We start from the raw sequence: 72,089 nt of genomic DNA, 5'->3' as shown, positions 1-72,089 counted from the left end.
TTCTCTTCTATAATGTCTAAATGATCTAACGTCGTGAGGAACGACTCCAAGTCTTTATCGTTCCCGTAAATTAATTGATTCCGTATGTTAGTTGATAATCTTGCCTTAAGTATGTTTATTATATCTGGCAAAGGCATAGGTCTGTCCCAATATCTGGTTTTATTTATATATTTTTCAAAATACTTCCTAAGGCTTCCCTTTGAAAAAGAGAAAGGCTCTGGGTAGAGCACCTCCTGCCTTAGGCGTTCCTGTACCCCTTCTGACCAGAACTTTGCTAAAAACGCTTTCTCAAAATCGTCATATGTCGAGCAAACAGAAGTCATGTCCGAGGCCCAGATCGCCCCCGAACCTTGTATATACCCAGTAACGAAACTGATCTTCTGCCACTCCGACCAATTTCTGGGTAGCACTCCTCTAAAACTTCGAATAAAAACAATCGGATGGACCCCCCTTTTGTCAGTGTTAAAAATCTGAAATTGCCGATGCTTTATCATTTTTTCTTCGGCGTGGCAAAGGCTTTCGTAATCTCCGTCAGATAAAACTTCACGCGAACAACTAGCTCGTGGCAATTTAATATTTGAGTTACTTACACAAGTCGGTATTGTGTGCGAATGTGCAGTAACTGGCTCTATGGTCGCTGGCAACTTCTGCTGCTGGCCTGTATTCATTTGTTCTGAGCCTTGTTGTGAAACGCGTATCGACTCTGCTATCGTTTGTTTCCAATGCTCGAAATCAGCGCCTAACTGCTGTCGCACTTCCTCAAGTCCTTTCGCAAACAAATTCTCTTCCTGTTTGCCGCATAGACTCTGGAATGCTGCTTTAACATTTTGCTCAACTTTTTCACACATTAGCCTTTTGTTTTCTAATGTGATTTCGGATAATTTACCCGTTAATACATTAATTTGGTGGTCTATAACGTCTTGACGTTCTGTCAGATGTTCGACACTTTCCTTTAGGTTAGTCTGCGTACGTGCCAATTCAGGAAATTGCGCAATTGCACATGACATGGCATCTTGCTTTTGTACTAATTGCGGAACCATTTCCACCTGTTCCCGTACGGTATCTATCTTAATGGCCACATACTCCTTCATTTCTACACGTACGCGGTGAGTAGATTCCTCACATTGAGCTTTAACCAATTCTATTTGTGCAGTTAATTTTCGTTCCGTCTCTTCGGCCTGATCTTTAAGTTCCTTTGTCTTTGCCTCTATCCGCTGCTCTAATTCGGAAAAACTGTCGTGTAACTGCTGCTTAATCTCAGCTTTCAGATTTTCCTGCCCCTCATTAACTGAGGCAAACTTCGCGTTAATGTCGGTTTTCAAATTTTCCTGCCCTTCAGTAACTGAAGCTAATTTTGTATTCAACTCATTTTGCCCTTCAGTAACTGAGGCTAACTTCGCATTAATGTCAATTTTCAGATTTTCTTGCCCCTCCGTAACTGAGGCTAATTTCGTATTCATATTATTCATGGTCTCAGTTAACATCTGCATCTGCCTCATGATAATGACCAATGGATCTAATCCATGTTGCGTACTTGCTGTTACATCTCCAACCGTGTCTACAGGGCGTTCTATCGCGCTATCTGTAGCGATCGGTTCTATAACACTTCTTACTACATCACTATTATCCTCAGTGCTAACAGCTGAAGGCTGTTGCGTGTTGCTCTGCTCTGCTTGACTCATCTTAAACATTGCCCTAGTTAAAACCATATAAATATTCTACAGTCAATATGTATATATCTCCCTTCACACAATAATACTTCTGTGGCTACTTTCTTATAGTACTTATACAGGTAAATGCAACTAGGGCAGTTCAATCAATCTACGTCTGGCATGAACACAATTAGTAAATGTTCAAATCTACGTCCCAGCGTGCTGTTTATCTGTGTAGATTTGACTGCGAGTATTTCTTCTCTTTCCCAAGTTAAGTTGGCTCGTCGTAATTCACATGAAACAGAGAACAAAATTATTTTAACAACGTCCAAAAACGTGTCCTGTCACGGTCGCCATTATAATGAATTCTCACTACTGTTTTTGTAAATGATGAAAGTCTATGTGAATGCAGCTTGCCGCTAACTTGGTGTAATGTTTTGTCTGTACAGAAGTGTATCTGTCGCCTTTATCGCTCTTTCACTCTCACACATAAATCGTTACAATAAAGTCAGGGCTTTATGTTTCCTAGTTAGGCTGATCCTTGAAAAGACAGACAAACAATTATGCTAATTGAGGATTCTGAGTAATTTCTAGAATTTCATTCGCCCTCTCTCTCTCTCTCTCTCTCTCTCTCTGTCCTTTATCTGTGTACAGTCTAAATCTATTATTTACATGAAATCAGCCTAGTAGAATCTCTGGTGGAGCCCTTCGTCTTAATATTCAGCGGCTGGCTTGCTAGGAAAGATCTTTGCATTTGTTATTATTATTAAGCGCTGCATTCAGTTGGGAAAATCGATCGTTTGAACAATTCGTTCAGTTTACGACAGATCTAAAATTTCAGATGTGGACGAAGCCTTTTTTGGACGATTTATAAAAACTCAGAGATTGCAGGCTCTCTCCGTCACAGCTGAAACTTCCCAATTAATTACAGGGCCCAGACAATCATCAATGATTCAGACAGAGAACTCAATCGTCATTCACTCTAGAATAAAATGGTCACAAACCTTATTTCTGAGGAAAATCGTCTGTTGAATCCATTTCCGTACATGTTCCGTTTTCTGTGGATTTTCAGTCTCATGAAATTTGTTTTACAGTCTTTCTTTCTCTTGACCTATCACGCTAGCGGCACAAACTTTCCTATACTTGCTCTAGCGCGAAGAAAAGTAAATAAATCTCTTTTAGCAATCCGAAAAACTCCTAACCGATACTTTCCGAAGCTGTTCCTTTCTCTCCCTATAATAACCATGGAGCATACATCTCCGTACCTCTGTTGTTCCAAAGAATAAACGTACTAGAAAAATACCTTGGCGTCGACGTGCTGTCGGCGCATATATTACTAGGAAATCTGATCAGATACTTTTCAAACGTAAATAAATGTGGATGATTTGACTGACCATTATTAATTATTGCGTGGCAGAGGGTAATTTTCCGTGGGGAGATTACATAGGGAAGGAGCTAAGAGATTACCAGACGACTGACTGTAAGTAATAGATTCAGTGGATTCAATATTTAACTATCCGGTGAAATCCTTCAATGCTCTCTTACGTTACCCACAGCTTATGCAGAAAAATTACACTGTGGTTCAGTCAGGAATTTTCATCATTCTTGTTTTAGTTACAATATTACGTTAGCTAAAAACGATAACGTGTTGCGGTTTTCGTCTAGTCGTCTAAGGAGCGTATTGTGGGCGATTTGCAGTGTATTATTTCATTCTGCTTAAAAATTAAATGACATTCGAAGCTGTATTGCTCCTCTGCTCGTCTCTTTTTACGTGTGAACTGCAGCTGGCCACGTCGCTGCATGCTTGCTGTACCAGCTGAACGACCAGTGCTGTCCAAGTTAAATGTGCCGGTAAAGCTGTTGCCCCGTATTATCGCTAAGTCGATGTGCGAGTAAAACAGAGCATAAAACGTACCCTTATTATCGTACTTGACAGTACTCGGGACAGCTTGGCTGCAGTCCCACGTGGAACGGAAATCCAACAAACGCGGAAGAATACATAACGCAATGTTTACATCAGATTTATTCTTATGGTGAATGGTTTATAGCACATGAGACACGCCAGTGCTGTGCATCATGGTACATACTTGTCTTACATTCACAAGAAAGTCCTAGAAAGGCTAAGATCAAAGAAAAATACTTGCATGTAGATGAACAGAAACCTGCTTTCTCTGATTCCGCAATCTACGTCTTTAACCACCACACTACACTACAGACATATGACTCTCAACTACAGTGTTGTTCATCTTAGTATTTCTTGAAGGATTTTACTGTCGATCCATCATCAGCTGACATTTAAGTGTAACACATCGTACAAAGAGTGAAGTGTTTGTAATAAACCTTCAGTGCGCTGTTGCCTTCAAATGGCATACTTCAAGCTATAATACAAAAACATCCAAATACGGCACAATCAGTATGGCGTATGTTGCATCGATTAACACATCATTTCAACGTCACTGTTGAGTAGGCAATGTACACAGTACCATTGAAAACGTGTTTCTGTTGCAGTCATGTTTCCTGCGGCGTTTTGAAACATGTTTCTGAGTTCATTTCTTGTCTCTGACTCTGTCCACACTACATGACAAACATTTCTGCTCGGTGCCACACACCCATTTCGAATTTCTGCCAAATTGAGTAGCACCATTTACTCTTTCTTTTTAAGGCAACAACTTTCAGGAAAGCAATACCAGTTAGCCAAAGATTTCCTTTTACTCTTGGTTTTTTGGAAGTGGGAGATTCATTTCAGAGCCTTGCGCATTTATTTTACATTTCGAATCAAACTATATTTCATATGGTACATGAAGTTTGTGGAGCATTGTTAGAAGTCCTGAAGAATTAAGTTTAGTTAAATAAATGAAAAAATCTTTAAATATGCATACAATTTTTCACTTGTTAGGTATGATTTCACACAAATCTTTGAAAATTGCTTCCTAAACAATGTCGTCAGTTTCCGGGCTGCTTACGAATGTGATAGCACCAAATGTAGCAGCAGTTCTACATAGAGCTTTTTCTTTTTTTTTTTTTTTTTTTTTTTTTGCTACGTATACTGGAGAAGCAGTCTGTCTGCTTAGCTGAGTGGTAACGTGCTTGCATCCCATACAGTAGGCCTGGGTTCGAGTCCCGGCCGGGTTTGAGAGTTGTCCTCATCATCATTTCAGCTTCATCACCAGCACACAAGTCGCCCAATGTGGCGTCGACTGAATTAAGACTTGCAGTTGGCAGCTGCAACTTTTTTTCCAGAAGCAGTCCTCAGCTTGGTACAAAGGAAACTACTCGACAGTCTTTTGTCTCATCTATTCCATTTGTTTTGCAAAGCTTAATACAGTGATTATCATACAACATACACTGATGAGCTAAAGCAACATGACCGCCTGCTTAATAGCTTGTTTGTTGAAAAAAAAATACGTTACTGATTTTGCGTGTCAGGGATCTGACAGTTTGTTGGTAGATATGTGACATTAGATGTTTATGCACAGGTCTTGTGATTCACGTAAATTTCCGTATGTGGTGATGGTGCCTGATAGCGAATCAGACGGATTCCGTGGGTTTTACATCAGGCCAATTTAGTCGCCAAGTCATCAATGTGAGTTCACAACAATGCTCCTCAGACCGCTGTAGCACAGTTCTGGCTCCGAGGCATGGATAATTATAGTACTGAAAAATGACATCACCATCAGGGAAAACATCGAGCATAAAGGGATAGAGGTGGTTCATAGCTGTTAGCATGTCTTCAGCTACTACTGCAGGTCCCATGTAAGTGCAGAAGAATGTCTCCCATACCATAATATTGCTCACACCAGCCCATGTCTGTGGTGCACTGCGTGTTTCAAGATGCTGTTCACCTCAATGACAGCATTTGTGGAGACGACCATCGACCTAGTGTAGCAAAAATGTGACACATCCGAAGATCCGACACATTTCCATTGATCGATGGTCAAATCCCAATGGTCCCATACCCACTGCAATTGTAATTGACGATCTCGTTGGGTCAAGATGTGAACATGTAGGGGTGGTCTGCTGCAGAGCTCCATGTTCAACAATGTATGATAAAAGGTTTGCTCCAAAACACTTGTGCATGTACCAGCATTGTGCTCTTTCAGCGGAGATGCCACAGATCACCATCTATCCTACTTCACTAAACAGTCAAGCCTCTGAACCCCACATTATATACGTGAAGCGCAATCATTAGCCCCGACTTGGGCCGCCAATGCGGGAAATGGACTGCTGTGAGCAGGAAAAGGAGACGGTAATTCGGATGCTCAGGAGAACTACAAATGTGTGTTACGTAACTGGCGAGCAGTTGTGCACATCTGATTTGCGATGGAGGGACTCCAGCCTCCACCAGTACGCTGGTCACCAGACTCATCCTAAAAGCTACTGTCGCTAGTCGAACCTTGCAGTGGTGTACATGGTCAAGGATATGCAATGCTGAGGGCGCTGCCGAACCATAAACCACACTCCCATAGTCAATTCGGGATTGGACAAGGGCTCTGTAGAGCCACAGCAGTGTAGAGCGATCTGCACCCCAATTTGTGTTGCTCAGGCAATGGAGGGCATTGAGGTGCTGGCAGCAATTCTGCTTAAGCTGACGAAGATGAGGAGACAAGTCAATCGAGCATCGAAAACCAGTCCTAAGAATAGATGTGTCTCCACTACAGTGAGTGGATCGTTATGAAGATAAAGTTCTGGGTCCAGACGAACGGTACGATGCTGACAGAAGTGCATGACACATGACTTTGCAACTGAAAACTGGAAGCCGTGGGCTGGAGCCCATAACTATGCATTTTGAATGGCTCCCTGTAGGTGGCGCTCAGCAACATCAGTATGAAATGCAGAAGTCGTCTGAATACAGAAAAGGTGAGATGGAGGGCCCGACAGCTGCTGCTAGACTGTTAATGGCCACTAAAAATAGAGAGAGACTCTCAAACTCTCAATACAGAGCCCTGTAGGACTCCATTCTTCTGGATATGGATGGAGCCATGGGAGTCACCAACTTGGACATGGAAAGTACGGAGTGACAGGGAGTTTTGGATAAAAAACGGGAGCGGGCCCCGGAGACCCCAATCATACAATGTGGAAATGATATGATGTCGCCAGGTCGTGTTGCATGCTTTATGTAAGTCAAAAAAGACGGCAACCAGATGCTGGCATCTGGAAAAGGCTGTTCAGATGGCAGACTCAAGGGACACAAGATTATCAGTGGTAGAGCGACCCTGGCGGAAGCCGCTCTGACATGGAGCCAGTAGACCACGTGACTCCAGGACCCAACCCAACCCCCAACATACCATACATTCCTGTAGCTTGCAAAGAATGTTGATGAGGCTGATGGGCCGATAGCTATCCACATCAAGTGGGTTTATACCAGGTTTGACCACCGGAATGATGGCGTTCTCTCGCCACTGCGATGGAAAGACATCGCACCAGATCCAGTTGTAGATGACAAGGAGATGTCGCTTGTAGTCAGATGGGAGATATTTAATCACCTGGCTGTGGATCCAATCTGGCCCAGGAGCTGTGTCAGGGCAATGTGCAAGGTCACTGAGGAGCTCCCACTGTGTAAATAGGGCGTTACAGAATTCACTGTGGCGTGTAGTGAATGAGAGGACGTTCCCTTCGAGCCACCGTTTGAGAGAGCGAAAGGCTGGGTGGTAATTCTCCGATGCAGAGACTTGAGCAAAGTGCTCGGCAATCGCATTTGCGTCGGTAGATAACATGACATTTATGGGAACATGAGGAACACCTGTTGGGGTCAAAAAGACATTTGATCTTTGCCCAGACATGGGAAGGTGACGTATGGCACCCAATGGTCGAGACGTATCTCTCCCAACACTCCTGCTTCCGTCGTTTGATAAGTTGGCAAACACAGGCACACAGCTGTTTAAAGGCTACGAGGTGCTCCAGGGAAGGGTGCCACTTATTCTGCTGTAGAGCTTGCTGACACTTCTTAATTGCCTCAGCGACTTCCAGCGACCACCAAGAGACTGCATTATGCCTCAGGCACCCTAAAGAGTGTGGAATCGCATTTTCTTCCGCAGAAACGATGGTTGTAGTCACCTGCTCAACCATCACAGCGATGTTACCGTGTGGAGGAGAGTCAGCAAGGACAGCATTGGTGAAACTTTCCCAGTCTGCTTTGTTTAAGGCCCATCTTGGCAGGCGTCCGTGGGCCTGATGCCGGGGCAGTGACTGGAAGATGGGGAAGTGGTTACTACCACACAGGACATCACGTGCTCTCCAGTGGATAGATGGTAGAAGTCCTGGGCTGCAAAGTGATAAATCAATGGCCGAGTAACTACCATGAGCCACACTGAAATGTGTGGCGGCCCCATTATTTAAGAGACAGAGGTCGAACAGACAGTGAAGTTTCAACATCTCTGCCTTGGCCAGTAAGCACAGTGCCACCCCACAAGGGCTTAAGGGCGTTAAAATCTCCCAAAAGTAGGAAAGGTTTCGGTAATTGATCAATCAGTCCAGCTAATACATTCAGGGGTACCATCTGGATGAAGATTTACATTGCAGACAGTTATTTCCCATGTTGTCCTTATTCTGACAGCCACAGCTTCAAGCGGGGTTTGTAGGGGGCACAGGTTTACTACAGACTGAGTTTAGGACATAAACGCAAACTCCACCTGACACTCGATTATAGTCACTACAGTTCCTGTAATATCCCTTATAGCCGCAGAGGGCAGGGGTTTCCTGGAAGGTAATGCAGATAGCAGGTGTAAAGTTTAAAAGCTGCTGTAGCTCAGCCAGGCGGGGGAAAAAACTGCCACAATTCCACTGGAGAATGACCATCATTGTGAGACTGGGAAGGCATGGAACATGCAATGAGGTAGTTTACACCTCAAGAGTCACCTGCTGCCACCGACTTATTGCATGAACAGTCTATATCCATTGTGTTCTAGGGTCTGGTGAGATCTAGGTCCTCAGCTGATGCCAAAATCTCCACTCCATCCTCAGACGCAGAGATTGTAGGTAGCAGTGGTGTGGGTACCACCGCAATTTCCTTGGTCTTAGGGGTTTCATTTTTGGATTTCTCTCGCTGCTCCTTGAGTTTCCCTGGCTGGGAGGATTTCACTGGCTCAGTCTCTGGGACTGAGGATACCGTGAAGCCCTACAACCAGCTGCTTTGGGCTCTTCAGCCACTGGCGGGTGTCATCTTTCCCACTAGCAGAAACCTGGGAAGGTAGTGACCCAAGGGATCCCTTCCTAGCGAGAGAAGCCGAAGAAGACTTATGCTTCTCTGGCTTAAAAGTGGGGACGGATGTCCCCAATGGTTGTGGGGGTGTTGCTCCCGAAGCAGGTGGTGCAGGAGCAACAGGGAGGGAAATGCCCTCCCACCATCGATGCGACAGGTGTAGTCTTCCGGCTCTGAGGGGTGACTGGGGTTGGTGGAGCTGATGGTGCCAGAACTGTTGTAGCGGCAGCATAAGTCAATGTCATATGTGCAGTGAAAAACTCAGTCTAAAATCGTAGGCCAAAGGCCAGACTCAACACAAAGGAAGACAAACACTTAGATTAAGTGATAAAGCCCCCTACCCGAATAAAACGCAAAACTAAGCCTGTCATGGCAGTGTCATCTGTTAAAAGGGCAGGGAGCGTATCAGGCAGAGCAAATGTCTGCCTGAGTACAGTTAAAAGGGAACAGATCAACAAAATGTGGAACACCGTCAAAGCCGCCCCGCAGCGACATAGAGGCGGGTCCTCACGACGCAATAAATAACTGTGCGTCAGCCGGGTGTGGCCAATGCAAAGCCGACAAAGGACAACTGAGTCACTGCGAGTGGCTCGCATGGACGACCGCCACACAGTCGTCGTCTCCTTGATACCATGGAGTTTATTGGGTGTGGTCAGATCGCGCCATTCAGCGTCCCAAAGCGCGAAAACTTTGCGGCGTAAGAATGCTCGCAAATCAGTCTCCTGGAGGCCAACGTCCAGAGATGGTTTACTGGTGGCCTGTTTAGCCAGGTGGTCTGCGTGTTCATTGCCTGGTATCCCAACATGGCCTGGGGTACACACAAAGACCACAGAGCGGCCGCAACGGGCAAGAGTATGGAGGGACTCTTGGATAGCTAGCACCAGACGAGAGCAAGGGAAACACTGGTCGATAGCTCGTAAACCGCTCAGGGAGTCACTACAGATAACGAAGGACTCACCTGAGCAGGAGCGGATATACTCTAGGGCACGAAAGATGGCGACCTACTCAGCAGTGAAAATGCTGCAGCCAGCCAGCAATGAATGTTGTTCGTAATGGTCCCCTAGAGTGGGAGAATAACCAACACAACCAGCAACCACCGAACTGTCAGTGTAAACAACGCCAGAGCCCTGATACGTGGCAAGGATGGATAGAAAGCGGCGACGGAAGGTCTCCGGAGGGACTGAGTCCTTTGGGCCCTGTGCCAATTCGATCCAAAGGCAAGGGTGGGGCACACGCCACAGGGGTGTACGCAGAGGGGCCTGGAAAGGAGGTGGAAGAGGGAAAACCATAAGTCCGGAGAGAAGCTCTCTGACGCGGACCGTGATCGTACAACCCGACCGGGGCCGACGTTCTGGGAGATGGATGACTGACTGAGGGAACAGGAGATGATAATTAGGATGCCTGGGCAAGCTACAAACATGCGTAGCATAAGCGGCCAGTACACGTTGGCGCTGTAACTGCAGTGGAGGGACACGTGCCTCCACAAGTATGCTGTCCACAAGGCTGGTGGTGGTGGTGGTGGTGGTGGTGGTGGTTAGTGTTTAACGTCCCGTCGACAACGAGGTCATTAGAGACGGAGTGCAAGCTCGGGTTAGGGAAGGATTGGGAAGGAAATTGGCCATGCCCTTTTAAAGGAACCATCCCGGCATTTGCCTGAAACGATTTAGGGAAATCACAGAAAACCTAAATCAGGATGGCTGGAGATGGGATTGAACCATCGTCCTCCCGAATGCGAGTCCAGTGTGCTAACCACTTTGCCACCTCGCTTGGTCAAGGCTGGTCCGAAAAGCACCAGTGGCAAGTTGGATCCCGCTCTGAAGGATTGGGTCCAGCACCCGCAACGCAGATGGGGATGCTGAACCATAAGCCAGGCTCCCATAATCCAGACAGGACTGGATTAACACCTGGTAGAGCCGTAAGAGGGTAGATCAGTCGGCGCCCCAGCTGGTGTGTCTCAAGCACTGCAGGGCATTAAGATGCCACCAACACATCTGTTTAAGCTGCTGAATATGTGGCAGCCAAGTCAACCGGGCATCAAAAACCACACCCAAAAACCGATGTGTCTCCACCACAGCAAGAAGTTTGCCGGCAAGATAAAACTGCGACTCAGGGTGAACTGTTCGTCGCCGGCAGAAATGCATAACGCACGTCTTGGCAGCCGAAAACTGGAAGCCAGGCGCTACAGCCCAAGACTGCGCCTTGCGGATAGCGCCCTGCAGCTGATGTTCAGCAGCTGCAATGCCAATGGAGCTATAGTAGAGGCAGAAGTCGTCAGCATACAAGGAAGCTGAGACAGACGTTCCCACCACTGCATCGAGCCCGTTAATTGCAATTAAAAACAGGCAGACACTTAGGACAGATCCCTGTGGTACCCCGTTCTCCTGAACTCGGGAGGAACTATGGGAGGCCGCGACTTGCATGCGGCAGGTACGATACGACAGAAAATTTCGAAGGAAAATCGATAGAGACCACAAAGACCCCAACCATGAAGCATAGAGAGGATGTGATGGCGCCAGGACGTATCGTACGCCTTCCGCATGTCAAAAAAGACAGCGATGAGGTGCCGACGGCAGGCAAAGGCCATATGGATGGCTGACTCCAGGTCAGATTGTCAGCGGCAGAGCGGCCTTTACGGAACCTACCCTGAGACGGAGCCAGAAGGCCCCGAGACTCAAGTACCCAACTCAACCACCGGCTCACCATGCGTTCGAGCAACTTGCAAAGAACGTTAGTGAGGCTAATGGGGCAGTAGCTGTCCACCTCGAATGGGTTCTTGCCAGGTTTCAAAACGAGGATAACAATGCTTTCCCGCCATTGCGACAGAAACTCACCCTCGACCCAGATATGGTTGTAAAGGTCGAGGAGGCGTCGCTGGCAGTCCACTGAGAGGTGTTTCAGCATCTGACAGTGGATGCGATCTGGCCCAGGAGGTGTATCACGGCAAGCGGCGCGGGCAGTGTGGAATTCCCACTCAGTGAATGGGACATTGTAGGATTCAGGATGGCACGTGTGATATGAAGGCTCCGATGTTCCAACCGCTCTTTAATGGAGTGGAAGGCCAGTGGGTAATTCACAGATGCGAACTGAGAGCAAAATGGTCTGCTAAGCAGTTTGCAATTATGTCGGAGTCAGTACGAATTGCCCCATTCAGTGACAGTGCAGGGATGCTGACAGGGGTCCGATAGCCATAGAAGCGTCTAATTTTGGCCCAGACCTACGATGGAGAGACATGGAGGCCAATGGTGGAGACATACAGTTCCCAGCACTCCTGCTTGTGTTGGCAAATGATGCGGCGGGCGTGCGCACGGAGACGTTTAAAGGCGACGAGGTTTTCTAAAGATGGATGCCGCTTGTGATGCTGGAGCGCCCGTCTGCGATCTTTAATCGCCTCGGCAATCACAGGCGACCACCAAGGCACAGTCCTCAGCCAAGGGGACCTAGAAGAACGGGGAATGGCAGATTCTGTGGCAGTAATGATGCCGGTGTTGACCGAGTGAACCACCGCATCAATGGCTTCAGCAGAAAGAGGCTCAATAAAGGCAATGGAGGAGAACAAGTCCCAGTCAACCTTATTCATAACCCATCTGCAAGGGCGCCCAGAAGAGTGACACTGTGGCAGTGACAGAAAGATCGGAAAGTGGTCACTACCACACAGGTCATCATGCACACTCCATTGGACAGACGGTAAGAGGCTAGGGCTGCAGATCGATGGCAGAGTACGTGCCATGCGCCACACTGAAATGTGTGAAGGCTCCATCGTTTAAAAGGGAGAGGTCGAGCAGTGCCAATACATTCTCAACGGTGGTGCCTCGACCTGTTGCCACTGACCACTCCACCGGGGGTTATAGGTGCTGAAGTAGCCCAGTAACAGGAAAGGTGGCGGCAATTGGGCTATCAGCGCAGCCAGGAAATGCTGCGGGACATCACCATCCAGCGGAAGATACAGACTGCAGACAGTAACAGCCTGTGGCGTCCACACCCATACAGCAACAGCCTCTATAGGCGTTTGTAGAGGGACAGACTCGCTGTGAAGAGAGTGAAGGACATAGATGCAGACACCACCAGATACCCTTTCATAAGCTGCCCAGTTCTTATAATAACCCCGACAGCCACGGAGGGCGGGTGTTCGCATTGCTGGAAACCAAGTTTCTTGAAGGGCAATACTAAAGAAAGGGTGAAGGCTGAGAAGTTTCGGTGCTCAGCAAGATGGTGGAAGAAACCGCTGCAGTTCCACTGGAGTGTGACACTGTCCATGGCTGAGAAAGGCGTGAAGGCACTGGGGAGGCAGATTACACCACTGGGTCACTTGCTGCCACCAATTCAGTACTCGTGTGAGTGACATCCATTGCGTCCGAGGGTCCGGCGAGACCCAGGTCTTCAGCAGACGCCAGAATCTCGACCTCTATCCTCAGATGCCGAGCTTGTAGGAAGCGGTGGGATGGGTGCCACCGCATTGTCAGGATTCTTGGGAACTTTCTTCTTTTTCTGTTTATCACGCTGTGCCTTCGGTGGTTCAGGTTGGGAGGGCTTCACTGGGTCAGTCTCAGGGATGGACAACGACTGTGAGGCCCTACAGCCAGCGACCAGTGGTTGTTTCAGCCACGTGTGGGTGTCCACTTTTCCGCTGGTCGGAACTTGCAAAGGGAGGTCCCCAAGGGACCCCTTCATGGCGAGAGGAGTCGAAGAAGTCTTACGCTTCTCCGGCTGGAAAGTGGGAACTGATGTCTCCGATGGTTGGGGGGGGGGGGGGTGTTGCTCCTGAAGTAGATGGAGCAGGAGCAACAGGGAGTAAAGTGCCCCCCACCATCACGGGGGCAGGTGTGGTCCTTCGACTCTGAGAGCTGACTGGAAGTGTTGCAGCTGATGGAACTGTAGCAGGAGTGACAGTGGAAGCATAAGATGTCTTGCGCACAGGATGAAGCCATTCAAATTTCCGCTTAGCCTCAGTGTAGGTCAGTCGGTCCAGTGCCTTGTATTCCATTATTTTCCTTTCCTTCTGGAGAATTGGACAGTACGGCGAGCAAGGGGGATGGTGCCCTCCTCAGTTGACACAGATGGGAGGTGGGGCACATGGAGTATCAGGATGGGATGGACAACCACAATCGCGACACATGAGGCTGGAAGCACAGCAGGAAGACATATGGCCGAACTTCCAACACTTGAAGCACCACATCAGGGGAGGGATATATGGCTTTACATCAAAGCGGTAGACCATCACCTTGACCTTCTCAGGTAATGTGTCACCCTCGAAGGCCAAGATGAAGGCACCGGTGGCAACTTGATGTCCCTCGGTCCCCGGTGGACGCGCCGGACGAAATGGACACCTTGTCGCTCTAAGTTGGTGCGCAGTTCGTCATCGGACTGTAAAAGAAGATCTCTGTGGAAAATAATGCCCTGGACCATATTTAAGCTTTTATGTGTGGTGAACAGAAACATCCCCCAGCTTTGTACAAGTGAGCAAGGCTCATGACTGGGCAGAGGATGCTGTTTTTATCAAGACCGACCCTGACCGCATTTTGGACAAGCCCTCCACCTCCCCGAACTCGTCCTCTAAATGCTCTACAATGAACTAAGGCTTCACGGACACAAAGGATTCCCCGTCAGCTCTGATACACACAAGATACCGGGGCGAATACGTTTCACTGTCATTCATAGCCTTTCGTAACTCCCACGGTGTGGCCACGGAGGGGAACGAGTTGGGGTCATACACATTAGGTTTAAAGTGAGCCCTCGAATGCTTAGAGACTGCTGGTGGCTGGCCACCGGCGAGAGATGATGTACCACGCTTCATTGTGGGTCATCCGCCCTGATGCCACCCACTCCAACCAAGGGCCCTCCCCACGGGTGCCACCCAGCCTCAGCAAGGGCCACCTGGCAGGATGGCCATTGCCGGGAGTCCCAAAGCCCCAGGGAGATAGGCATCTACTCCTTGGCATACGTGGGGAGTTAACAGCACAGGCATCAGCAGAGCAATCCCTGTGTTGTCAGGGGGCTACAACCAACAGGGTACACGGTGGCCCCACCACAACGGACTGGCTACCGTGCTGGATCTTAGGTGCAAAAATGTCCAAGGTGGTCATCTCAGTAAAAAGCAACACTGCACAGCGCATAGTGGTAATTGCACCCAGGAAGGTATACTCGCCCAAGAGATGGAAAACGAGTGGACAGCATTGTGACAAAGAGAAGGCCGGCTAAAGGTCTCAACGCACGACGGATACAGTGCACCATGTAAGGCGCCCTTCACCAATTGACTCGCTCTTCGGAAGAATTTAGAAAGATGGAGGTCAAACCCGAGAGGGGACCATCACATAAGACCGAAACTTTTGAGACTCCTTTTAGTCACCTCTTACAACAGGCAGGAATACCATGGGCCTATTCTTACCTTCGAACCCGTAAGGGGGGGGGGGGTGTTTCATTGGCTGGAGGAGGGGAAGGCAACACCTCAGGGGGTACCGGAGGGGCCTTGCAGCAGAAGTTATAGGTACGGGATGAAGCCAGTCATACTTTCGACAAGCCTCGGTGTAGGTAAGTCTTGCACTCTTGAATCCGTCGTTCCTTCGCATACACCAGGCATGCTGGTGAGTGTGGAGGATGCTGCGCATTACCATTTATGCACACTGGCAGGGGAGCACAGGAATTCCCTCAAGGAGCGGGCGCCCACAGTCACTGCAGAGGAGATCATTGGTGAAGCAGGAAGACGTGTCCAAACCTTAAGCATTTAAAGCATCTCATCGGTGGTGGAATGTAAGGTTTTACATCACACTGATACACCATCACCTTGACCTTCTCTGGGAGTGTATCTCCCTCGAAGGCCAAGATAAAGGCACCTATATTGGTGCAATTGTTTTTAGGGCCTTGCTGTACACGGCAGATAAATTGAATTCCTCGCCGCTCGAGGTTTGCACGGAGCTCCTCATCAGTTTGGAGAAGATCCCAGATGAAAATGATGCCCTGTACTGAGTTCAAAGATTGGTGGAGTGCGACGGAGACTAGGATGTCACTGAGATGTTCACAAGCATGCAGGGCTTCAGATTGGGCAGCAGAAGATGTCTTTATGAGCAAAGAACTGGACAGCAGTTTACTCTTGGATTTCACTTTGCCATACTTATCTTCAATCGTCTCCACGAAAAACAAAGGCTTGGTTGTTGCAAACCATTCACCATCAGTCCTGGTACAAACCAAGTACCGAGGGAAAGGTTTCAACTGAAGCCAGTGAACTTGACCCTCTTCCTAGTGGGTGGCCAGGGAGGGGAATGCCAAATGATCAGAAGGAGAGTCATGTCTTTTATCACTCTTAGAGACAGCCACAGAACGGCCAGGATGTTGAAGCTTTTGTCACTTCGTGTGCAAGGCGTTCACCCTAGTACCACCCATTTCAACCAGGGGCTCACCCCATGAGTGCTACCCAGCCACAGCAAGGGCCGTCTGGCACGGCGGCCATTGCCGGGGGTTCTGATGCCCCAAAGTGATGAGCATCGACTCGTTGGTATACATGAAGCGTTAACAGCTCAGGTACTAGCAGTGTGATCCCTGTGTTGTCAGGGGGCTCAGCCAAGTGGGTACTTAACAGTCCCACCACACAGTCTGGCTACCGGGCTGGTGATCTAGCAGGAAGGGGGCCATGGTGCAAGGGGGAAAAGGGAGGGAGGCGGAGAGGAGCCTGCACCATGGAAACTAGGTTGGGCGTTCATCCCCAAATGGCTCACTCGGAACGGAAAACTTAGGAAATGGAGGTCAAACCCCAAGGGGACCAAAAATGTCGAAAAGGAGATGGAAACAGTAAACTAAACAATAGCACATACCAAAACAAAGCCGGGATGACAGTCAGGTCGATATAAAGAAGTCCACCAAGAGGGAAAAGAGGGGGCAGCGAGAAAGGAGCAAGGACACAGAAGGAGAGGAACAGGGACAGTAATGCAGTCTGGAGAAAGGAAGGAGACTGCAATAGCTCGGGGCCCGTGTGTGCCAAACACGTACCCACAAAAGGGAAATGGGCCCCCTAGGGGGAATTTGTGGTAAAGAGGTGGAAAAAAAGACCAATTATGTCCTTGTATTTCTTTTTAAATATTAAGACTTTAATGCTGCTGATCCATCAATCCTAAGTTGCTAGTAATATTATATTACTTATTTTCCATTTAGGACCATAGGTATGCAACTGATAAAGTCAATATTTGTTTTGCCAGCCATTTTACCTCAATTTATTGAAGTGTTGTCAGTGGCCTGAAGCACCTACATATGCATTGGTATCGGCACTTTCAACTTGCATATTCTGCTACTGTACTTGTATGTTACAAACACTTCTGATCTATTCATATTTTGTTCAATACACATTTTATTTTTTGTTTTTACTCCTTCCTTCTCCAGTCACAGTTATAGAAGTAATAAACGTTATAACCATCTTTTGCAACTGTAATAAAAGTCTTATTTGAACCATCCAGGTTTCATTTCATATCAAAGCTGCTCCCAAGACTGCTGTAGCTGAACACCATAAGGAATACAGCCTATCTATTAATTTTCAAGAACCTCGCATGTGTGCTCAGCAGCCACAGATGCAGCAGTGGAAAATACGATGGGTCGGCTACACAAATAAATGCACTAACACCATGAACAGGGAGGATGGCGACAAGTTACGTATGGCCTGGTTGGCAACAATCTCACTCCAGCTGGTCGTGTGTTAGCCACACAGCAGCTATACATGGCCCAGATAAAACAGCATAAACAGTGGCCACAAGAGCACTGCTGTGTGGCATCATCTCACTACAGGTAAACATTACACCTGTATACTCTTATTCTCTATTGCATACCGATCCTGTGCCATAGCATCATATACAACAGCCTCTGTAGAGCCATCCTTCCACAGCTGCCATTTTGCTACTACTTAAAAGCCACATGCCAGACTATCATAAGCAATGGTCTAACATACAGCCTCCTCTCCATAGCAATTTTTACATTGAATTGATATTGGTAGGCACCTGACAACTGAAATAGACAGTATATAGGGGGAAGCCATCACCAGAATCCAGCAGTTAATCTCCCTGAAGAGGATCGCTGCAAAACTTGTCAAAACATCAGCATTTTGTTTCAATTTCATAATGGCGCAGGCAAATACACAAGATGATCTTATTCAAATTTACACTGGCCGTGGAAGCCTATGAACCTCGACTACAGAAGTTTTCTATTTCAGAAAGAATGATGAAAGCAGCAACGAAGTTGAAGATGGGAAAAGTAATACTGACACTTTCAAAAAGCAAGCATGGAAAAGAAGTTTCCAGAAAACTAAAGGCAAGAGGTAATGGATATATTGAATTTAGTTAAATTTTTCACGCAACAGCAATTGGTTCTGTTAGAGTAGATGGGGAAAATTTTCAGAAGCAAAACAGATTTGTTACTAAGCAATCGAATGGAATTTTTTATGTTTACAAAACAGACCTAAAGCAAGATTTTCAAAATTTTCTGATTTATGACCAGAGTGGTGTTTGTCTGTAGGTGTAGCAGCATTCAGTGTGCGCAACGCATTAGAATTTAATCAGAGTGGTATTGGTTCAACCACCAAGGACTAACAAGGGGTAATAATTTTATTTATTTTTTGTTTGTAGGCCCAATTTTTGTACCTTAACTGAAATGACAGCAAAATGAAAACAAGTGTTTCTAATGGATTTAAATGCATTCTTATCAGTGGTGTTCACAGTTTTAAAATCAGAGGTCGTAACTTTATAGGTTAAGAATCATTACATTCCTAAGAAAGTTCAAAACTCAATTTATCAGCATGCAGACTGTAATGAGAAATTATCATGGTTAAAGTGCCTTTTCCTCAGTATATATTACATGTTAAAATATGGGGAACACTAGCCACAACAAAATTTTTCAGTATGTTTGAACATATATTGTACCAAGGCAACTGCTTTCTGATTTTCATTTGTGTTTTGTTTCTTCTGTGCAAAAAGCTGGCAGCATCATAAATTACAGGATCCTAGATGAGGAATAACAGCTTACCAAACTTATCTTTTTCTTTTTTCACACATTTACAGTTTTCAAGAAAGTAGAATTGCGATAATGGCATTAGTACCTACACCAACTTATGGAAGGCACTCAAGCTCAAACTTTGCCAAAGTTCAAGCTGGTCCTTTTGCTGTATTTTGTATAAATTCCAACAAAATTTAAGATGGTAGAGGTAGGAACAACTTCCAGAATGGGTCACTTAACAGGGAATGACCTTAAACAGTCCCGAGACACTGTTCTGGTTAAGCAAGAGTAATTGTTGGCATTCCTTAAATAAACCACCTTTGCTTTTCTTGTGCAAATTAAGGAAGCGGATAAATTCTAAAATCTGTCAGGCCTTCCCTAAAACATATTCTGTACATTTACATGCAGATCCCTCAAGCCGCTGATAACGCCTCAAAACGCAAAAACTGGATTGGGACCCCCTTCACATGTTCCTCAGACAGCACAGAGGAGAAAACAGCCTATTTTCTGATTTTCAAAAGTAAACACAAAAGGATCTTGACCTGCAGAAACAACCACAGGCGGCACCCAAGACAGAACACCGGAACCATCAGAAGAAACATCCACATAACAAAAGTGCCAAGATCCAGGAGATCTGCAGCAACAAGACCATCAATTCCAGGAAGATCTCTGAGATTAAAGAGACTGAGGCTTTAAGTGAGGATTTTTGATAACATGTAAGCAGAGCGAGACCTCTGAACAAAATGTGAATGAAAGTGTACATTACAAATATCATTGCAAAAATGTTGCCAGAAATTTGAATATATTACAAAGAAGTGCTTCAGTTTTAGTGCCATAACCAGAAAATAATTACTGCAGTGAGACAAACATCTGGAGCTAGTGGACTGCTTAGCGCATCAGAAGAGGAAAAACATTAAAGTTAATGACTACAGTTACAATATCTCATCACTATGTTCAATTCATTAACAATAAAGCAGATAAACTAGAGGCAACACTGCAGGACTACAAGCTAAGTATCCTAGCAGTCACTGAACTTTTGTTAAAAGGTAACCTGATAGAGGTACAAACCAGGAAAGGAATGTAAGCAGCTATTTTAGAACAATGCATAAAAACGTCACGATGCTGCATTTTTTATCTAGCTACATACTAACTAAAGCTGTTTTATATATCACTAAACATGCTATAGAAATGAAGCTTTTGAAGCTACAGTAGTAGAAGTAAAAAATGAGGGGAGGAGGTGCTGTGTATTAGTTTTATATTATTCACCAAATGCTGAGATAAAACCATTCTTTCAGCAGTCAGAACTTACAAACAAATTATTTATCAACTAACTGTTGAAGATTTGACACCACCATGACATCACTCGGCTTGCTGTGGGATTACAACTTAAACAAAAACAGTTAGCATGCAGCCACTCTTAGATGAAACAGGAAATTAAATCGAAGATAGCAAAGCGAAATGCTTACATCCATTTTCAAAAGTTTCTTTAAAAAGGAAAACCCAGGAGAATTGCTGCAATTGGATCCTTGTTCTGCCAAAAAGTTGACTGTAGTATCTGTTAAGTATTAGTGGCATTCAGAAACAGCTGAAGCCTTCAAAACTTAATAAAGCTCCAGGGCCCAATGGAATCCCTGTAAGATTCTATATCGAAGTCAAGGCCGATTAGCTCCTCTGTTAACTATAATCTATTGCAGATCCCTTGGACAAAACGATGTGCCCTATAGTTGGAAGAAAGCACAGGTCACACCCATTTACACAAAGGGTAGTAGAGGTGACCCACAAAACTATCATCCAATATCCTTGATGTCAATTTGTTGTAGAATCTTTGAAAATATTCTGAGCTCAAAAATAATGAGGTATCTTTAACAGAATGACCTCCGCCAAGCCAATTAGCATGGATTCCAAAAACATGATCACGTGATATTGAACTCTCACTTTTCTCACATTATATCCTGAAAGCCATGGATCAAGGCAGTCAAGTAGATACAATAATTCTAATTTCTGAAAAGCATCTGCCTTTTTACCAAAAATATGATCATACAGGGTATCAGACTAAATTTGTGACTGGATTGATGCTTTTTTGGTTAGATGGATGCAGCACCTTATCTTTAATGGAGAGTAATCAACAAATGTAGAAATAACTTCAGGTGTGCCCAGGGAAGTGTGTTGGACCCTTACTGTTCATGTTGTATATTAATGATCTCTGACAATATTAACATTAGATTTTTTGCAGATGATACAATGAAGCTGCATAAATATTCAGTCAGATCTTGATAAAATTTCACATTAGTGCAAAGACCGGCAATTTGCTTTAAATGTTCAGAAATGTAAAATTTGTGCATGTAACAAAATGGGTAAACATAGTATCCTATGACTGTAATATCAACGAGACAAAGTTGGAATTGGATAATTCATATAAATACCTTGTGCAACACAACTTTAGGGACACGAAATGTAATGAGCACATAGGCTCAGTCTTGGATAAAGCAGGTGGTAGGCTTCCATTCATTGGTAGAGTATTTGGGGACTGCAATCAGTCCACAAAGAACAAAGCTTACAAATCATTCATGCAACACATCCTTGAATATTGCACAAGCGTGCCGGACCCGTACCACATAGCACTAATTGGCGATGTTCGACATATGCACAACAGAGCAGCACGAATGGCCACATGTTTGTTTGAGCCGTGGGAGAGTGACACAGAGATGCTGAAGAAACTGAACTGGCAGATTTTTGAACACAACCGGAAATTATACAGAGAAAACATTCTTACTCACAAAGTTTCAAGTACCGGTTTTGTCCTACAGCTCACTACATCTCTCTTGTACACTGTATGAACTGAACGGAACTAAACCCAAATAACTGATACAATGCAGTGGTTTGCAGGATATAGTTATAGATGTAGATAAACCCACTAGAGATCACATAATAACAAATATTCCTTTGTACTTCTGTGGCACTCAAGTGGTAAACTCCATACAGCAAACCATTTTGCAGTCACTGAAGACATTAAAATCGAGAGTGATGGAACTGATATGGAAAGGCAAAAGGCAGAATAACTTGCACAGCACAATTCTAGGAAAAAGGAGGTTAATACCAGGATATGCAGACAGTGTTGCAAATACCAAATATGACCAGTTTATTTAATTGTTGTGATATTACACATTCTAACAAAAGGCCTAGTAAACACGTGCAAATACAGAACAGCTGGATGACTGGAGAGAGAATCTGGGCAAGAAAAACTGAATGTGTATTATGATCTCTCTCAGAAAACTAAGTCAGAGGCTTATAATATGTAGAAAATAACATGGAAAGAATACTGGAGATTCAACAGAGAAACAAACGCCTTTCTCACTGAAGCAGTTGCAAATAAAGCAGAGAACTACTCAAGATCTATGGCCCTCCACAAATGAAGAAAGAATAAAAGTGATACTTACAGTACCAAAGAAACAAGTTTCAAATGTAATAAAGCAACTGCCATGTCAGACAGTCACCATGCTTAGACAGTATTACATCAAAAATCATACAGGAAAACAAAGAAAGTGTACTGAAATCCCTAATGTACATGTTACATGCAGCTATCGATAGAGGTATTTTTCTAGATTCATTTAAAAGCAAGTGAATTAACACCAGTATTCAAGAAAAAGAAGAGGGATGAATTAGGAAACTACAGGCCAACATCTTCGCTTTCTACTTTCTGCCAAGAAAGTTACAATAAAGAATAGAATTTTAATTTTTACCCCAAAATTTAAAATACTCCATTGTAACATAAAAGTTTTAGAGACAGAAAGTCTATAATAATGGCAACAACTGATTTAGCTGAACATATTCTGAGCTCATTTGAGAAGCAACAGAAGACTTGTGGGATGTTTATGGACTTGTCTCAGTTGTTTCACAGCACGAGTTATTCCAAGCTAATGGAGCAGCTATATCAGTATAGGATTCAAAGGAAATGCTATGATATAATAAAATTGTTCCTGACAAACAGGAAACAGTGTCCATAAACCAAGTAAACTAGTGACGGAAATATGATGAATTGCACATCTGTGCTGTAAACATGGTTCCATCCTACAGCCAATACAATTTGTTCCTCTGTTTAGGTGACTTCCCAGACAACACAAATCAGAAACTTAAAATGTATGCTGGTCTGACAATTACCTGTGCAGATGACAAAAAGAACCCTGAAAAGGAAGCAGTCCCAAATAATGAAAACACAAATGAATATTTACTACAAAAAAGGGGTTTTATTAATGAGTCCAGCAAATAATATTTGTATTGCTTCAAACCAATCACAGTGAAATATATAATTTAATTTTAACAGGGATTTAGTCATAAGGATGTATCTGCAAAATTCACAATTTTGACATGTTTGCTTCACCACTGTCTTAATGTAAATCTGGGAAATTGCTGAAGGAATCTAAACACTAAGTACCATGAGGCATCTCAATTATGAGCAACTTAAACTTAGCTGTTACCTGAGAGTGTTTCCATTGTTGCAACACTTCTTTTCCGTTTATGCCTAAACACGCATTTTGTAGATACATTGTCATGTCACTTAACACAAAAAATAAGTAACCAGCACACAATTTCTAGGAACTATTTGACCTTTTTTTTGGGGGGGGGGGGGGACTTCACACAAAAAGTGTTATATTCCAACAGTCTACTGCCAAATGGTAATCACAGTCAGAACACACACTCAATTAAAAACTGTGAGCTACAGTCCATACACAGAGACCAAACACAAGAATCAAGACTTCAAGGAGAGGCGTCTGGAAATTACCCCACAGAATGGGGTACATCTTAATCTTCCAGGTGATAATTTTCAGATAGCTGCTTACTGGGTTATTTAAAGGACTGTTGCAAGCACTGAATGGGATACTCAGGAACAAAAATTATTGTATATTGCTTAAAAACCATAGGCTATTGGGATATTTATTAAACAATTATGACAATAACATAATGAGATATGAACATTTAAGGCACAAACAGTATTGCAGAACCACACCTTAACATTTCCAAACTGTGAAGCTCTCATACTTTGACATAACGGTTACAGACATTTCACATCATCAAAGGCTTTAACATGAAAGGGATCAACTGACTGTCTTGAATGGCCCACAGACAAGAAGGGTTTTGCAAAGACAAGAAGGATTTTGCAACTTCCACTTGCTCCTTGAATGAGCACCAATACCTGTCCTCTCCTAAGGACTTCAAAAGCCTCATTTCAGTTTCCACCAGATACTTCTTTTGTTTTAGATGGGTCTAGGCAGAATCTGGTCTCATCAGACTGTAAATACATTTTGGATCATCTTTTATACCAAAAGGATTAATTTTGTCTTTCACTAAATCACAAAGACTGTGTATTACAAATGGATCATTTATGACATCTCCTCCAGCTTGCTGCAGAGGCTCTGGTTTCTTCCAAGTTTTGGAATCTATATTCTCCTTCTCTGTAATTTGTAAAATAAGTATGAATGTTGTGCTCAATCACATACACTTAGTTAAAGTGTTTCACTACTATTCACAATCCAATTCCTCATTCTGCCACAATTTCAATGAGTTTACTTTTTCCAATAAATCTTCTGGAATAACTGGCTTCCCTCCAGATGTGCCACCTGCTTCTCCCTTGAGATGAGGAAAATGCCATTTAGTCCATACCTTCTGAAACACTTCTAATGCTTACACTATGATTTTAATTCACTTCAAGTGTCTCTCTTGGAAGATGTAACTGAGGAGGCTTTATCTTTGTTGGTGGTATTTTTACAACTGACTTTTTTTTGGTTGAAATTAATCAAATACATATTTTAAGACCACTTACAATCTCCTGTCTACAAATTATCCCAAAGCATATGAAAACTCTAGTTTTTTGTTCTTTTTAGAAATTCCCTTCTATGTCGCACTAATGTCTATAAATTTTACTTCTAGCTCAAATTACATTTTATGTGGGTTGAAAATTTTGATACTGTTGGTGCCCTGTTTCAATGGTAAATCACATTAGAAGTTAAAAAAATTTCCAACACTAATTTCCTTGCTACATATTCGAAGCCCGTGCTACAGGAAACATTATACGAAAATAATATGACTCAAAATACATAACTGATTGGGAGAAATTGCTCCAAAACAAAATAAAAATTATTTGACAGTTTCTTGTTGGACTGCTGAGGCTGGCTGTTAGTTATCTGAAATTTATCAGTCTGAAAATTACTCCTGGCTACATGTAGACGTAAGCACGTAACTATGGTTCTGTTGAGACTTATGAGAATAGGAAAAAAATTGAAGTTAATTTTAGCCTACTGCAGTTTTGATAGGCAATCAGTTATCTCTTCCCATGCTTCTTTCATGCCTTCAAAATCACTCGGTGGTTTTTCACACATACGTTGCAGATCTCTCTGTCGTTCCGTAGGGAAATCGTCTCTATGAACTGATATTTTCAAAAATGGGCACATCTTATGGTTCCTCTTCTGCCAGTGAATACTCCAAGTACAGGTCAGATACAGTCCACAGTTTTGCTTACCATACATTTCTATTATGTATGTCCCATTATCAACCGAAGAATTTATGCGAAGCACTGAAGAACACTCATTGCACAACCAATTTACAACTGTTTCTCTGATCTTGCAAAGTGCAGCATAATCAGTAAGACCTGAGAGCAACTCTTGCAGATTTTTTTCTCGGTGACACGAATTAACGAAAGGCATTATTTCATCCACGAGTGAAGCATTCTGAAATGTAACTTTTAAAGACTTGACTGTAATACTCTCATCTGGATCGGTCATCAAATGACACGCTAAATGGAATAATAAATTGTATGATTTACATTCTACATCCAGTTTATATAAATCACTCGTTACTTTTGTTTTCTGGATAGCTGAGAAAGTCATGTCATTTAGATCATCGTTCACTGAAAGCATTTGCTTCAGAGCTGTCGATGTGACTGACAACTCCCTATTTGATGAGGCGTTCCGAACATAGCGATCTACCGTTTCAGGGAGACGATTTAGATGCAACTGAGCATATGTGTTTTCACTGTGTTTTTTCTTTAACTCGGAAATTTCTTGTTGGAGCCTGTTAACTTCTTCCTGAAGCGCCTGAATTTCAGTCTCACTAACAGTTTCCATAACATAAAAACACAGTACGTAGTCGCAGCTCCAAAACTCTTTAAACACTGTACACTTCAGCAAGAACGCCAGATTTTTCTGGAAGTCTTCAGTAGCCCACTCCGACGCACCACACTACTGCAATGGCAAGAAAATTCACATTATGGGAATATAATGAGGATTAGAATACAATTTCCCGCCACTGGTACCATTCAGAGTGTACAACCAAACCAACGAGTAACTAACCACATATGACAGACAGAGAATTCTCTATATCTTTGGATACATACCGAGACAGCTAGGTAGGAGTTAGCAAAATTTTGCATGTTCGAGATGTCATACTATACTGAAAATAAAACGATATCAGACAGTGTTCTACTACGTTATCTACTGCCTTTCCGATCAGAATTTAGATACCATTAATAACATTGACGAAGGTCATTTGTTTTCTCCTGTTTACAAATGCTACCGGTTCAGCGTATATACGTACGAAGAAGAAATTTGAAGGAAAGCGCGGGATTATAGCGATTAGCGTATGTTGGTGTAATCGTGTGTATAAGTATTAAATATGAGTGCTAGCGAGGCTGTGTTAAAATATTTACGGGATCAAAATCGCCCGTACAGCGCAAATGATATCTTTATGAACCTTCATAAAGAATTTGGAAAAACTGCTATACAAAAAGCCCTTGATGAATTAACTGAAAAAGGAAAACTTAAGGAGAAAATATATGGGAAACAGAAGGTGTATGCTATTGAGCAAGTTGATGAAGGAAACAGTGAAGATATGAATAAGGAACTTAGTGATTTAGATAAGGAAATTGCGAAAGTATCTGATGAACTGCAATCAGCTGAGCAACAGCTTCGTGCGCACGAGTCACTGCTTCAAAAATTGCTTACGACGTTGACAACAGAAGATGCTGTGAAGGAAAAGAGCTTGCTGGAGGAGAAAGTTTCAAAACTGACCGAGAAACTAGAACAGCTTTCGAAAAATGCCGTACCCATTTCCAAAAAGGAACGAGATAAAATTGTGAATTTACGCGAAAAAAATGTGAAAGAATGGAGGAAACGAAAATCGCTTTGTATGGATATTGTAAATTCTATACTTGAAGGTTATCCTAAAGACAAGAAATCCCTGTTAGAGGAAATAGGCATTGAAACTGATGAAGATGCAGGAGTCTCTTTGTCGTGTTTCTGATCTAAATAGCAACTCGTTTGTTCTAATATTTTTTTTTCTCTATGGTTTGTGAAATGTATCAGTTCTAACTTTATGGAATCGTGTTACAGTGAACAGATTTCATTGTATTAATATACGATCAGTTGTTAGTTATTAAACGATTGCTAATGATGTGCTACGGTGTTTCTTTGCCTTGGTATATACAGACTATACGCCAACATAAGGTATCAGTTTCTTGCTATCATATTATTATGAGAACAGTTGTAGCTTACGTTTTTTCTGCTAATGCGTGAAAAGGTTGAAAGAGAAAAAAGTGTGTGAATGTGTAAAAAATAATATATATATCCATTCGTGTGTTTTCTTATATTAACCTCACAAATTCTATATCTTTGTAAAATGGCATTTGGGCAAATAATTATACTATTCTACTACTTACCATTTAAAAAGTGCCCGCACACAAACATGTTAACAAAATTAAACTCTTTGTGTTTACGAAGCCAGAATAAGCCTAGTTGTCTGTATATTAGTTTTTGCTGCTGATTCCAGTGTTGCTATGGGGCCAGCCAGACACATCAGCTCTCAGAAAACTCACCAGATTAGATCAAAATATGAACCTTCAAAGGTATGAAGTGGGAGGGTGTGAGAGGGCACACAGAAATTACTGCTTAAAACTTGCATAAGAATAAGTACAGCTAACTGAAATACATGATTTGCTGCTGTAGGAGAAGCCTTGCAGCAGTTTTATTTTAGGCTGCTGGTATTTCAACAAATCACACATACACTGCCCTCCCCCCTGCTGTATGATGATAACTGATATATTTTTACACATATTGTAATACCAGCATGCACTGTTCCTTCAATGTGTTTCATGATTACTTTTAACATAATTAATGCAATTTCTTACTCAAAATTACTTACAAACCTTGTAATTGTGATCTTTCCAAAGACTGGTTTTGTGCAGGTCTCCATGCTAGTCCATCATCTACATGCCTCTTCTTCCCTGCATAATTCTTACAAATCTTAAAATTCACTTTATAAAAGATGTGATAGATGACAGATGTTTTTGGCGTCTACTGAATCTGAATTGTTAGTGTTCTGTTTCATACTGAGAGAAATGGAAGGTAGCAGGTTACTGAACACTTGGTTCTCTTTGTATAATACCCTTCATAATTTCTTTGGGTCTATTTGTATCCGGAATATTTATTTCTTGCCTGCTACAAACATCTAATTACTAAAGTACTATCAAATGAGTGAACATATTTATTTTTACTCAGTTCCAGTGTGCTAGATGGCAGCAGACAGTAGGCAATGATATTACAAACCATTAATGTTGCACAGATTTTTTTTTTCACATTACTTGTATGAGTATGCTTGTATTACTCATACAAGCAGTGTGACTAGCATACACACACACACAATGTTGTTGTTGTAGGAATTATGTGAATGACTTGACAAAGGGCTAAAGTCTGAAACTGTTTGCCATTTAAATAAAAACAAACTTCTGTACCACCTTGACGGTTTTGTAATTTCACTGATATTTATTTTTTATTTTATTTATATAGTACAATAATCACCTTAAGCACCTTGTTTGTACATGATATCATAGGACAAATGTAAACACAATTAATTTATGATTGTAGTAGTCACTGTGACTATGTGGTCAACACCGTCAGAGTGCATAATAATATAAATTGACATTCTACATTGCTTCTACATTTGATAGCAGTGGTTTTTAAGTCAGACTACATGATGAACACACAATAAGTTATAGTGTGAAGTGACATAATACATAATTAACAATATTTGGTAAATGAGGTTCATTTATTGGATAGTACGGTAGGAGTAGGGGACAGTAAAATGCTGCTTGTTGGAGCATACGGAGATAAGGTGGAGAGAAGTTAGGGCAGCTAGATGTAGTGGGAGGTTAGATGGATGGATGGCAGGGAGGGGGGCAGCAGAGCAGATACAGAGAGAAGTAAAAAGACCGGATGTGCCTGTGAAATAGAAGGCTGTGTAGTGCTGGAGTGGGAACAGGTAAGGTGACAGCTGGGTGAAGGACAATGGCTAACAAAGGTTGAGGCCAGGAGAGTTACGGGAACATAGAACATATTACAAGGAGAGTTAGTTTCCACCTGCACAGCTCTGATAAGTTGGTATTGGTGGGAAAGATCTAGATGGTGCAGGCTGTGAAGCAGTAATTAAAATGGATAACATTGTGTTGGGCAGCATGCTTAGCAACTTGGTGGATCGCCCAGCTATTTTTTGGCCACAGTTTGTCGGTGGCCATCCACCTGGTTGAGATTCATTGTGGACATCTTCATGATGTGGATTGAGAGTGAGGACAGCCTATCCACAGTCCTTCAGAACCTCGAAAGCTACTTCCCCTTTCGCTTCCCCTGCTCCTCCTCAACCCAACAAGGCAATTTCCTCGATGTTGACCTCCACCTCTAAGATGGCTACATCAATACCTCCATCCATATCGACTGACCCCATATTTCTATTCCATAGGTCATGACAGCATTAAAATATGAGGACTACACCATTCACATCATGTTGTCTGTTACTAGTGATTTAATGCTTCTTAGAACAAATATACCTGAACTTAGTTTGTTTGTTAGGGTAGCAATGTCATTTCCACTGAGTGAATAATTATCTATTATGAGTCATAAGAACTTTTGCATTTTGAGCTACATTCATATCCAGTAACTGACGTGATTCCTCTATTCTCCTTTTGTTGTTGAATGGTATTGTTTTAGTTTTCTCTTTATTGAGAATTAGCCTATTGGTTCCTAGCTGCTGAGTGATAGACTCAAGTACCAACTTGCTTTTTGTTATGGTATTATGTAAATTTTTGCCAATGGTTATGCCGACCGTATCATCTGCAAAGAGAATCATTTTGCTTTCATTGTTAAGAGGCAAGTTATTTATAAATAAAGTAGATCCTCATTTAACCAAATTTGAACGGGTTGAAAAATAAGTCATTTGCTTTTAACGAAGTTTGCATTAACAAGGTTTATTTACAAAAATGTGTTATTGTTGAGTTCATGTTTTCTCTTGTTATGGGTTACAATGAATGTAGGTGCTGTATTTTCATGGCCTCTAAGAAAAATAGCTACACTGCGTATTTACAATAGTATTTCTGGCATTTGTTTACTTGAGAGAGGTGTATGTACATATTGTCTAATACTTTTCATCTTATTTTTTCTCCTCACAATCAATACAGTACATAAAGAACAATATTTTACCCGTGGAATTAGCGTGTCATGTAATACAACAAATGATAATCGTAAGAAACGCTTTAATGTATTTTTTTGTAACACAAAGATTTAATCAGAACATGTTTTATTTGTATACATTAATTTGAAAAAAGGCATTAATTGTTGTTTGTTAGACTGCTGGTTGTAATATTGTGGCACACTCTGAAGATAACACATCCAGAGCAGCCTGAAATACCATGGAGACATCAGAAGTCGCAGCAAATCTCTGGATAACAGTAACTGCAGCTGCAACTTCAACGCAAGGTGGCAGTGTCATATCTTCACGTTCTTCCTCAGAAGGTGACAGTAATGCATTATCATTCTTTCTGTATCATCAGAAGAAATAATGTTGGGTTCTTCATCAGCACAGACTTTGTCATCTGCCTGTGTCCAATCTTCTGTGTTGACAGTACAAGAAGGTGTAAGCATTTATAAGAACATCATGAGTATCTTCAGTTGTACCTGTATTATGTGTATGTTCAGACGTTGGCTCATTGATTCTGTCTTCAGTTTCAGCGGCATTATCAGTTGCTGCCCAGGTCTTCTTAAAATACATAGTTATGGTGTCTGTTGTAACTTCTTTCCAAGCAGCAGATATGTTGTAGACAGCTTGCAGTACATTCCAATGCGGAACTGTTTCTTGTAGTTCAGTTGCACTAATGGTAGCCTTAATAAGTTGGCATGTGTAATTACACTTTGTTGAGGCAATTGTTCCTTGATCCAGTGACTGCAGATGGCTCATAGTGTTAACTGGTAAGAAGACAACTTTTATGTTTAGAAGTTCCATGTCATCAAACTGATACTCCACTCCTTGTTTGGCTGCCCATGTGCACTTGCTATTGCCGCGAAACGAACAGCTTGCAGACTAACCTCTATTTTGAGTGAGTATTTTTCTAATATTGCATTGAAGTTACCGCAAAAATTCCCAAAAACAAATATAATACCTGTAAATGATTATACACTAAGTACAATGTTGTTGCTACCAGCCACAGAGCATGAACTTAGTAAAAATTCACAAAAAATAAAAGTCTGTAGATTCAGAAGAAGTACCAAAGTGTGTACTGAAACAATTCATAGAGAGTATACATACTACCTTAATGAACATAGTAAATAAATCTTTCACATCAGGGTAATTTCAAGATAAAACAGGTAAGAGTTGTACCTCTGCTTAAAAATTAATAATAAAAATAAAAAAAAGGTAATGTACAAGACAGAAAATTACCAGCCAGTTACCCTGTTGTCATCATTCTCAAAAATAACAGAATTTAAATAATTATACACAACTACAACCAGTCACTTTTTTCAATAATAAGGCTTTATTACATGAACCGGTTTTCGAACCCTTTCAGGTTCATCTTCAGATGATTTTGGGAGGATCCGGGAAGTTACATCATTACTGGTAGTAGCATAATGCTGGGTGCTGGTTCTATGGCAGAAAGATGAGTCACACTTTAATGTATCGCCATGACTACAGCTTATCTGTCGATATGGATGTAAATTTAGTTTTTACTTACTGCGACAGTATAGGCGGCTTTTTTGGAGGCAGACAGATACGAAAAAAGCCGCCTATACTGTCGCAGTAAGTAAAAACTAAATTTACATCCATATCGACAGATAAGCTATAGTGATGGCGATGCATTAAAGTGTGACTCATCTTTCTGCCATAGAACCAGCTCCCAGCATTATGCTACTACCAGTAATGATGTAACTTCCCGGATCCTCCCGAAATCATCTGAAGATGAACCTGAAAGGGTTCGAAAACCGATTCATGTAATAAAGCATTATTATTGAAAAAAGTGACTGGTTGCAGTTGTGTATAACTTATTTACATTTAATATACAGTCACGGTTCTAAAATATCTGTAATGGATAAGCATAATAACAGAAATTGTTATGCATGAATGAATGACAGTTTAATGAATTACTTGAATAAATATAACCTTTTAAGTGAATCACAGTTTGGTTTCCAAAGTGGCGGAAAAGGAAGTCAACCATAATAAAATTCTCAAAAGTTGTACTTGTTGCTCTTGACAAAGATGAGTGTAACAGGCATATTTTTAGATCTTCCTAAGGCCTTTGATTCTGTTGACCATGATATTCTGCCAAATAAGCTTAGAAGCATTAGGTATAAGAGGGGTGGCTAATTGCTGGTTCCGATCAGACTAGCAGGTAGGGTACAAAGAACATAGATAACACAATACCTCAAATAAGGCTAAACTTTCACTAAAACATTCATCATATCCAAAATACATTAATACAGGAGTTCCTCAGTGTAGCATTTTAGAACCTTCCTGATATACATGAATGATTTACTCAGTTGTGTTGGATGTGGGGAAAAAATTCTCTTTGCAGATGGCTGCAGTATTGTGGTCACCAAGAAAGAGGGACTTCTTGTAGAGAAAGCAAATGAAGCTCTCAAGGAAATTCACAATTGGTCATAAGCAATAAATTGACATTGAACATAAAGAAAACAAATGCCATGAATTTCAGTTTGAAGAACAAAAATGACACTGTTAAATTAAATGTAGATGGCACATCTATAAACTGTAACAAATACAAAGTTTCTCACTAAATATCCATTTTCAGTTGAAGTCATGTGAACACACTAACAGAATGTCTTCAACATGTTGTACTCCTAGAGTACTGCATCAATGTGTAACAGCCAGTGTCTTTTAGATACATACTACTCATATCTACAGTCAGTCCCTAGCCATGGAATTTTTTCTGGGGAACAAATGCACAAAATATGAACACAATTTTCAGACTGCAGAAAAGTGCCACAAGAGTAACAATCAGAAATAGTAGTAGAGCCCATTGTAAAGATCTATCCGAAACACTGGGGATTTTAAGTGTACTATGTGAATATATTTACCAATCATTTCTATGTATTAAAAATTGCATTGATAATTACTGCACAAATAGCTCTGTCCGTGACCATGGAGCAAGGTCTAGACTGAACTTACATTTACCAAGAAAGAATAAATATTAAACTCAAAACAGTATTTTCTACCAAGAAATAAAACTGTGAAATGAAAGAGAACAAAGAAACTGTCAAAACAGACTTTTTTAAAAAGGCAGTTAAAAAGTACCTGTTAAGCCATAGATTCTATATGTTGAAGAATCACTATCATAACTAAGACCCCACATTCTGTTTCTTGAAACCTTGGAGTTACTCCAAAAGGCCTAACATTGAAAGTCCCTGTTTCTGGACATAATCCTACTCTACACCATTCTCTTTCTACAGTTTCAAATACAGCAATCTCTTGCTCTTACCTGGTTCATCTGTGACCTATATGTCTCGACAGCCAATTTCCACTCCACCAGACTTCTCTCCTCCTACAACATCCTGCAGTTATCTGCCCCTCGTGTTTCCTTGGATGGTATCATCCACTAAGCCACCTTTAGACTGCAATTTCATGCCAGACTTTACCTAAAAAAGGTACCCACTTTCTCCTAAACTACCTGAACAGTGGTGTTTCCCTTCCTGTCCCTCTGTAGCTTCCTAAACAGCCACACCATCAACCACCATTCCTCTCCTACAAACTGAGTTTGGCCAACCTCCTTAACATCCCACAGCCTTCACCACTGCCTTCCAGACCAAGAATAACTCATAATCACAAGAACCAGTCACAACAGTATAGATTCCTCAACCTCTCGTCTATAGCACTCTCCCCTTCTGAATTATTTGTGTTATCTAAGGGTCTCAGTTTTAGCCCTAAACTTGCATCCAATCCTGCTGCTTTGGTGAAGGACCTGCTTTCCTTCACACGTAATATCAACTGCAAATATCACTTTGCAACCCAATCCCAAAACCTTTCCCACAGCAAACCTGATATTGAACCTTGCCTTGACCAGTTTCGGCCACAATCCCAACTTGATCTGCCACCACTAACTCACAATCATCCCTTCCAAGAATTCCTCGCATCCAGCATTGCTTCACAACCCTTCCTCAGGTCCCTACAATCTTTCCTCAGCAGAACTCCAGGCTCTTTGTTCCCTAAAAGCTGATGACTCCATCGTTACACTCTCAGCAAACAAAATATCTACCACTGTGGTACTTGACCAAAAGGAGCATATTAGTGAAGGTCTGTGCCAGCTGTCTTTTGACACCTCTTCATACAGTGTCTGCCATCAACATCCTATCCCTGTGATTCAAACTGATCTGTAGCCTCACCTTAAAACCTCAGGACCTCACAAGGACTAACACCCCAATCCATAGAATTTCTACCCCACCCAAACCACACACCCCCACCTTGGTTCCACAAAACCCAATCATCCTAGTCGTCCTGTAGTTGCTGGCTTCAAAGCACCCACCGAACATATAGCTGCCTTAGTTGATCAACACCCGCAAGCTATAGTACAAAGACTTCCCTCCTATATCAAAGATAACAACCATTTCCTATATCGTCTGAAATCCGTGCCCATCCTAATCACACCACACAGCTTTCTTGTCACCACTGATGCCACATCCCTCTATACCAACATCCCCCACATACATGGTTGGTCTGATGCTGAACATTTCCTCAGTCAGCACCCAACTGATTCCAAAACTATGACATCCTGCCTACTCACCTTAATCGACTTTATACTTACCAACAACTACTTCACCTTTGAAGGGCAGACATACAAACAGATCAGGGGCATGGCCATGGCAACCAGGATGGCTCCTTACGATGCCAACCTTTTCATGGGTCACTTTGAGGGAGCTTTCCTGGGATCCAAAAGTTTTCAGCTCCTGGTTTGGTTTAGATACATGATGACATTTTTGCCATATGGATTTATGGTAAGGCTGACCCATTAAAATTCCTGGAATCTCTAAATAACTTCTCCCAGTTAAATTTCAAATGATTCTTTTCCAAATTCCATGTCACTGTCCTTGATGATGATCTCATCTTCACTGCAGACCAACTACACACTTCTGTCCACATTAAGCCTACTAACAAACAACAATGCTTACATTTTGACAACTGTCATCCTTTCCATATCAAACATTCCCTCCCATACAGCCTTGGCATTCAAGGCAAAGATATTTGTTTGGACACAGACTCCTTACAGCAATACACAACCGTTCTCACCTCAGCCTCTGGATGTAATTACCCCACCAGCCTAGTTCAATAGCAGATCTCGCAGGCCATCACATCCAATCCTGGTACTGCTGATCCCTCCAAAAACCAACTTCGGAGCACACCATTGGTCACTCAGTATTATCCTGGTCTGGAATGTATTAGTCAGTTACTTCGACATAGCCATGACTTCCTAAAATCATGCCCTGAAATGAGATCCATTCTGCCTGAGATTTTGCCTACCACACCTAGAATAGCTTTTTGTTGCCCTCCCAATCTCCATAATATTCTTGTCAGAACCTACGCTCCTTCTGCACCTATCTCTCTACACTATGGCTCCTATCCTTGTGACCATCCCCACTGCAGGACTTGCCCTACGCACCCTCCTACCACCACCTTTACCAGCCCTGTAACTGGCAATACATAAACTATCAAAGGGAGAGCCACCTGTGAAACGACATGTCATATACCAACTGTTATGTAAACACTGTTCAGCCTATTACATCTGCATGACTGCCACCAGATTATCAATGAGGATGGATGCGCATAGGCAGAGGGTGTACACAGGCAACACACAGTATCCTGTTGCGGAGCATGTCCTACTACATGAAATCGTGACCTTGATGCCTGTTTCACCACACACACCATCTGGATTCTTCCTCCAGACACTAGTTTCTCAGAACTCTGCAGGTGGGAACTAGTGCTGCAACATGCCCTTGGTTTTCTCCTTACATTACGTTAATTTCTTCCATCTCAGCATATCTTCACAGTAACTACTCTTTTCTTCACTCCATTTTAGTTTTCTACATCTTTCATTGTCTTACCGTCTATTTTTCACCGCCCACCTCTGTTATGTACAATGCACTTTGCTTCTCACTCTTATTAACCCATGCTCAATGTTTAAGCAGTAATCTCTGTCTTGAATATTATCCTGTCTTCCACCTTTAAGCTCTCGGGTTTTCAGATCTCATATGCAGTCCCCAACAATCAGTCTTTCCTTCTCATACCATTTGATAAGCCTTCCCTGACCTGTGGGTCTGTGTGACTTTCCCAAAATCTTCCCCTTTTCCTGACCTCTCCAGTCCTTTTCCTTCACTCCCCCTTCCTTCCCCTTCAACCCTTTTGCCTGAAGAAGGAGCTACTGGCTCCAAAAGCTTACCTAGTTATAACCTTCTTTTATGTGTGTATTCTGTTGTTGCTTGGCGAGTAGATTTTTTACCTATCCAATTAAGTTATTTTGTGAAGAATTACTAAGACAATACAGAGTAGAACTTTGGTAAAAATGTAATACAACAAATAGTAATAATGATAATAAAACATCCAAAATTTGACATAAAACCTTCACACTATATTTCTTTCTTCTTTTTTTCCCTTCTCTGAAAAACTTACTCCCAAAGCTAAGCAGTGTTTAATACTAGGACATTACCATCATTCTAAGCTCAGCATTTCAGTTGGTACAGGGGAGAGGAGAGAGAGAGAGAGAGAGGGGGGGGGGGGGGGGGGGAGAGAGAGAGAGAGAGAGAGAGAGAGGTGGTTTGTGTGAGTGGGAGTGGGGGGAGGAGGGTGGCACATCAGGTAGCACTATTTTGAACAGAATGGCCTTGTGTTCGGGCAGGTGGTGGCTCCAGTCTTCATGTAGCAATCCTGATGTAGGTTTTATGTGGTTTCACTAAATTATTTCAGGCAAACATTGGAATGGTTCCTACTATAAGGTTAAATCCTCCTTCCTGTGCTACCTTTGTCATGCTAGACCTGTAACACTGTAAACGTCTTTATATATGAATTACTTCAGTTTTGAAAAACAAAGATGATGTGACTTACCGAACGAAAGCGCTGGCAGGTCGATAGACACACAAACATACACACAAAATTCAAGCTTTCGCAACAAACTGTTGCCTCATCATGAAAGAGGGAAGGAGAGGGAAAGACGAAAGGATGTGGGTCTTAAGGGAGAGGGTAAGGAGTCATTCCAATCCCGGGAGCGGAAAGACATACCTTAGGGGGAAAAAAGGACGGGTATACACTTGCGCACACACACACATATCCATCCACACATATACAGACACAAGCAGACATATTTAAAGACAAAGAGTTTGGGCAGAGATGTCAGTCGAGGCGGAAGTGCAGAGGCAAAGATGATGTTGAATGACAGGTGAGGTATGAGTGGCGGCAACTTGAAATTAGCGGAGATTGAGGCCTGGTGGGTAACGGGAAGAGAGGATATATTGAAGAGCAAGTTCCCATCTCCAGAGTTCGGATAGGTTGGTGTTGGTGGGAAGTATCCAGATAACCTGGACGGTGTAACACTGTGCCAAGATGTGCTGGCCGTGCACCAAGGCATGTTTAGCCACAGGGTGATCCTCATTACCAACAAACACTGTCTGCCTGTGTCCATTCATGCGAATGGACAGTTTGTTGCTGGTCATTCCCACATAGAACACGTCACAGTGTAGGCAGGTCAGTTGGTAGATCACGTGGGTGCTTTCACATGTGGCTCTGCCTTTGATCGTGTGCACCTTCCGGGTTACAGGACTGGAGTAGGTGGTGGTGGGAGGGTGCATGGGACAGGTTTTACACCGGGGGCGGTTACAAGGATAGGAGCCAGAGGGTAGGGAAGGTGGTTTGGGGATTTCATAGGGATGAACTAACAGGTTACGAAGGTTAGGTGGACGGCGGAAAGACACTCTTGGTGGAGTGGGGAGGATTTCATGAAGGATGGATCTCATTTCAGGGCAGGATTTGAGGAAGTCGTATCCCTGCTGGAGAGCCACATTCAGAGTCTGGTCCAGTCCCGGAAAGTATCCTGTCACAAGTGGGGCACTTTTGTGGTTCTTCTGTGGGGGATTCTGGGTTTGAGGGGATGAGGAAGTGGCTCTGGTTATTTGCTTCTGTACCAGGTCGGGAGGGTAGTTGTGGGATGCGAAAGCTGTTGTCAGGTTGTGGGTGTAATGGTTCAGGGATTCGGGACTGGAGCAGATTCGTTTGCCACGAAGACCTAGGCTGTAGGGAAGGGACCGTTTGATGTGGAATGGGTGGCAGCTGTCATAATGGAGGTACTGTTGCTTGTTGGTAGGTTTGATGTGGACGGACGTGTGAAGCTGGCCATTGGACAGGTGGAGGTCAACGTCAAGGAAAGTGGCATGGGATTTGGAGTAGGACCAGGTGAATCTGATGGAACAAAAGGAGTTGAGGTTGGAGAGGAAATTCTGGAGTTCTTCTTCACTGTGAGTCCAGATCATGAAGATGTCATCAATAAATCTGTACCAAACTTTGGGTTGGCAGGCCTGGGTAACCAAGAAGGCGTCCTCTAAGCAACCCATGAATAGGTTGGCGTACGAGGGGGCCATCCTGGTACCCATGGCTGTTCCCTTTAATTGTTGGTATGTCTGGCCTTCAAAAGTGAAGAAGTTGTGGGTCATGATGAAGCTGGCTAAGGTGATGAGGAAAGAGGTTTTAGGTAGGGTGGCAGGTGATCTCCGTGAAAGGAAATGCTCCATCGCAGCGAGGCCCAGCACGTGCGGAATATTTGTGTATAAGGAAGTGGCATCAATGGTTACAAGGATGGTTTCCGGGGGTAACAGATTAGGTAAGGATTCCAGGCGTTCGAGAAAGTGGTTGGTGTCTTTGATGAAGGATGGGAGACTGCATGTAATGGGTTGAAGGTGTTGATCTACGTAGGCAGAGATACGTTCTGTGGGGGCTTGGTAACCAGCTACAATGGGGTGGCCGGGATGATTAGGTTTGTGGATTTTAGGAAGAAGGTAGAAGGTAGGGGTGCGGGGTGTCGGTGGGGTCAGGAGTTTGATGGAGTCAGGTGAAAGGTTTTGCAGGGGACCTAAGGTTCTGAGGATTCCTTGAAGCTCCGCCTGGACATCGGGAATGGATGTAGATGTAGATGTAGGTGATGGTGGGAAGGTGTGTGGGACAGCCCTTGCATCTAGGTCTACTGCAGGGGTGTGAGACATGAGATAGGGGACTGGGAGCAGGGGTTTTGTAAGGATGGGCGAGAATATCGTATAGGTTTGGTGGATTGCAGAATACCACTGTGGGAGGGGTGTAAGGGATAGTGGGCAGGACATTTAATTGTTGCATTCCATCCTGGATTTTCCATTGTTTAATTTCCCTGAACATGTTTATAGGGTGTATTGTGCAGGATTTCTGTATGTGTTCTGGGATTTGAGGAGAGGTGTGAACTTAATTATCCGATAACAGAGGTATGCAAGAGAGGGTAAGCAGGTTTGGCAAAAAATAATTTGTAGTGATAATATTTTAAGGAGCATAAACAGAATAAAGTTCCCATGGGTTTTGATAATCCTGTAAGCGTGAATGATGATGGAAGTGTGTAATTCCCTTAGTCATCTTAGTACTTTTTGTTTCTTGTGGCTTTTTGTTATACAGATAGTAACAGGGGTTTCTATGTTTGTTTATGATCAAAAGTTAGTTGCATTTGTTTTAGTAAGTTGGATATAAAGGAAGTATATGGTGTGAAGGCCTGCCTGGCTAGCCACATGGTCTAACGTGCTGCTTCCCAAGCGGGAAGGCGTGCCAGTGCGGTCTGGTGTGCTGGCCAGCCTGTGGATGGTTTTTAAGGCAGTTATCGATCTACTTTGGCGAATGCGGGTGGTTCCCCTTATTCCACCTCAGTTACACTATGTCAGCAAATGCTGCATACACCATAATTATTCTAGTACGCAAACATATGGATTACACTTGTCTGGTATGAGATGTTCTGGGGGGGGGTCCACCACTGGAGGCCAAAGGCCAAGCTGTACAATAACCTTGGGTTTGGTGTGGGGTGGCATTGGGGTGGGTGGATTGCTGTGGGTGGACTGCTGTGGGATTGTGAACCACTGAGGGCTACGGCGGGACGAAGCCTCTCTGTCGTTTCTAGGTCCCTGGTATCGTACAGTAGAATATGGTGTGATAAAAACCTTTGGTGTTCCAAGTTGCCCATTCATTTGAGACCGTTGACACTTTTCTTGTATTGCCTGTTGCCAGGGTGGCTGATAAATCTGTGGGTGGAACTTATTTATTTATTTATTTTGAATTCCACAGCTCCATATGTGAAAAGTTCACAGGCTTTAGAATGAGTCAAGTTTTACAATTATTCTTTGGTACATAATTACATCGAATATATGATACGACATATATAAATAATATATGAGTAACTGCTGGCAGATCCAAGATTTTGGTTTGGAATGGGCTTGACCCAGCTGAGAGTAGGATTTATCAGAGCAAACACTAAAAAAAGCACACAAAATTTTATTTTACTCATTCAATGCATAGCATGTCTCTTTGGATAACCTTTTCCAAATTCTCCAATGACTTCAACAGATTTAGGCTGTCAGATATATCTGGATGCCTATACATGGCAGCCAAAACATCCAACCTGCCTTCCATCATTGTCATATGAAGGTACAGTTTTGCTAGTTTATGTGGAGAGAAGCGGCAGGAGACCTGCATCCGCATGGCAAAACTGCGCGAGCATCTCTCAGGGCCCCATCACTCGCTATCCAGGTCCATGTGGACCAGGTGAATCTGATGCTCCCAAAGGAGTTGAGGTTGGAGAGGAAATTCTGGAGTTCTTCTTCACTGTGAGTCCAGATCATGAAGATGTCATCAATAAATCTGTACCAAACTTCGGGTTGGCAGACCTGGGTAACCAAGAAGGCTTCCTCTAAGCAACCCATGAATAGGTTGGCGTACGAGGGGGCCATCCTGGTACCCATAGCTGTTCCCTTGATTGTTGGTATGTCTGGCCTTCAAAAGTGAAGAAGTTGTGGGTCAGGATGAAGCTGGCTAAGGTGATGAGGAAAGAGGTTTTAGGTAGGGTGGCAGGTGATCTCCGTGAAAGGAAATGCTCCATCGCAGCGAGGCCCAGCACGTGCGGAATATTTGTGTATAAGGAAGTGGCATCAATGGTTACAAGGATGGTTTCCGGGGGTAACAGATTGGGTAAGGATTCCAGGCGTTCGAGAAAGTGGTTGGTGTCTTTGATGAAGGATGGGAGACTGCATATAATGGGTTGAAGGTGTTGATCTACGTAGGCAGAGATACGTTCTGTGGGGGCTTGGTAACCAGCTACAATGGGGTGGCCGGGATGATTGGGTTTGTGGATTTTAGGAAGAAGGTAGAAGGTAGGGGTGCGGGGTGTCGGTGGGGTCAGGAGTTTGATGGAGTCAGGTGAAAGGTTTTGCAGGGGACCTAAGGTTCTGAGGATTCCTTGAAGCTCCGCCTGGACATCGGGAATGGATGTAGATGTAGATGTAGGTGATGGTGGGAAGGTGTGTGGGACAGCCCTTGCATCTAGGTCTACTGCAGGGGTGTGAGACATGAGATAGGGGACTGGGAGCAGGGGTTTTGTAAGGATGGGCGAGAATATCGTATAGGTTTGGTGGATTGCAGAATACCACTGTGGGAGGGGTGTAAGGGATAGTAGGCAGGACATTTAATTGTTGCATTCCATCCTGGATTTTCCATTGTTTAATTTCCCTGAACATGTTTATAGGGTGTATTGTGCAGGATTTCTGTATGTGTTCTGGGATTTGAGGAGAGGTGTGAACTTAATTATCCGATAACAGAGGTATGCAAGAGAGGGTAAGCAGGTTTGGCAAAAAATAATTTGTAGTGATAATATTTTAAGGAGCATAAACAGAATAAAGTTCCCATGGGTTTTGATAATCCTGTAAGCATGAATGATGATGGAAGTGTGTAATTCCCTTAGTCATCTTAGTACTTTTTGTTTCTTGTGGCTTTTTGTTATACAGATAGTAACAGGGGTTTCTATGTTTGTTTATGATCAAAAGTTAGTTGCATTTGTTTTAGTAAGTTGGATATAAAGGAAGTATATGGTGTGAAGGCCTGCCTGGCTAGCCACGTGGTCTAACGTGCTGCTTCCCAAGCGGGAAGGCGTGCCAGTGCGGTCTGGTGTGCTGGCCAGCCTGTGGATGGTTTTTAAGGCAGTTATCGATCTACTTTGGCGAATGCGGGTGGTTCCCCTTATTCCACCTCAGTTACACTATGTCAGCAAATGCTGCATACACCATAATTATTCTAGTACGCAAACATATGGATTACACTTGTCTGGTATGAGATGTTCTGGGGGGGGGGTCCACCACTGGAGGCCAAAGGCCAAGCTGTACAATAACCTTGGGTTTGGTGTGGGGTGGCATTGGGGTGGGTGGATTGCTGTGGGTGGACTGCTGTGGGATTGTGAACCACTGAGGGCTACGGCGGGACGAAGCCTCTCTGTCGTTTCTAGGTCCCTGGTATCGTACAGTAGAATATGGTGTGATAAAAACCTTTGGTGTTCCAAGTTGCCCATTCATTTGAGACCGTTGACACTTTTCTTGTATTGCCTGTTGTCAGGGTGGCTGATAAATCTGTGGGTGGAACTTATTTATTTATTTATTTTGAATTCCACAGCTCCATATGCGAAAAGTTCACAGGCTTTAGAATGAGTCAAGTTTTACAATTATTCTTTGGTACATAATTACATCGAATATATGATACGACATATATAAATACGAGGGCCGTTCAGAAAGTAACCTCCGGTTGATTTAAAAAAATACACCAAGTTAAATAAAAATATTTTAATATATACATCTTACAACTACATCTTTGCACTATTTTTCTACATAGTCTCCATAGCGATTGAGGCACTTATCGTATCTCTTCACAAGCTTTGAAATTCCTTCTGCATAAAAATCACCCGCTTGTGCCTGGAGCCAGCCTGTGACCGCATCTTTGAGCTCTTCGTCGTCATCAAACCGCTGTGACCCGAGCCATTTCTTCAAATGCATGAAGAGGTGATAATCACTTGGCGCCAGGTCTGGGCTGTAAGGTGGATGGTTGATAACGTCCCACTTGAAGGACTCAAGAAGGGCCGTTGTTCTGCGAGCAGAGTGAGGATGGGCGTTATCGTGCAAAAAAACGATACCGGAAGTCTGCATACCACGGCGTTTGTTCTGTATAGCCCGTCGTAACTTTTTTATTGTTTCACAGTACACGTCTTGATTAATGGTCGTACCACGTTCCATGAATTCAACCAACAACACCCCTTTGGCATCCCAAAACACCGTTGCCATCAGTTTTCTGGCAGAAAAATCTTGCGAGGCTTTTCTTGGTTTGGTAGGCGAATTTGAATGTGCCCACATCTTTGATTGTTCTTTTGTCTCAGGGTTCACGTACTTAATCCAGGTTTCGTCACCGGTCACGATTCTGTTTAACAATGGTTCTCCTTCGTCCTCATAACGTGACAGAAAGTCTAATGCAGAGGCCATTCTTTGAGTTTTGTGGTGGTCGGTAAGAATTTTGGGCACCCATCGTGCACAGAACTTACGGTAACCCAATCTTGCTGTCACTATCTCGTAGAAGAGAGTCTTAGAAATCTGTGGAAAACCAGTAGACAACTCCGACATTGAGAAACGTCGATTTTCACGAACTTTTGCATCAACTGTCTGAACGAGTTCGTCAGTCACCAATGATGGTCTACCACTCCTCTCTTCATCATGAACGTTTTCTCGTCCACTTTTAAATAAACGTACCCATTGACGGACAACTCCTTCACTCATAACTCTTGGTCCGTACACGGCACAAAGCTCACGATGAATAGCTGCTGCAGAATATCCTTTGGCTGTAAAAAACCTTATGACAGCACGCACTTCACATTTGGCGGGGTTTTCTATTGCAGCACACATTTCAAACTGCCACAAAAACTAAACTAGCGCAGGTACGACGTTCACTCGACCACGGCTTGATGCCGACTGACCTGTTGAGTGCGTGAACGCACAGATGGCGTCGCTACTCCCCCCACAACCCGCACTGTGACCAATCGGAGGTTACTTTCTGAACCGCCCTCGTAATATATGAGTAACTGCTGGCAGATCCAAGATTTTGGTTTGGAATGGGCTTGACCCAGCTGAGAGTAGGATTTATCAGAGCAAACACTAAAAAAAGCACACAAAATTTTATTTTACTCATTCAATGCATAGCATGTCTCTTTGGATAACTTTTTCCAAATTCTCCAATGACTTCAACAGATTTAGGCTGTCAGATATATCTGGGTGCCTATACATGGCAGCCAAAACATTCAACCTGCCTTCCATCATTGTCATATGAAGGTACAGTTTTGCTAGTTTATGTGGAGAGAAGCGGCAGGAGACCTGCATCCGCATGGCAAAACTGCGCGAGCATCTCTCAGGGCCCCATCACTCGCTATCCAGGTCCACGTGGAAGCACGCGGCCAGCAGTCCCTCACACACCAAAATGCGGCTCTCGCTCACCGAGTGCAGGGCAAGTGGCCTGTGGCCCTGACACACGTGTCATGACAAGTGAGTGATGTGACACATGGCATGTCAGATACATGGCACTGATGCGTCATGCATATGAATCAACACTAATAGAAGTGAGAATATTAATGTGGCACCAAGTCGTCTTCAGACAATGAAGCTTTCTTAGCTTTAGTCAACTTAATTAACATTAATCATTTTATTGATGATAGGGGAGTATGGCTGCTACAGTGAAGGGAAACTATTAAAAAAAAAAAAAAAAAAAAAAAAAACCTGCTGTGAAGCCACAGGGCATCTGTTTTACAGTATCATTTCAGAAACTATGACATGCCAGTTGTCAACATGTGTGCTTTATTCCAAACACAACATATTATGCCATGCCACAATCATAATGGGATCATACCTTTCTGAGACATGCTGTGTTCTTAAATTAAATACAGCACACCATGTAATACGACTGGTGTGTCATATTGTCCATACTGATAAAGTTCTTTCTGTAAGGTGTTGATAGAGGCAAGTTCCTGCTGCCAGATACTATGCCTTGCCACAATGAGACTGCAAATTTCCTTGCCATTTTTCTCCATAAAAAGCTTTTACCCTCACAAAACACAAAATGAGGTCAGAATCCCATAGACAGTTAACTGATGAAAGGTGCATACTTAATTATAGATTAGCTTGGGGAAGGAGGTATGTAGAATGTTCTTTTGGTATGTTAGTGTTGAAGTTCTGGGTGTTGGATCATAGGGAACTTCTGTTTAGGTCTTTATCTTTTTTATTTTCCAAAAAGTACTTAAATTAATTTCGAATGCTGCACCTGTCTCTGGAATTTCCCTTACAATCATTTCTCACTCCTTATGTTCTGCATTCCCATTGCTGTAATTAGCACTGCTCTTGTAAATATGTACTCCACAAGACCAACATAATGAATACTGAACTCAGGATTATTTTTTACTTTCCTTCAGAGACAAACGCAAAACAAAAGGAGAAAGCCTCGTAAGTTGCTGATAGTGCAGATGCATAATGTGCGAAAGTGTAGCAGTCAACATTGTAAGTGATGTGGAATGCCAGATGATGTGGTTATGACACATCAGTCCAATAGGCGCTGCCACTTTTGACTGTGTGGAAACCATCTGAAGTTACAACCTGGGTGCAAGCCACATGTCACACTTGTTCGGCAACTGTTTAAATGGTATTGCGTACATGGCATGCCGCCACAGCAGTTTCACATTTTTTATGTGCCTGCTTCCCAACTGTCAGCACAGTCCGAGTGAAATGAAACATATAAAGGCATGAGTTTTAACTTAATGTCTTTGAAAAGATGGAGAATACATTGGATTCACCCATTTTCTATACTTTATGTACAGGTGTGTGTTGTTTTGCACAACTTTATGCTTGAGAAAGATGGCTATGAAACTGAATATCTGAAGATATGTTATGAATAACTGGGCTTAAACAAGTGCAGGCAGCTGGTCAGAGACGTTGAGAAATTTGAACAAATAACGTGAAAAACATAATGATGGATTACTTTTTGACTTCAGCTGCGTCCATAAACTGGCTTCTAAAATAGTGACTTTGATTAGTAATCAAAATGTCTTCAGTCCTGGATTCGAACCCCATTGATGCTTAAACTTATGTTGCGGGATCGGTGTGTTGAACCCGGGACTCCAGATGGCAGAGCTGAAGCTGGGACCCAGTGTGCCTTGTTTTGTCAGGAGGCCGAGAAAGTTCAAGAGTGTCAAGGGGCAGTGCAGAGTGATACAGCGGTATTCAGTAACATTCGTTTATTCTGAATTTCCAGTACTCGATAGGTGAAGCGTAGTGTCGGTGTGCCGCCTGCGCGCTGTCCTGTGAGTCCAGCCGGTTCAGCAGACTCCTGGTATGCTGATGCTGCTGCTGCCATCACCAAGGCCGCCCCACTGGAAGTTGGCCACGCTCTCCCAGTCGCCACCTGCTGAGGCACTGAAATTTGCGCTGCGCTGCTGCCCACGATTCCGGAGACTGCTACAGTCCCTGGTCCTCGGCGCCCTCAGCTCTGTTTGGCCTGCTCTGTCCAACCATGGGACGAAGGTGGGTGTACTGGTCACGTGTAGCCCTCGGGCCGCCAATGCTCACAGGACAAGACTGGACTTGAACCCGTGCCCTTCTGGATGCTGTGCCGCCACTTGCTGCTAGTGGTGCTCGCCGATGGCAACACCCACCACTGTCTCTGGAACTGTTGCAGTGCTGCTGCGCCTCCTGCAGCGTACACCTCGCCCAGACCCCGGTACGTCAGGTGGGAAGTGAATGTGGCCCATAGATTCAAGTGGAACCGAGCCCCTCCTGGACCCGCTGCAGACCGCTGTCACTGCCCTCTTTCAGGCAGACCGTGCAATCTCCAAGTTCCAGGCTGCCATTCCATCCTGCCCCAGTGTTGTGTCCCCGGAGGCAGAATATAGCCTGAACAAGTACATAGAAAACAGAATACAAGTTTATGCAGAATACTTATAACATTGCTGCCAGACTGGCCCCTATAAGCGAAGACCAGTACATGTCCGTCCCGACGCTCGGCTGACCTGGCACACTCTAACCCAAGCTAAAATTGTCCATCTATTTATATCAGTTTTTCCCTCAAGGTGCGTTTACACTGCAATTTGTATCGGCACGTCTATGAGATACATGTGTATGCGACTTTGCGACATGTATCGCGACTTGTATGAGTTGACAAGTATCAACCTCATACATGTATGAGCGTGCATTTACACTGGTTGATTTGTATCACTGTGCGATGGCTTCCGACGACGATTTGGAAGATTTCACATTTTTATGTGCTGGTACACTTGCTCTTTTGGAAGATGATAGGAAGAAAAGGCGGAGGAAGCGTAGATGGTGGCAGAGAGAGTTTCTTCGCAAACGCGCTACTCACGCAGCTTACGCAATGCTCGTTCAAGAATTAACGCTAGAGGATGGCGCATATTTTAGAAATTATGTGAGGATGAGTATGGAGGATTTCCGCAGTTTGTTATCTCTTGTGGCTCCTCTTGTGTCCAAAACCAAAACAAACTTTCGGGAAGCGATTCCACCACAGGATCAGTTGTCAGTAACACTCCGTTTTTTGGCCACTGGGGATTCCTTTTCGACGTTAATGTATCTGCATAGAATATCAAAAAGTGTCATATGCAACATTATTCTTCGTGTTTGCGAGGCCATTGTGCAAGTTTTATCCCAAGAAGTGAAGGTAAAAGTTTTATATATATCAGAGTATGTAATACATTATATCATTTTTTCATGCATCTGGCACGTATATCAATTTTTTGCTATTATTCCGGCAACCTCGTGTGATAATGTTTACAACGGATGCTAATGCCGACAATCGTGTGTGAAACGTTGGCTTTAGCAATCGCGCGACAATGCATATGTTTTGTCATGAAATCTTCGTTTTACGAGGGCAATTACTTTTAACGAGCAGATGAGGAAAACTATCAACGAGGAACAGCAGCACAAATTTTCTACCGCATCGTTGATGTTGTCAACATAACCACATGAGGCTGCTGGAATAGGAACTAAAATTTTAACGGCACATACATTTTGCACCATAAATTTTCTCAAATTTTGCTGAAATGGGTTAGCTTTTAGTTCTTTGGAACGACTGACATGCTTCACTCAGTAATACAATATCACAATTTCTGAGGACACTTTCTGCACAGAAAAGATATCCAACAACATTAATTTGTATTTAGTTTTATTAAGTAGTACTTGACAGCACATGACATGCATATTTCAACATTTATACATGTTTTTAAAGAATCCATAAATTATGTTGCATTCGCATCTATTAGTTCATCGTTTGCTTCCTGCAAACATCTGTATATTCCGTTCTCAAGTCTTGCCATAATTCTAGTATGGCCATTTTCCTAAAGAAATCTGAGCTTATTGGCGACAAAGTCATCCAAGTGGGTAAACTGGTCCCTTTTTCTGCCTGCTAAATTGTCGCCAAATTTTCTTAAGGTCTGTAAAAGACCTTCTCAGTCTTCATCCATGTCTCTCTTCAGTGCACTTGATCTACCACTTCCACTTGGACCCCCCAGGGGATCCACAACTCTTTTGTGGATACGTGCGTAGCGAGCACGGGACCCCGAGCTGATGTGGCCTTCCTTCCTTTCCGGGCTGCATACCTTCCCTTTCCGCATCCTTCCCCATCCCCCATCTTCGCCCCCCCCCCCCTCACCTCTGGCTCTTTCCTTCCTTTTCTCCCCCTCTGGGGGAATGGTTTGTGCCTACGTCCGGAGACGGACGCTTGTAAATGTACCACATTCTTCGCCTTCCTTACTTGTAAGTCTTCGTCCTTCCTTTGTCCCTCTCTTTTCCTTACCTCTTCTCTCTACCCTTTTCTCCGCTGCGGCGTTTGAGACCTCTTCTTTCCTTTCCCTTTCCCTTTCTCTTTCTTCCTCCCTGTGCGTGTCTGAAGGCCGCCCCACGCACTTCCATGCGTAGCCGGTGACGGGGTAACGCGTAATTCCCCGCCCCGGGTAGACAGGTAGGACACGTACGTACCCCCTGGTAACGGCCAGGCCCAGGGAGGGGTGATTACCCGAGCTGATACCTTCCGAAAGTGCCGATTGGTCCCTCCGTCCGTTTGTCGGGAGGTGTGACCTGAGGTGTGAACAATCACCTAAGGCGGGAGTGCCCTCAGAGAGGGCCCCCACAAGGGAGGAGCGCGCCATCGGAGACGCCGGTAATCATGGGGGATTCTTCCGCAATGGTTTCCTCATCTTCCACTATGTCTGCTCACAAACGTAAGTTCACTGAGTCTCAACCACAGTCAGTTCTTCCATCGTTGCCACAGTTCCTTGTTGTTTCTCGGTCTGACGAAGGTCACGACTTCTCCACAGTCAACCCTTTCATAATTCAGAAAGGTGTCGACGCAATTGCAGGTCCTGTAAAGTCTTGTTCCAGATTACGGAATGGCACCCTGTTGTTAGAAACACACAGTGCCCTCCAGGCACAAAAATTGCTGCGTACCTCACTACTACACACTTTCCCTGTCCGGGTGGAACCGCACCGTACCTTAAATTCCTCGCGTGGAGTTGTCTATACACGCTCCCTCGATGGACTGTCTGACGAAGAAATTCAGCACTACCTGTCAGACCAGGGCGTAACGGCTGTTCATAGAGTTACGAAAAGGGTTGACATGAAGATCATTCCAACCCGCACTGTCTTCTTGACATTTGACAAAGTTCAACTCCCATCGAAAATCAAAGCAGGCTATGAGATAATTTCCGTTCGCCCTTACGTCCCAAACCCTACGCGTTGCTATCGATGTCAGCGGTTCAATCACACCAGCCAGTCCTGTTCCAATCCGGCCAAATGTATTACGTGTGGAAAGGATGCCCATGAGGGTGTTTGTCCACCTCCATCCCCTCGCTGCATCAACTGTATGGGTGACCACGCTGCTTCCTCTAGAGATTGCCCAGTTTTTAAGGACGAAAAGCTCATCCAGGAAATTAGGGTGAAGGAAAAGGTGTCGACCTTTGCTGCTCGAAAATTATTCGCCAGTCGACAGCCCACCATGCCTCAGACAGGCAAATACAGCACTGTCCTTGCTTCCCCTCGGCCAACAAAGGAGGCGGCCACGCAGACTTGCGACCTCACCTTTAGTGCCACGGTCGTCCGATCGGCCAGCGCAAAGATCGCCCGTTCAACTTCACCACTTTCGCCTGCCCACTCTTTGGCTCACCCTTCGTCGGGTTCTGCTAAATCTCGAGCCCAAAAGTCAGACACCAAGTCTTCGAAGAAAGAGCATACGCGTGAAGAGTTTTTACGTACGGCAACTTCACCACCATCGGTTCCTCCTTCCTCTAAACCTCATACTTCCAAGAAGGCTACAAAGAAACCCAGTTCCTCTCCTTCTCCGCCAAGGCGTGTCCCATCCACAGCGCCACCTGGCGGAAATCGCCCTCGGCCGTCTTCTGTGTCGCCGAGGCGCACTGCTGGTGGCCGGTCAACCGGCCGATCGCTGGTGGCAGGAGCTGCTCCTGACCAACCTATGGATCAGGATCTTCTGCCTTCGGCCGAATGCCATTCCATGCTGTCGGTCGCAAGCTCTGAGCAGTCGTTGAGTTGACAGCACCCTTGGTCACATTCCTCCATTTTCTGTTCACCCTATGTCCATTATCCACTGGAATATCCGCGGCATTCGAGCCAATCGGGATGAATTGTCGATCCTCTTACGATCCTACTCGCCGGTCATCTTCTGTCTTCAGGAAACAAAGCTGCGTCCTAATGACCGCTTTGTTCTCCCTCATTTTCAGTCCGTCCGATATGACCTCCCCTCTGTGGAAGGCACTCCAGCCCATGGAGGACTCATGATTCTTCTCCATGATACTCTCCATTATCATCCAATTCCCTTAGACAGTTCCTTCCAAGCTGTCGCCGTCCGTCTTTCCCTTTCTGGATACACGTTCTCTCTTTGTACTGTATACATTCCATCGTCCACACCAATGGCACGAGCTGATCTCCTTCATCTTCTTGATCAGCTTCCACCCCCCTATTTGCTGGTTGGGGACTTCAATGCCCACCACCCGCTTTGGGGATCTCCACATCCTTGTCCACGTGGCTCCCTATTGCTAGATGTCTTCCACCAAGCGGATCTAGTTTGCCTCAACACTGGGGTCCCCACGTTTTTGTCTGCCTCCACGACAAATTTATCTCATTTGGACCTTGCGATCGGTACTGTTCCGCTTGCTCGTCACTTCGAATGGTTCGCCCTTGATGATACACACTCGAGTGACCACTTTCCATGTGTCCTTAGGCTGCAGCCTCAACTGCCATATATGCGCCCGCGACGCTGGAAGTTTGCCCAAGCCGATTGGACACTTTTTTCGTCTCTAGCGACATTCGATGACCGTCGCTTTCCCAGCGTCGACGATGAGGTCACACATATTACCGACGTTATTCTTACAGCTGCGGAACGTTCCATTCCACGCACCTCCGAATTGCCCCGGCGCCCCCCAGTTCCTTGGTGGAACGAGGCATGCCGTGACGCAATCCGTGAGCGGCGACGTGCTCTTCGCATTTTCCGTCACCATCCTACTTTAGCAAACTGTATCCGCTATAAGCAACTCCGTGCGCGATGCCGTCGCGTCATCCGCGATAGCAAGAAGGCAAGCTGGCAATTCTTTATTAGCTCCTTTAACACCTTCACTCCCTCCTCGGAAGTTTGGAGTCGGCTTCGACGGTTCTCAGGCGCGCCTAGTTTCTCCCCGGTCTCTGGGCTCACTGTCGCGCATGATACCTTAGTGGACCCCGTCGCAATTTCTAACTCATTGGGTCAGCACTTTGCTGAGATTTCGAGCTCTTCAAATTACCCGCCAGCGTTTCTCCCGAAGAAACGTGCAGCGGAAGTACGACCTCTTGCTTTCTCCTCTCAAAATCGCGAAAGCTACAATACTGTTTTCTCCATGCGGGAACTCCAACATGCCCTCTCTTCTTCTCGCTCCTCCGCCCCTGGATCGGATGGTATCCATGTCCACATGTTGCTGCATTTATCAACCCATAGTCTGCGTTACCTCCTTCGCCTTTATAATCGAATTTGGACCGACAGTACCTTTCCCAGACGATGGCGGGAAGCTATCGTCGTTCCCATTCCGAAACCTGGAAAGGACAAACATCTCCCCTCTAGTTATCGCCCCATTTCTCTCACGAGTAGTGTCTGTAAGATTTTGGAGCGTATGGTGAATTACCGTTTAGCTTGGTGGCTGGAATCCCGCAGTCTTTTAACACCTGCCCAATGCGGATTCCGAAAGCATCGCTCTGCAGTTGACCATCTTGTTGCTCTCTCCACTTATATCATGAACAATTTTCTCCGGAAACGCCAAACAGTAGCAATATTTTTTGATCTGGAGAGAGCATACGATACCTGTTGGAGGACAGGCATCCTCCGAACACTGTTCTCTTGGGGCTTTCGAGGCCGGCTGCCCCTTTTTCTTCGCGAATTTATGGCAGAGCGAACATTTAGGGTGCGGGTGAACACTACTCTCTCCCGTACTTTCTCTCAAGAAAACGGGGTACCCCAGGGCTCCGTGCTGAGTGTTGTACTGTTTGCCATCGCTATAAATCCAATTATGGATTGTCTCCTTCCTGACGTCTCGGGCTCCCTCTTTGTGGACGATTTTGCGATCTACTACAGCTCTCAACGGACCAGCCTTCTTGAACGACGTCTTCAAGGATGTCTCGATCACCTCCACTCTTGGAGCCTCGACACCGGCTTCCGTTTTTCTCCCAGTAAGACCGTTTGTATTAATTTTTGGCGACGTAAGGAGTTTCTTCCGCCCTCCTTACATCTAGGTCCTGTCAACCTTCCGTTTTCAGACGTCACTAAATTCTTGGGTCTTATGTTTGATAGAAAACTGTGCTGGTCCTCCCACGTTTCCTATCTTTCGGCTCGCTGTCTGCGAACGCTCAACGCCCTCCATGTCCTGAATGGTACCTCCTGGGGAGCGGACCGAGTGGTCCTTCTCCGCCTCTATCGCGCCTTAGTGCGCTCGAAATTGGACTATGGAAGCATCGTCTACTCCTCTGCTCGGCCATCTATTCTTCGGCGTCTCGACTCTATCCACCACCGTGGATTACGTTTAGCGTCTGGAGCTTTTTACACTAGCCCTGTGGAAAGCCTTTATGCTGAGACTGCTGAACCTCCGCTGTCCAATCGGCGAGCGGTCCTTCTGAGCCGTTATGCTAGCCATCTGTCTTCCATGCCTGCTAATCCAGCCCACGAACCTTTTTTCGACGCCTCCTTTGATGTAGGGTATGCAGGCCGCTCCTCCTCCCTACTACCCCCGGGAGTCCGCTTCCGTCAACTGCTCCATTCTCTTTCCTTCCGCTTTCCTAAAACCTTCTTGACAACTTGGGGTACAGCACCGCCTTGGCTTCGTCCCCGTATCTGTCTGCTCCGTGATCTTTGTCAATTTCCCAAGGATGGTACGCCTTCACTTGTTTATCGTCGGGCCTTTGCTGCTCTATGTGCACAAATGACAGACGCCACCTTTATTTACACCGACGGCTCGAAAACATCGTTGGGTGTAGGGAGTGCCTATATTGTTGGCGACGCCCCAAATCACTTTCGGCTTCCCGACCAGTGTTCTGTTTATACTGCGGAGCTTTTCGCTGTTCTCCAGGCTGTCCACTACATCCGCCGCCATCAGTGGATACAGTACGTAATCTGCTCAGATTCTCTCAGCTCTCTCCTCAGTCTCCAAGCTCTTTACCCTGTGCACCCTCTGGTCCACCGGATTCAGGACTGTCTGCGCTTGCTCCACCTGGGGGGCGTCTCGGTGGCGTTCCTCTGGCTCCTGGGACACGCTGGTATCTGTGGGAATGAGGCGGCTGATATAGCAGCCAAGGCTGCAGTTTCTCTTCCTCGGCCAGCTATTCAGTCGCTTCCCTTCACCGATCTACGGAGCGGTTTATGTCGCAAAGTTGCTCATTTATGGCATGCGCATTGGTCAACACTTCCCCGCAATAAATTGCGGGAAGTGAAAGCCCTTCCTTGCGCTTGGACCTCTTCCTCCCGAACGAGTCGTCGGGAGGAGGTAATTTTAGCTAGACTCCGGATAGGGCACTGTCGTTTTAGCCATCGGCATCTATTAAGCGGCGATCCTCCCCCACTCTGTCCCCACTGCTCTCAGCTGTGGACGGTAAGACACCTTTTAATTGAATGCCCCTATTTTAATCCGTTATGCTCCCGTCTACAGCTATCGCCTGATCTATCGTCGATTTTAGCAGATGACACGCGCTCAGCCGACCGCGTTCTCCAGTTTATTAGTGACAGTGAAATGACGTCAGTCATTTGAAGTTTTATCGGGGACCATCAACCCCTCTCTGTAGTGGACTTTTAAGCCTTGTTTCTGCTTTTCGTGTCCAATTTTTTGAGTTTTGTTCCCATTTTTGCTGTTTTCCATTTTCAGTTTTTATTCTTTCCTCAGTCGCGGACCGGGCGCTAATGACCATAGCAGTTTTGCGCCCTAAAACCAAAATAAAAAAAAAAAAAAAAAAAAAAAAAAAACTTCCACTTGGACTTGGAGTGGTACAGGGTGACACGGTTGCAGATCCACTTTCATGTGGAGGCACAGAGATGACTGGAGTTGTTTCCACTTCCACAGTGTCTTGTGGGGGCTTGGCAAATGTCACCTCCTCCATTTCTGTTACATCGAAAGGGAAACTAATGCTTCCTTCTGCGCCTCCTTCACCATCTCCTTCTGCGGCTGGGGCTTCCACGACCTTTAAAATACATAACACATTTCTAAGGCAAAGTGAGCTGTATGTTATATATACATTATAATCAAAGTATCTTAATGTACTGAGAATTTTTTGAGTGTCCATGTGTAAATTAAATTAAAAAAGTAACAACTTTCCAGCTTGCTGCTACAGAAGAGGAATGACTGAAAATTGCCAAAGAATATGAAGAAAAATGGAATTTCCCCAGGTGTTGGGAGCTATGGTTGGGAGGTACATTGACATTGTGGCACCACCCAACAGTGGAACAGTTTATTTTAATTATAAAGAGCGCTTCAGCATTGTTTTGCTAGCAATTGCTGATGCTAATTGTAGAATAATTTACGCTGATGTTGGCACACATGGGAGGATTTCAGATGGTGGTGTCCTTAAAGACACCACATTTTACAAAATGTTAGAAACCAGAACTCTAAATATACCACCATCAACTCCTCTTCCTGGTAGGAGCAAGCCTGTTCCATATGTTTTCGTCGCTGACGAAGCCTTTGGCATAGAGGAAAATATTATGAAACCATTTCCAGATCTGCATGAAAAAAATAGTTGGCAACGTATTTTTAACTGCAGAGAATGCAGAGCAAGAAGAGTAATAGAAAATGTATTTGGGATTATAAGTGCTGTTTACAGAGTGCTGAGGAAGCAAATGCTTCTCAGTCCGGAAAAGGCTACAGTAGTGGCACTAGCCTGTGTTTATTTACATAATTTTCTTCAAAACAGAAAACCTCAAAGGTATTGTCCAGCAGGAACATACGACAGAGAGGGAGATGATGGCAACGTAATACCTGGGTCCTGGAGGGACACCCCTACTGTGCTCGAGCCACTGCCCAGAACTGGCCGAAGAACTTCATTGCTGAATGACAACAGAAGAGAATATGCTGAATACTTCTGCAGTATTCAGAGCTCCATCCCATGGCAGTATGAAAAATAAGTTCCACATCATTGTTAAATGATGACATAAAGGAATATGCTCTATTCTTCTGCAGTATTCAGGACTTCAAACCATAGAAGTATGGAGAATCATGTTTTTCAGTGAAATTGTAAATAATTGTAAATATTCACATTATGTAAAGCATTAGCACGAAAAAATGTTGCCAAATATATGATTAATAAAATAATATAACAAATTTACTTACTGGTACTACTTCATGTGTGCTCCTATGAGAGAGTGGTTTGTAATTGTCTCTTATGAACTGCATACTTTCAAAAGCATACCATGTAGAGTGGCACACATTGCTTATAGCACTTCCAGTACCTTTGCTGCTCTTCCTTTTTGCTAACTCGCGACTATATTGGCTTTTTAAATTATGCCACTTGTCCTCACATTCCTTCCTTGACACATTAAATGCCTTAGCAATTTCCTCCCACTCATCGTATCTTTTCTGAATGTTCTTATAGTCTCCTAGTTTCACATCCCATATACAGGGATGCCTGTCCACTGCCTCATAATGCAGTGTATTTTGTTTTGACGAAGAAGTCATGGCAAATTTTAAAGTATTACACGCGGGCACAACACACGACACAATACACAAATACCTACACAACAGACAACAGTCGGCACCTCCAAAGCTCAAACAGCCGCCAAAGAGCCTGGTACTACGCATGCGCTAATCGTCAAAATAAGCGGCAGGCGACAAGATGACAGGAAATGATAGTACTGCGCATGCGCGAGTTCTTCAAATGTCGCTCATACATGTCGCGTATATGGCCAAAAAGCGATATACAAAATGTATACGCGACATGTAAGAGCTCGAGGGTCCGCATAGAAGTTCCGTGAATTTTTGTATGAGGTGATGTATCACGACATGTCAAATTGACATGTCGCTCATACATGTCACGATACATGTATCCCAGTGTAAACGTACCTTCACTTCTGATGTATTGTCATAGAGAGACAGAAACTATGGCAGGGATAACTTCCCACATGTCAGCTACTTACAAATCGCCACTCTGGCTTTGTGCCCCGCCTCATACATCGCATTAACTTAAAGCAATGCTGCAGTTTCTTGCCTCGTTGTTGCTCCACTCAAAACAAATTGTGCATGCAATACTGCTGTCGCAGCTCCGCACCTGCGAGTGCCATGTTTACCTTGCCTGGCCCATTGGCTGTTGACTGTTACCACACTCTGCCAGCAGCCCCAGATTTCATCGCCCAACTGTGCCTTCATTGAATTTTGACAGAATTTCCCTTTCCTTCGACTAGGACTAATACTAGCGCAGCACTTTGAATAAAAATCATCAGCGGTGGTGGCCGAAGACTTCTGGCATAAGAAGTCACCCTCATTCAGCCAACGACCTTGTCAAAGAGGGTGGAGAAGCGAAAAGAAGTTCAGGGGACTCTGTTGCCCATGGGGTGGGAAACTGCCCCTAAAAGATGGAAGAATTAACAATGTCAATGGCATGAGGATGCATAAGGCAATGGAAACCATTGCATTAAAGACATAATGAATATCCACAGGACATGTGGCCTGCAACAGAAAAAGTGTCATGATGATCTGCTCAATGGCAAAGGATTCCAGACTAGTCCCCCATTTGGACCTTTGGGAGGGGACTGCCAAGGAGGATGTGACCATGAGAAAAAGATTGAATAACCAGTTACAGGACAACATTCTACAATCTGGGGCAGGGAATGTCAGAAGTTTGAACATGATAGGGAAGCTAGAAAATCTGAAAGGGAAATGTTAAGACTCAATATAGGTATAGTGGGGATCAGTGAAGTGAAATGGAAAGAAGACAAGGATTTCTGGTCAAATTAGTATAGGGTAATATCAACAGCAGCAGAAAATGGTATAATGGGAGTAGGATTCATTATGAGTAGGGAGGTACGACAGAGAGAGTGTTATTGTGAGCAGTTCAGAGATAGGGTTGTTCTCATCAGAATAGACAGTAAACCAGCACTGACAATGATAGGTCAGGTATACATGCCGATGTCATAAGTCAAAGATGAAGAGATAGAAAAAATATATGAGGCTATTGAATGGGAATCCAGTTTGTAAAGGGAGATGAAAATCTAATAGTCAATGGAGGACTGGAATGTGGTTGCAGCGGAAGGAGTAGAAGAAATGGCTACCAAAGAATATGGGCTTGGTACTAGGAATGATAGAGTACAAAGACTGATTGAGTTCTGCAATAAATTTCAGCCAGTGATAGTGAATATTCTGTTCAAGAATCACAAGAGGAGAGGACTTCAATTACATTACACCATGGTCAGGAAGAGATTCCGAAATGAGGTACTGGATTGTAAGTCATATCTGGGATAGATTGAGATCACAATTCAGTAGCGAAGAAGAGTAGGCTGAACCTTGAGAGGTTAGTCAGGAAGAATCAATGCACAATGGAGTGGGATACAGAAATACTGAGACATGAAGAGGTATGCTTGGAGTTCTACAATGCTGTAGATCTGTAGATAATGTGACAAGGAATAGCTCAGTAGACAGTTCAGTTGAAGAGGACTACATATCTCTAAAAAAGGCAATCACAGACGTTGAAAAAAAAAGGTACAAAGAGGGCAACTGTGAAGAAACCATGGGTAACAAAAGACATACTTCAGTTAACCAGTGAAAGAATGAAGTACACAACTGATCAGGGAAATTCAGGAATACAGAAATACAAGTTACTTAGGAATGAAATAAATAGGAAGTCCAGAGCAGCTAAGGCTAAATCGCAGCAAGAAAAATGTGAAGATATCGAAAAAAGAAATGATTGTCAGAAGGACTGACTCAACATATAGAAAAGTCAAAACACTCTTTGGTGAAATTAAAAGCAAGGGTGGTAACATTAAAAGTTCAATGGGAACACTGCTAAATGCAGAGGAGATAGTGGATAGGTGGAAAGGCTACATTGAAGGTATCTATGAGGGGGGGAAACTCATTTGATGATGTGGTAGAAGAAGAAACAGGAGTTGATTAGAAGAGTTAGGGGATCCAGTATTAGAATCAGAATTTAAAAGAGCTTTGGAAGACTTCAGCAGAAGGGATAGATAAGATTCCATCAGAATTTCTAAAATCATTGGGGGAAATGGCAACAAAATGACTATCCACATTGGTGTGTAGAATGTATGAATCTGGTGTTATACCATCAAACTTTCATAAAAACATCATCCAGGCAGTTCCAAAGGTTGCAAGAGCCGACAAGTGCAAGAATTACTGCACAATCATGTTAACAGCCTGCACATCCAAGTTGCTGACAAGAATAATATACAGAAAAACAGAGGAGAAATTTAAGGATTTCTTAGATGATGATCAGTTCGGCTTTAGAAAAGGTAAAGGCACCAGAGAGGCAGTTCTGATGTGGTTTATAATGGAAACAAAACTAAAAAAAATCAAGACACATTCATAGGATCTGCTGACGTGGAAAAAGTATTCAATAATGTAAAATGTTGGAAGGTTTTCGAAATTGTGAAAAAAATAGGTTTAAGCTATACAGAAAGAGGGGCAATATACGATACATACAAGAGCCAAGAGGGACTAGAATAGAATAGGGAACAATAAAGAGTGGAAGACCAAGAACAAAGTGCTTGGATTAAAAAGGGTGTAAGACACGGATATAGTCTTCTGCCCCTTTAGATTAGATTAGATTTACTTTCATTCCAATTGATCCGTAGTGAGGAGGTCCTCCATGTAGAACATGTCAGAAAAACAACAATACGTGACAAATATTTACAACTCAAACAAATAAGCTAATGTACCATTCCACAGGTCCCAAGTGGAATGATGGTCATTTTTTAATGAACAATATATGAAAGGATCATTTTACAAATACTAATGCACTGAATTTAAAATAAAAAAGTTTTTTTTATTTATTTATAAGTTAATAAACGTGTAATACAACTACTATAATACTTATTTACTATGAAACATTACTGCACTGAAATGGTGCAGAAGTTAGATTGTACTTTTTTACACACACACACACACACACACTTATTTACAATGAACACATTACTGCACTGAAATTGTGCAGAAGTTATATTGATATTACAAAGATAATGTAACTTACCAAACGAAAGCGCTGTTATGTTGATAGACACACAAACACACACACAAAATTCAAGCTTTCGCAACCCACGGTTGCTTCATCAGGAAAGAGGGAAGGAGAGGGAAAGACGAAAGGATGTGGGTTCTAAGGGAGAGGGTAAGGAGTCATTCCAATCCCGGGAGCGGAAAGACTTACCTTAGGGTAATTTTGAATTTAATTTAATTTTTAGAATATATAAAACTAAGGAAATGGCATTCAATGGGAAATACCCAGTATGAAACAGAACTGTAATTGAAGATGACATTCTGGAACAAAACCTTAGAGATTTATTACTTTTAATGAAGATAAGACTGTAGATGTTCAGTTACAGAGATATCAGAATGGATGTGTGCACAATTATCAGAACATTAAAAATATATGCAAAGAATCATAAAAATGAAATTCTATGAGCTCATGGCTGTACCTGGGTTCTGAAGAGGAAATGTTCAACCCACAGTCAGGTTGCTGAAATTGAATAGTTTTTGCAGTAAATGACAGAATAGAACAACACAAACAAAACTGGAACAAATGAAAGAAATGAGGATTCTGAAGATGGTCTTACAATACAGACCCAGAGAAAAGAAGAACATAGGATGGCCACTTAAAAGATGGATCTAATTCTTCCGTTCTTTTTGGATTGTCCTGCACCAGCGTAAGGCTGTTGTTTACTCAATTCGTGACTAAATAGAGCAAATGAATGTTAATGACAGTGACTGGAAAGAGGTAGGAACTGTAAGATTTAATGGTAAACATATTGCATCGTGCTTGTGCACACTGCAAATTCACAGCCGATATGTGAGTGCATGGTATATGCGTGGTGGTAGATATGTATGTGACTTCGGGTGGCTGTAAAGAAGCAGCTGTTATCAGACGAGAAAGCATCAGTAATCTTATCCAACTTCCACCATCGTTTGTGAATGGTATTCTCGCTCTTTGTCGCACACCGCAGCTGTGTAATGGCCATGCACCTGCATTGCTCATACTACATGTGGATACTGGTACTGTAACAAGTATTTGTAAAATAATTTGTCTATTGATGTGCCTCTGCTGCTGTTTTGGGGGAGATGTTCTCTGTCTCTCCAAAGCTCCTTCCTAAAAGGTATGTCTCCTGTTAACAAGAGAGGATGAGGCAAGTAGCTGCTGCAAAGAAGTGCAGCTGCAACTACTGAGTTCAGATTATGTTTTTATGATGGCACGTGGTATGAAGGTAAACAGGTTGAGAATTGAATAGTGCTCTGATCTCGAAAAGCGACTCCTCAACTGTCACAATACAAAATCGACGGAAGGAAGGAATACATTCAGTGTGAAATGAAACATGAATTACAGTATTCTCGAGCCCAAAAGAACATATCAGAAAAGAAAGAAGTTCTGCATCAATCAAAAAGCTTGTGTCTGTATGAAAGGTTAACTTTAACTATAATATTCCTTAGCATCAGGTGCTTCTATATTTGAAAGATGAGTTGAACGTAGAGTTGGGTCAACTCGAGTTACTAAGCCAAGTTACCTTGGGTTGAGGAGACTTTTGAGTCAATCCAAGTTACCACTGTCACTAACTTGGGTTCACACAGTGCGTGGTGACCACTGCTATCTATGACAGTTTCGTGCAAGGTTGGAGTTTATCACCAGCATGCCAACCAAACCTGAGTTGAGCCTGTTTCTACAGATTGGGACGTCACTCATTGTGATTTTTAAAAGTGCAGTAACTTCTTGTAATTTATTTTGTTTGATCGAAATTCGTGTAGCATTTGATACATAAGACCTGCACCTCTTCGCTAGAAAATTTGCTTGCTGTAGGATGGGTGCCGGGTTCGATTCCTGGGCTTGAGAATGGTGTCTGTGTAGAATGATTCTCCCTGACCAACAAAACACACAAGGGCCAAAGCATATTAATTATCTGTTTCAAAGCACATCAGTATATGACAGCTAATTTATTAACAAGACATAATGCACCAATTCATACTTCACGATTGGCTCTATTACTTAACTGCTATCATATCTTTGATTGCAATAAAGAACAATGAATATTATAAATGAAGCTCCTTTAAACATGTTATAGACTAACAGATCCTTCTAACTGTATTATTCATAAGACAAATGTTCAAATGCATGTCCGCCTTGTTGGATGTGATGATGTAAGCATCTCTTAGTATCAGCATGGATAACTACATTTCTGCAGATACTAAAGCATGAACGTATTTGTTCCTTTAACACATTTGGATTTTCCCATTTCGTTTTGTAAACCTTGGCTTTGATATAACCCCATAAGAAAAAATCCAAGGGCGTGAGAATCAGGCGATCTCACTTGCCATCAGATGCAACCACCATGACCTATCCACTGTTCAGGGTACACATTGTTGAGATAATCCTTAACTGCTCTACAATAATGGAGTGATGCGCCATCATACTGAAACCAATGCCCCACTACAGACTGAAGTGGAATGTCTTCCAGAATATTTCTCTGATTCAGCTCATTCTGTAGGAACTGCAAATACAGTCGACCAATTAGTCTGTGAGCCGAATAAATAACAATCATATGGTCTCATAAAATGCTGCACCATGCATCAACAGCCCAGTGTGCTTGCATGTGATGTGGTCATAACCAGGGAGGATTTGCAGGTGCCCAGCAATGTAGATTGTGTCTACTGACAGAGGCGTCATTGGAGAAATAGCATTCATCTCCCAATAAAATCTGTCTGATGAAATCTGAGTTTACTGGTTCTTTATTTATGAGATGTCGGTAGAACAATATCTGAGTTTGGAAACTGTTTCCATTTAACTGTTGGTGTATGTGCAGCTTAAAGGGATCATTTCACGGGATGTGTGACATGTCGCACCATCTTCTTAAAATCAAAAATCGTCATTTTTATCATTAATGGGGAAAAACCAATCAGAAAGCGTGTTTCCCTGATAGTCACCATTACAGTGATGGCAGCTCCCTCATCATTTTAAAAACAGTACAGACCGATCACTCCTGCCCAGAACCCACACCACACAGTCGTGTGAGGGGATGCATCTCGTTTTCCACAGTCCCTTGAAGATTTTCATCACCCCAAATTCTGAAGTTCTGGTTACTGATGCACACACTGAGGTGGAAGTAAACCTCATCTGAGAAAATTGTTCTTTTTGTGAAGTTCTTGTTCTCCCCTTATTGAGCAAATACCCATTGAGCAAATCAATGTCTCTTTCCATGATCTGCGGGCTTCAACTCTCGTGAAGTTGAATCTTGTACACATGCATTTTTAAATCGTTAAAAAGGATTTCATGCAGTGAACTTGATGATGAATTCAATTGTCCAACTCATCGGAGAATCGATTTTTTTGGGCTTATGGTCACATGGTCATACAAACAGCAATGTTTTCTTGCATTCGAACAGAATGTGGTCGTCCTGTTTCCTTCACAGAACCCGTGGTCTCAAGACTTCCAGATCGACTTCCAAACTGATGATTCGGTTGTAGCAGCATTATGTTCGAGTGTCACACGCAACTCACGATTGGTCGCCGTGGGACTTTCACTGTTTTTGTAATAACTTTTTATCACTTGAATACATTGCTCAGTTGTTATCTGTTTCATGATGAAAATCAACATCAGACAACAATATTCACCTCACAAAAGCTATGGGAAGGATCGCAGATAACAAACATGAGAAAACCACGGCTGCCAACAGTCATATGACAAAATGGCGCAAAATTCCTTACTTCCCGGAAACCCGTTAGAAAATTGAGTGACAGAGAAAAGCGTCACAGATGTTTAGCTTACTCCATACACCAAGCTAAAGTATATTGCTTTCCATGTAGACTTTTTCACATTTTCAGACACAGGTGGTAAAAGGATGTTGTGACTTGAAAGAATTTTGAAAAGACATGAACAAAGACACATGGAGTGCATGATTAAATGGATGGGATTCTGTAAAGGCATCAAATCCAGAGAAACTCTAAATAAGTATAGTATTTCCTCACAGCCCATCGAGAATCCCTTCACCTTAACGATAGTGGAAATTTTATAGACCTTTTTTAACTGTTATCCAAATATGATCTAACACTAAAAGAGCGTTTGCAACATATTAAAGAAAATCGTCTGTGTTAACATTATCTGAGCCATGACATCGAAAGTGAATTACAAAGAGCATCAAGCAAGAAAATGTTATGCTTTCACGATCGATTGTACTAGTGGTGTGAACCCAGTGATCTCTATACTGTGTGAACTGTATGGAACAAATGCCAATAATATTAAGATTTTGCTACTCTCTAACTGGAGAGATAGAGCAACATTTCATTGGATTTATTGCCATCACAGAAACAATGAGACAGTATTTAACAAATGCCATTTCAAGGAACTAGAAAATAATTACCTACATATCCACAACAGACGAGGACAGCGATATGATAATGGCGCCATGGATGGCATTAATGAAGGTATTAGAACGAGAATACTCAATATTAACCCACCAGCATTCTTCACACAGTGTCGATGCCATTTTTGGGAGTTGCTTTTAATAGATGTGGCTATTACTTCTACAACAGCCAAAACATTTTTCGGCATCATCAGTAATGTTTATGTGTTCTTTACAATGTAAAGTAAGCATTAGGATCATATAAAAACTAAATTAAAATCTGTATTAAAACATCTGTATAAAAAATCACGGGAAATAGAATCGGAGCAGTAAAAGTGAACGACCTGTAAAATATCACTAATGATTCCGAAACTCATAGCAGTTGTGAAGTAGTCTTGAACGATATGCTAACTTTTGAGTTTATTGTTGCACTGCACACGTGGTATGAAACTTCACTATCTGTGAACAATACAAGTAAACTATGGCAACCCCCGTGAACCATGGACCTTGCCGTTGGTGGGGAGGCTTGCGTGCCTCAGCGATACAGATGGCCGTACCGTAGGTGCAACCACAACGGAGGGGTATCTGTTCAGAGGCCAGACAAACGTGTGGTTCCTGAAGAGGGGCAGCAGCCTTTTCAGTAGTTGCTGGGGCAACAGTCTGGTTGATTGACTGATCTGGCCTTGCAACACTAACCAAAACGGCCTTGCTCTGCTGGTACTGCGAACGACTGAAAGCAAGGGGAAACTACAGCCATAATTTTTCCCCTGGGCATGCAGCTTTACTGTATGGTTAAATGATGATGGCGTCCTCTTGGGTAAAATATTCCGGAGGTAAAATAGTCCCCCATTCGGATCTCCGGGCGGGGTCTATTCAAGAGGACGTCGTTATCAGGAGAAAGAAAACTGGCGTTCTACGGATCGGAGCGTGGAATGTCAGATTCCTTAATCGGGCAGGTAGGTTAGAAAATTTAAAAATGGAAATGGATAGGTTAAAGTTAGATATAGTGGGAATTAGTGAAGTTCAGTGGCAGGAAGATCAAGACTTTTGGTCAGATGAATACAGGTTTATAAATACAAAATCAAATAGGGGTGATGCAGGAGAAGGTTTAAGAATGAATAAAAAAAAATAGGACTGCGGGTAAGCTACTACCAACAGCATAGTGAACACATTATTGTGGCCAAGATAGACACAAAGCCCATGCCTACTACAGTAGTTCAAGTTTATATGCCAACTAGCTCTGCAGATGAAGAAATTGATGAAATGTATGATGAGATACAAGAAATTATTCAGGTAGTGAAGGGAGGGGAAAATTTAATAGTCATGGGTGATTGGAATTCGAGAGTAGGAAAAGGGAGAGAAGGAAACGTAGTGGGTGAATATGGGTTGGGGGAGAGAAATGAAAGAGGAAGCCGCCTGGTGGAATTTTGCACAGAGCATACCTTAATCATAGCTAACACTTGGTTCAAGAATCATAAAAGAAGGATGTATACATGGAAGAATCCTGGAGATACTAGAAGGTATCAGATTATATAATGGTAAGAGAGAGATTTAGGAACCAGGTTTTAAACTGTAAGACATTTCCAGGGGCAGATTTGGACTCTGACCACAATCTATTGGTTATGAACTGTAGATTAAAACTGAAGAAACTGCAAAAAGGTGGGAATTTAAGGAGATGGGACCTGGATAAACTGACTAAACCAGAGGTTGTACAGAGTTTCAGGGAGAGCATAAGGGAACAATTGACAGGAATGGGGGAAAGAAATACAGTAGAAGAAGAATGGGTAGCTCTGAGGGATGAATTAGTGAAGGCAGCAGAGGATCAAGTAGGTAAAAAGACGAGGGCTAGTAGGAATCCTTGGGTAACAGAAGAAATATTGAATTTAATTGGTGAAAGGAGAAAATATAAAAATGCAGTAAATGAAGCAGGCAAAAAGGAATACAAACGTCTCAAAAATGAGATCGACAGGAAGTGCAAAATGGCTAAGCAGGGATAGCTAGAGGACAAATGTAAGGATGTAGAGGCTTATCTCACTAGGGGTAAGATAGATACTGCCTACAGGAAAATTAAAGAGACCTTTGTAGAAAAGAGAACCACTTGCATGAATATCAAGAGCTGTGATGGAAACCCAGTGCTAAGCAAAGAAGGGAAGGCAGAAAGGTGGAAGGAGTATATAGAGGGTCTATACAAGGGCGATGTACTTGAGGACAATGTTATTGAAATGGAAGAGGATGTAGATGAAGATGAAATGGGAGATACGATACTGCGTGAAGAGTTTGACAGAGCACTGAGAGACCTGAGTCGAAACAAGGCCCCGGGAGTAGACAACATTCCATTGGAACTACTGACGGCCTTGGGAGAGCCAGTCCTGACAAAACTCTACCATCTGGTGAGCAAGATGTATGAGACAGGCGAAATACCCACAGACTTCAAGAAGAATATAATAATTCCAATCCCAAAGAAAGCAGGTCTTGACAGATGTGAAAATTACCGAACTATCAGTTTAATAAGTCACAGCTGCAAAATACTAACACAAATTCTTTACAGACGAATGGAAAAACTGGTAGAAGCTGACCTCGGCGAAGATCAGTTTGGATTTCGCAGAAATGTTGGAACATGTGAGGCAATGCTGACCCTACGACTTATCTTAGAAGCTAGATTAAGAAAAGGCAAACCTACGTTTCTAGCATTTGCAGACTTAGAGAAAGCTTTTGACAATGTTGACTGGAATACTCTCTTTCAAATTCTTAAGGTGGAAGGGGTAAAATACAGGGAGTGAAAAGCTATTTACAATTTGTACAGAAAGCTGATGGTAGTTATAAGAGTTGAGGGACATGAAAGGGAAGCAGTGGTTGGGAAGGGAGTGGGACAGGGTTGTAGCCTCTCCCCGATGCTATTCAATCTGTATATTGAGCAAGCAGTAAAGGAAACAAAAGAAAAGTTCAGAGTAGGTATTAAAATCCATGGAGAAGAAATAAAAAGTTCTTTGAGGTTCGCCGATGACATTGTAATTCTGTCAGAGACAGCAAAGGACTTGGAAGACCAGTTGAACGGAATGGACAGTGTCTTGAAAGGAGGATATAAGATGAACATCAACAACAGCAAAACGAGGATCATAGAATGTAGTCGAATTAAGTCGGGTGATGCTGAGGGAATTAGATTAGGAAATGAGACAATTAAAGTAGTAAAGGAGTTTTGCTATTTGGGGAGCAAAATATCTGATGATGGTCGAAGTAGAGAGGATATAAAATGTAGACTGGCAATGGCAAGGAAAGCGTTTCTGAAGAAGAGAAATTTGTTAACATCGAGTATAGATTTAAGTGTCCGGAAGTCGTTTCTGAAAGTATTTGTATGGAGTGTAGCCATGTATGGAAGTGAAACATGGACGATAAATAGTTTGGACAAGAAGAGAATAGACGCTTTCGAAATGTGGTGCTACAGAAGAATGCTGAAGATTAGATGGGTAGATCACATAACTAAGGAGGAGGTATTGAATAGAATTGGGGAGAAGAGGAGTTTGTGGCACAACTTGACAAGAAGAAGGGACCAGTGGATAGGACATGTTCTGAGGCATCAAGGGATCACAAATTTAGCATTGGAGGGCAGCGTGGAGGGTAAAAATCGTAGAGGGAGACCAAGAGATGAATATACTAAGCAGATTCGGAAAGATGTAGGTTGCAGTAAGTACTGGGAGATGAAGAAGCTTGCACAGGATAGAGTAGCATGGAAAGCTGCATCAAACGTCTCAGGACTGAAGACAACAACAACAATGGCAATAGGTTCAAATAAACTTGAAAGTCGACATTGATACTTTAGATTCATTTTGTGACTGGATTCGAGAATTTCCCAATAAGGATTTGAAACAAGCGTTGCAGAAGCTAAATTGTTAGTAGAAAAAAGTAGTTATGAAATTAAGTTTCGATTTAAAAAAAAGAACACAGAAAAAAACGAATGTTCGGTTATAAACAAATTAATGAACCTCTATAATGTGTAGTAACGCACTGCAGGGTTAACTTTTTTAACACAATTATAGATGCTTTAATAGACGACACTGAATATCGATCCAAAGCGCCGATTTTATTTACGATAGAGTTTATTTGAAATGTTTATCCAAGGAAGACCTTCTCAAGCAATGTCATAATTTAGGTACAATACTTTGAGAAGGCGAAAATAGTGACATACAGCCTTTTGTACTTTATGATGAACTCCAGCTTTTATAATCGAGTCCAGTGGGCTCAATCAAAAACGGAAAACGACTTATTCAGTCCATTTCGGAAAATTATTTGGAATAAGTATATCCAGGTGTTTACAAAACAATCATAAACATGCTCACAGTTCTGATAAGTAATCCTTCGGCCCAGAGGAGCTTCTCAAAGTTAAAACTGATTAGTACCTACTTGTGGAAAAAAAAAAAGAGAGTTCAAATGTGTGTGACATCGTACGGGACTTAACTGCTAAGGTCATCAGTCCCTAAGCTTACACGCTACGTAACCTAAATTATCCTAAGGACAAACACACACACCCATGCCCTAGGGAGGACTCGAACTTCCGCCGGAATCAGCCGCTCAGTACATGACTGCAGCGCCCTAAACCGCTCGGCTAATCCCGCGCGGCCAAGAAAGATGCATTGTTAGTACTATCAACTAAAGCAGAAACAGTGGCTGGTATTACCTATGAAGTAATCTTTAAAAAATTCATTCAGGTGAAAAGCCGAAATGATATTTTGTGAAGCATACATCAATTAATTTATTCGAGTTGTTTGTTTAAATATGTGTTCGTGGCAGGATTATTTATTGTTTATTAGCTCTCTGGAAACATTTTGCAAGCATAAGTGGTGAATAAGTGGTTCAATCGGTGGTGGCGCTAGACAAAAATAGGTCGTTAGCTGTTGTAGTGTCTGATGATTTCTTTATCAAATGTTACAAATGCCTGACAACATATAAGTAAATTCCAGTTACTAATCACTCTGATTCTATCTACAGTGTTTTTTCACTTCACTTTGCAGCCTTATTGCAGTCCATTTCATTGTAAAATATTAAATGCGGTACTGGGATGTATAGAAACCTGCTTCATGAATGTAATAGTCTCATGTCATACAATTTCGACTGCTGCCTCTCTACTTCAGTTAATCTTTCGTCATTCATTATAAATGTTAACAAAATAAAGAACGAAACGAAACAATTTATAACAAATAGCGAACAACTAACAACTGGTATCAACCATGAAAACCACGATGAAACGAAATATGGCAATGTGCACATAACTGGGAGGAAATGATGTTGGGGGTCACATGGTCAGCAACATGTGGATGACATCAGTCATCAAAACTTTCTTCCTGATAAACCCTGAGGGTGCTGTAATGTGATGTGACATGACAGGATTGGCACTGTGGATGCTGCCATTTGAAATACATCGCAGAATGTTTTGACATTATGTGCCATGACGGCCACAGTGACTCGGCCTTTAATCACACGTCTTTTATCTCAAGTCTTGATTATCATAACATTTCTTCAAGCCTTTAATCGTTGCTACGTTATTAACGGAAATACAGAAGCGTCAGATCTTACCCGTCGGCTTTGACCCATGACGTCACAATTGTAGCGGAAACGACTATAAACGACAATTCCAATATGGCGGATATAAAAACATCGCATACGTATTATAAACACTGAAATACACGAGTTTCACAAAAAGCCTAATGACTCTAACGGGACAAGCGTGGGAAATTGGGGGTTTTTGGATGGGGACAAACTAAATATACACAAATGTAGCCACCGACCGCCATACAAAACCACGCAAAACAACGAAATAAATCAACATCACAAAACTGACCAAATACCAAAAAACACATTCCTATCCAGAATCGGACACTTCCCTTGACCTATGTAGCTCAACAGAACCTACCGATCACATCCTCCAATACAAAAAAAAAAAAAAAAAACGAACACTTCCCTTACACCTACATACATGTACAACAGCTCCCAATCACATAAATTACGATCGAACACTTCCGTTGACCTATATAGCTCAACAGAACCTACCGATCACATCCCCCAACACCAACCTAAAAAACCAACACTTCCCTTACACCTACATACATCTACAACAGCTCCCAATCGCATAAATTAAGATCGAACAAAGATAATAATAAACAAGTGGTACTCGAGGCCAGGCAGGGGGGGGCTGCGCCCCCCCCCTGCCCCCACCCCCCCCGCCAAAAAAACACCTCCCAACCTAACCTCGTATTCAGGGCTACGCTACAGATCAATGTGTAGGTATCTACAACAGCTCCCAATCACATAAATTACGATCGAACACTTCCGTTGACCTATATAGCTCAACAGAACCTACCGATCACATCCCCCAACACCAACCTAAAAAACCAACACTTCCCTTACACCTACATACATCTACAACAGCTCCCAATCACATAAATTACGATCGAACAAAGATAATAATAAACAAGTGGTACTCGAGGCCAGGCAGGGGGGGGGGGCTGCGCCCCCCCCTGCCCCCCCCCCCCCGCCAAAAAAAGCCTCCCAACCTAACCTCGTATTCAGGGCTACGCTACAGATCAATGTGTAGGTCCCTAACGTCACGGGTGAAAGCCGACGCGTGAGATCGGATGTTTCTGTTGACACAAAACATACATCAAAAACAAAAAAAAACGGAACTTACCTCAAAAAAGTTCCAGCCCCACAAACTAGATTGGCCACCACAATCACACACAAATGCACCCTAACTAACCACTTTCGGCCTATACATTTTACCCACAGCCCTTAAAAAAACCCGAAAAATGCAATAGGCCTCTGGGACACTCTTCTGCCAACAGTACTCATCTAAATGAGACTGAAGGTTGGAAGAGCACCTCTTCCCCCTCCCAAGAACAGACTTAACCGCCCCCCACATCCCCTCAATTGTGTTAGTGCAAGCCCCAGTATCATAATTCTTAAATTCTAGACTGTGGTTCACTACTAAATGATTAAATCCCCTGTCACCCAACCCCCTATAAGAAGAAAAAGCATCAGAAACTATTGTGGACCCGGGCTCTACATACTCCTCAATTAACCCCAGTAATTCAGCCTTCGACCTCCCCTCCACAACCCTAAAAACACATTCAGTACCCCCACCCCCGTGAACAACAGCCCCCCACACCCAAAGACCAGCCACAGACTTCCCCCTCCCATACTTCCTTTTACCAAACTGCGACTCGTCCACCTCCACAAGCACCCCATGCCCACCCAACTTACCCCTGTACTTAATAAATTCCGAACACACTTCACGACAAAAGGAATACCAGTCTAAAACAGTCCTCTCACTCACACCAGTCTCAAACGCGCAAAAACTCTGTGGGCATCTATAACAAAAATAATATGTAATAAGCACAATCTCACGCATGCCCAATCTAGACTTCTCGAACCAGGTACCACGCCTTATAGAACGCCATACGCCATCTTTCCGGCAACACCACATGTATCTGTTGCTGGTCCGAGAGGCCGGAACTTTAATCAATTTCATCGCCTCAAGGCAAAGAGAACACTTAACAACTTCGGCGATTAAACCGAATAGTTGTAAGAACTTGATAAGTTCTAACGCTGTCTCGCCCATCATCGCCCTCAACCGAACACTATTAAGGTGGTCTTTCATATCCATTCCTAAACAAAAAACCACAACCAAATACACTCAATAACAAACTCACCCGACATACAGCAATGAGCATTAAATTAAAACAAACGAAAACCATGAACACACCACCAGAGAGCACCACAAACAAAAACAAGACTAA

At 43.2% G+C, this 72,089-nt stretch overlaps 1 protein-coding gene and 1 long non-coding RNA gene across 2 annotated transcripts; one reads left to right on the top strand and one right to left on the bottom strand.

Annotated features, from left to right (window-relative positions):
- Positions 1–26,365: 26,365 nt before the first annotated feature.
- LOC126253256 (homologous-pairing protein 2 homolog) lies at positions 26,366–30,570 on the top strand. Its single transcript, XM_049954461.1, has 2 exons — positions 26,366–27,308; positions 30,476–30,570. The coding sequence occupies exon 1, from the start codon at positions 26,479–26,481 to the stop codon at positions 27,103–27,105; it is 627 nt and encodes a 208-aa protein (XP_049810418.1). The 5' UTR covers positions 26,366–26,478; the 3' UTR covers positions 27,106–27,308; positions 30,476–30,570.
- Positions 30,571–46,459: 15,889 nt separating this feature from the next.
- On the bottom strand, positions 46,460–68,341 carry LOC126253257 (uncharacterized). Its single transcript, XR_007545931.1, has 2 exons — positions 68,283–68,341; positions 46,460–47,129 (listed from the first exon to the last, which is right to left on the bottom strand). It is a non-coding gene; the product is annotated as an uncharacterized LOC126253257 (long non-coding RNA).
- Positions 68,342–72,089: the final 3,748 nt, after the last annotated feature.

The sequence above is a fragment of the Schistocerca nitens genome, chromosome 4 (assembly GCF_023898315.1).
Source record: "Schistocerca nitens isolate TAMUIC-IGC-003100 chromosome 4, iqSchNite1.1, whole genome shotgun sequence".
Taxonomy (NCBI): Eukaryota; Metazoa; Arthropoda; class Insecta; order Orthoptera; family Acrididae; genus Schistocerca; species Schistocerca nitens.
This window is presented reverse-complemented; position numbering and strand designations above follow the sequence as displayed.

Excerpts from the sequence above, each read along its gene's own strand:
- LOC126253256 (XM_049954461.1), top strand. The coding sequence starts at position 26,479 with ATGAGTGCTAGCGAGGCTGTGTTAAAATATTTACGGGATCAAAATCGC.